Below are 72089 nucleotides of genomic sequence, written 5' to 3'. Positions count from 1 at the left end.
ACTAATTTGCATATAGCCAGGTTCTGAACTGGGATGGTGCAGTGAGCTAAAAAACGGTGATGGATCAAGCCCTGATCTGTTGACTGGGTAGGAGTGTTCTGATTAACTCAGATACTCTGTCCATCACCACCCCCTTTTTGTAATTATTTTGGCCACCATGAGTGTGGAAGGGTATGCTCAGACATGAGTCCCTTGCTCATTGCACCATCAGGATTCAAGCAAGCCGGGCCGAAAACGGCTGTAATGCCAGAAACCGGTCCCCGGAAGCTTGTTTCCTTTCCAGTGAAGAATTGGCTTGGTAGTTTGGTCTGCCCTGTTCCCATGATGCACTGGGCCAGGGACAGACTAATTTGCATATAGCCAGGGTCTGAACTGGGATGGTGCAGTGAGATAAAAAACGGTGATGGATCAAGCCCTGATCTGTTGACTGGGTAGGAGTGTTCTGATTAACTCAGATACTCTGTCCATCACCACCCCCTTTTTGTAATTATTTTGGCCACCATGAGTGCGGAAGGGTATGCTCAGACATGAGTCCCTTGCTCATTGCACCATCAGGATTCAAGCAAGCCGGGCCGAAGACGGCTGTAATGCCAGAAACCGGTTCCCAGAAGCTTGTTTCCTTTCCAGTGAAGAATTGGCTTGGTAGTTTGGTCTGCCCTGTTCCCATGATGCACTGGGCCAGGTACAGACTAATTTGCATATAGCCAGGTTCTGAACTGGGATGGTGCAGTGAGCTAAAAAACGGTGATGGATCAAGCCCTGATCTGTTGACTGGGTAGGAGTGTTCTGATTAACTCAGATACTCTGTCCATCACCACCCCCTTTTTGTAATTATTTTGGCCACCATGAGTGTGGAAGGGTATGCTCAGACATGAGTCCCTTGCTCATTGCACCATCAGGATTCAAGCAAGCCGGGCCGAAGACGGCTGTAATGCCAGAAACCGGTCCCCGGAAGCTTGTTTCCTTTCCAGTGAAGAATTGGCTCGGTAGTTTGGTCTGCCCTGTTCCCATGATGCACTGGGCCAGGGACAGACTAATTTGCATATAGCCAGGTTCTGAACTGGGATGGTGCAGTGAGCTAAAAAACGGTGATGGATCAAGCCCTGATCTGTTGACTGGGTAGGAGTGTTCTGATTAACTCAGATACTCTGTCCATCACCACCCCCTTTTTGTAATTATTTTGGCCACCATGAGTGTGGAAGTGTATGCTCAGACATGAGTCCCTTGCTCATTGCACCATCAGGATTCAAGCAAGCCGGGCCGAAGACGGCTGTAATGCCAGAAACCGGTCCCCGGAAGCTTGTTTCCTTTCCAGTGAAGAATTGGCTTGGTAGTTTGGTCTGCCCTGTTCCCATGATGCACTGTGCCAGGGACAGACTCATTTGCATATAGCCAGGTTCTGAACTGGGATGGTGCAGTGAGCTAAAAAACGGTGATGGATCAAGCCCTGATCTGTTGACTGGGTAGGAGTGTTCTGATTAACTCAGATACTCTGTCCATCACCACCCCCTTTTTGTAATTATTTTGGCCACCATGAGTGTGGATGGGTATGGTCAGACATGAGTCCCTTGCTCATTGCACCATCAGGATTCAAGCAAGCCGGGCCGAAGACGGCTGTAATGCCAGAAACCGGTCCCCGGAAGCTTGTTTCCTTTCCAGTGAAGAATTGGCTTGGTAGTTTGGTCTGCCCTGTTCCCATGATGCACTGGGCCAGGGACAGACTAATTTGCATATAGCCAGGTTCTGAACAGGGATGGTGCAGTGAGCTAAAAAACGGTGATGGATCAAGCCCTGATCTGTTGACTGGGTAGGAGTGTTCTGATTAACTCAGATACTCTGTCCATCACCACCCCCTTTTTGTAATTATTTTGGCCACCATGAATGTGGAAGGGTATGCTCAGACATGAGTCCCTTGCTCATTGCACCATCAGGATTCAAGCAAGCCGGGCCGAAGACGGCTGTAATGCCAGAAACCGGTCCCCGGAAGCTTGTTTCCTTTCCAGTGAAGAATTGGCTTGGTAGTTTGGTCTGCCCTGTTCCCATGATGCACTGGGCCAGGGACAGACTAATTTGCATATAGCCAGGTTCTGAACTGGGATGGTGCAGTGAGCTAAAAAACGGTGATGGATCAAGCCCTGATCTGTTGACTGGGTAGGAGTGTTCTGATTAACTCAGATACTCTGTCCATCACCACCCCCTTTTTGTAATTATTTTGGCCACCATGAGTGTGGAAGGGTATGCTCAGACATGAGTCCCTTGCTCATTGCACCATCAGGATTCAAGCAAGCCGGGCCGAAGACGGCTGTAATGCCAGAAACCGGTCCCCGGAAGCTTGTTTCCTTTCCAGTGAAGAATTGGCTTGGTAGTTTGGTCTGCCCTGTTCCCATGATGCACTGGGCCAGGGACAGACTAATTTGCATATTGCCAGGTTCTGAACTGGGATGGTGCAGTGAGCTAAAAAACGGTGATGGATCAAGCCCTGATCTGTTGACTGGGTAGGAGTGTTCTGATTAACTCAGATACTCTGTCCATCACCACCCCCTTTTTGTAATTATTTTGGCCACATGAGTGTGGAAGGGTATGCTCAGACATGAGTCCCTTGCTCATTGCACCATCAGGATTCAAGCAAGCCGGGCCGAAGACGGCTGTAATGCCAGAAACCGGTCCCCGGAAGCTTGTTTCCTTTCCAGTGAAGAATTGGCTTGGTAGTTTGGTCTGCCCTGTTCCCATGATGCACTGGGCCAGGGACAGACTAATTTGCATATAGCCAGGTTCTGAACTGGGATGGTGCAGTGAGCTAAAAAACGGTGATGGATCAAGCCCTGATCTGTTGACTGGGTAGGAGTGTTCTGATTAACTCAGATACTCTGTCCATCACCAACCCCTTTTTGTAATTATTTTGGCCACCATGAGTGTGGAAGGGTATGCTCAGACATGAGTCCCTTGCTCATTGCACCATCAGGATTCAAGCAAGCCGGGCCGAAGACGGCTGTAATGCCAGAAACCGGTCCCCGGAAGCTTGTTTCCTTTCCAGTGAAGAATTGGCTTGGTAGTTTGGTCTGCCCTGTTCCCATGATGCACTGGGCCAGGGACAGACTAATTTGCATATAGCCAGGTTCTGAACTGGGATGGTGCAGTGAGCTAAAAAACGGTGATGGATCAAGCCCTGATCTGTTGACTGGGTAGGAGTGTTCTGATTAACTCAGATACTCTGTCCATCACCACCCCCTTTTTGTAATTATTTTGGCCACCATGAGTGTGGAAGGGTATGCTCAGACATGAGTCCCTTGCTCATTGCACCATCAGGATTCAAGCAAGCCGGGCCGAAGACGGCTGTAATGCCAGAAACCGGTCCCCGGAAGCTTGTTTCCTTTCCAGTGAAGAATTGGCTTGGTAGTTTGGTCTGCCCTGTTCCCATGATGCACTGGGCCAGGGACAGACTAATTTGCATATAGCCAGGTTCAGAAACTGGGATGGTGCAGTGAGCTAAAAAACGGTGATGGATCAAGCCCTGATCTGTTGACTGGGTAGGAGTGTTCTGATTAACTCAGATACTCTGTCCATCACCACCCCCTTTTTGTAATTATTTTGGCCACCATGAGTGTGGAAGGGTATGCTCAGACATGAGTCCCTTGCTCATTGCACCATCAGGATTCAAGCAAGCCGGGCCGAAGACGCCTGTAATGCCAGAAACCGGTCCCCGGAAGCTTGTTTCCTTTCCAGTGAAGAATTGGCTCGGTAGTTTGGTCTGCCCTGTTCCCATGATGCACTTGGCCAGGGACAGACTAATTTGCATATAGCCAGGTTCTGAACTGGGATGGTGCAGTGAGCTAAAAAACGGTGATGGATCAAGCCCTGATCTGTTGACTGGGTAGGAGTGTTCTGATTAACTCAAATACTCTGTCCATCACCACCCCCTTTTTGTAATTATTTTGGCCACCATGAGTGTGGAAGGGTATGCTCAGACATGAGTCCCTTGCTCATTGCACCATCAGGATTCAAGCAAGCCGGGCCGAAGACGGCTGTAATGCCAGAAACCGGTCCCCGGAAGCTTGTTTCCTTTCCAGTGAAGAATTGGCTTGGTAGTTTGGTCTGCCCTGTTCCCATGATGCACTGGGCCAGGGACAGACTAATTTGCATATAGCCAGGTTCTGAACTGGGATGGTGCAGTGAGCTAAAAAACGGTGATGGATCAAGCCCTGATCTGTTGACTGGGTAGGAGTGTTCTGATTAACTCAGATACTCTGTCCATCACCACCCCCTTTTTGTAATTATTTTGGCCACCATGAGTGTGGAAGGGTATGCTCAGACATGAGTCCCTTGCTCATTGCACCATCAGGATTCAAGCAAGCCGGGCCGAAGACGGCTGTAATGCCAGAAACCGGTCCCCGGAAGCTTGTTTCCTTTCGAGTGAAGAATTGGCTTGGTAGTTTGGTCTGCCCTGTTCCCATGATGCACTGGGCCAGGGACAGACTAATTTGCATATAGCCAGGTTCTGAACTGGGATGGTGCAGTGAGCTAAAAAACGGTGATGGATCAAGCCCTGATCTGTTGACTGGGTAGGAGTGTTCTGATTAACTCAGATACTCTGTCCATCACCACCCCCTTTTTGTAATTATTTTGGCCACCATGAGTGTGGAAGGGTATGCTCAGACATGAGTCCCTTGCTCATTGCACCATCAGGATTCAAGCAAGCCGGGCCGAAGACGGCTGTAATGCCAGAAACCGGTCCCCGGAAGCTTGTTTCCTTTCCAGTGAAGAATTGGCTTGGTAGTTTGGTCTGCCCTGTTCCCATGATGCACTGGGCCAGGGGCAGACTAATTTACATATAGCCAGGTTCTGAACTGGGATGGTGCAGTGAGCTAAAAAACGTGATGGATCAAGCCCTGATCTGTTGACTGGGTAGGACTGTTCTGATTAACTCAGATACTCTGTCCATCACCACCCCCTTTTTGTAATTATTTTGGCCACCATGAGTGTGGAAGGGTATGCTCAGACATGAGTCCCTTGCTCATTGCACCATCAGGATTCAAGCAAGCCGGGCCGAAGACGGCTGTGATGCCAGAAACCGGTCCCCGGAAGCTTGTTTCCTTTCCAGTGAAGAATTGGCTTGGTAGTTTGGTCTGCCCTGTTCCAATGATGCACTGGGCCAGGGACAGACTAATTTGCATATAGCCAGGTTTTGAACTGGGATGGTGCAGTGAGCTAAAAAACGGTGATGGATCAAGCCCAGATCTGTTGACTGGGTAGGAGTGTTCTGATTAACTCAGATACTCTGTCCATCACCACCCCCTTTTTGTAATTATTTTGGCCACCATGAGTGTGGAAGGGTATGCTCAGACATGAGTCCCTTGCTCATTGCACCATCAGGATTCAAGCAAGCCGGGCCGAAGACGGCTGTAATGCCAGAAACCGGTCCCCAGAAGCTTGTTTCCTTTCCAGTGAAGAATTGGCTTGGTAGTTTGGTCTGCCCTGTTCCCATGATGCACTGGGCCAGGGACAGACTAATTTGCATATAGCCAGGTTCTGAACTGGGATGGTGCAGTTAGCTAAAAAACGGTGATGGATCAAGCCCTGATCTGTTGACTGGGTAGGAGTGTTCTGATTAACTCAGATACTCTGTCCATCACCACCCCCTTTTTGTAATTATTTTGGCCACCATGAGTGTGGAAGGGTATGCTCAGACATGAGTCCCTTGCTCATTGCACCATCAGGATTCAAGCAAGCCGGGCCGAAGACGGCTGTAATGCCAGAAACCGGTCCCCAGAAGCTTGTTTCCTTTCCAGTGAAGAATTGGCTTGGTAGTTTGGTCTGCCCTGTTCCCATGATGCACTGGGCCAGGGACAGACTAATTTGCATATAGCCAGGTTCTGAACTGGGATGGTGCAGTGAGCTAAAAAAACGGTGATGGATCAAGCCCTGATCTGTTGACTGGGTAGGAGTGTTCTGATTAACTCAGATACTCTGTCCATCACCACCCCCTTTTTGTAATTATTTTGGCCACCATGAGTGTGGAAGGGTATGCTCAGACATGAGTCCCTTGCTCATTGCACCATCAGGATTCAAGCAAGCTGGGCCGAAGACGGCTGTAATGCCAGAAACCGGTCCCCGGAAGCTTGTTTCCTTTCCAGTGAAGAATTGGCTTGGTAGTTTGGTCTGCCCTGTTCCCATGATGCACTGGGCCAGGGACAGACTAATTTGCATATAGCCAGGTTCTGAACTGGGATGGTGCAGTGAGCTAAAAAACGGTGATGGATCAAGCCCTGATCTGTTGACTGGGTAGGAGTGTTCTGATTAACTCAGATACTCTGTCCATCACCACCCCCTTTTTGTAATTATTTTGGCCACCATGAGTGTGGAAGGGTATGCTCAGACATGAGTCCCTTGCTCATTGCACCATCAGGATTCAAGCAAGCCGGGCCGAAGACGGCTGTAATGCCAGAAACCGGTCCCCAGAAGCTTGTTTCCTTTCCAGTGAAGAATTGGCTCGGTAGTTTGGTCTGCCCTGTTCCCATGATGCACTGGGCCAGGGACAGACTAATTTGCATATAGCCAGGTTCTGAACTGGGATGGTGCAGTGAGCTAAAAAACGGTGATGGATCAAGCCCTGATCTGTTGACTGGGTAGGAGTGTTCTGATTAACTCAGATACTCTGTCCATCACCACCCCCTTTTTGTAATTATTTTGGCCACCATGAGTGTGGAAGGGTATGCTCAGACATGAGTCCCTTGCTCATTGCACCATCAGGATTCAAGCAAGCCGGGCCGAAGACGGCTGTAATGCCAGAAACCGGTCCCCGGAAGCTTGTTTCCTTTCCAGTGAAGAATTGGCTCGGTAGTTTGGTCTGCCCTGTTCCCATGATGCACTGGGCCAGGGACAGACTAATTTGCACATAGCCAGGTTCCGAACTGGGATGGTGCAGTGAGCTAAAAAACGGTGATGGATCAAGCCCTGATCTGTTGACTGGGTAGGAGTGTTCTGATTAACTCAGATACTCTGTCCATCACCACCCCCTTTGTGTAATTATTTTGGCCACCATGAGTGTGGAAGGGTATGCTCAGACATGAGTCCCTTGCTCATTGCACCATCAGGATTCAAGCAAGCCGGGCCGAAGACGGCTGTAATGCCAGAAACCGGTCCCCGGAAGCTTGTTTCCTTTCCAGTGAAGAATTGGCTTGGTTGTTTGGTCTGCCCTGTTCCCATGATGCACTGGGCCAGGGACAGACTAATTTGCATATAGCCAGGTTCTGAACTGGGATGGTGCAGTGAGCTAAAAAACGGTGATGGATCAAGCCCTGATCTGTTGACTGGGTAGGAGTGTTCTGATTAACTCAGATGCTCTGTCCATCACCACCCCCTTTTTGTAATTATTTTGGCCACCATGAGTGTGGAAGGGTATGCTCAGACATGAGTCCCTTGCTCATTGCACCATCAGGATTCAAGCAAGGCGGTCCGAAGACGGCTGTGATGCCAGAAACCGGTCCCCGGAAGCTTGTTTCCTTTCCAGTGAAGAATTGGCTTGGTAGTTTGGTCTGCCCTGTTCCCATGATGCACTGGGCCAGGGACAGACTAATTTGCATATAGCCAGGTTCTGAACTGGGATGGTGCAGTGAGCTAAAAAATGGTGATGGATCAAGCCCTGATCTGTTGACTGGGTAGGAGTGTTCTGATTAACTCAGATACTCTGTCCATCACCACCCCCTTTTTGTAATTATTTTGGCCACCATGAGTGTGGAAGGGTATGCTCAGACATGAGTCCCTTGCTCATTGCACCATCAGGATTCAAGCAAGCCGGGCCGAAGACGGCTGTAATGCCAGAAACCGGTCCCCGGAAGCTTGTTTCCTTTCCAGTGAAGAATTGGCTTGGAAGTTTGGTCTGCCCTGTTCCCATGATGCACTGGGCCAGGGACAGACTAATTTGCATATAGCCAGGTTCTGAACTGGGATGGTGCAGTGAGCTAAAAAACGGTGATGGATCAAGCCCTGATCTGTTGACTGGGGAGGAGTGTTCTGATTAACTCAGATACTCTGTCCATCACCACCCCCTTTTTGTAATTATGTTGGCCACCATGAGTGTGGAAGGGTATGCTCAGACATGAGTCCCTTGCTCATTGCACCATCGGGATTCAAGCAAGCCGGGCCAAAGACGGCTGTAATGCCAGAAACCGGTCCCCGGAAGCTTGTTTCCTTTCCAGTGAAGAATTGGCTTGGTAGTTTGGTCTGCCCTGTTCCCATGATGCACTGGGCCAGGGACAGACTAATTTGCATATAGCCAGGTTCTGAACTGGGATGGTGCAGTGAGCTAAAAAATGGTGATGGATCAAGCCCTGATCTGTTGACTGGGTAGGAGTGTTCTGATTAACTCAGATACTCTGTCCATCACCACCCCCTTTGTGTAATTATTTTGGCCACCATGAGTGTGGAAGGGTATGCTCAGACATGAGTCCCTTGCTCATTGCACCATCAGGATTCAAGCAAGCCGGGCCGAAGACGGCTGTAATGCCAGAAACCGGTCCCCGGAAGCTTGTTTCCTTTCCAGTGAAGAATTGGCTTGGTTGTTTGGTCTGCCCTGTTCCCATGGTGCACTGGGCCAGGGACAGACTAATTTGCATATAGCCAGGTTCTGAACTGGGATGGTGCAGTGAGCTAAAAAACGGTGATGGATCAAGCCCTGATCTGTTGACTGGGTAGGAGTGTTCTGATTAACTCAGATGCTCTGTCCATCACCACCCCCTTTTTGTAATTATTTTGGCCACCATGAGTGTGGAAGGGTATGCTCAGACATGAGTCCCTTGCTCATTGCACCATCAGGATTCAAGCAAGACGGTCCGAAGACGGCTGTGATGCCAGAAACCGGTCCCCGGAAGCTTGTTTCCTTTCCAGTGAAGAATTGGCTTGGTAGTTTGGTCTGCCCTGTTCCCATGATGCACTGGGCCAGGGACAGACTAATTTGCATATAGCCAGGTTCTGAACTGGGATGGTGCAGTGAGCTAAAAAATGGTGATGGATCAAGCCCTGATCTGTTGACTGGGTAGGAGTGTTCTGATTAACTCAGATACTCTGTCCATCACCACCCCCTTTTTGTAATTATTTTGGCCACCATGAGTGTGGAAGGGTATGCTCAGACATGAGTCCCTTGCTCATTGCACCATCAGGATTCAAGCAAGCCGGGCCGAAGACGGCTGTAATGCCAGAAACCGGTCCCCGGAAGCTTGTTTCCTTTCCAGTGAAGAATTGGCTTGGAAGTTTGGTCTGCCCTGTTCCCATGATGCACTGGGCCAGGGACAGACTAATTTGCATATAGCCAGGTTCTGAACTGGGATGGTGCAGTGAGCTAAAAAACGGTGATGGATCAAGCCCTGATCTGTTGACTGGGGAGGAGTGTTCTGATTAACTCAGATACTCTGTCCATCACCACCCCCTTTTTGTAATTATGTTGGCCACCATGAGTGTGGAAGGGTATGCTCAGACATGAGTCCCTTGCTCATTGCACCATCGGGATTCAAGCAAGCCGGGCCAAAGACGGCTGTAATGCCAGAAACCGGTCCCCGGAAGCTTGTTTCCTTTCCAGTGAAGAATTGGCTTGGTAGTTTGGTCTGCCCTGTTCCCATGATGCACTGGGCCAGGGACAGACTAATTTGCATATAGCCAGGTTCTGAACTGGGATGGTGCAGTGAGCTAAAAAATGGTGATGGATCAAGCCCTGATCTGTTGACTGGGTAGGAGTGTTCTGATTAACTCAGATACTCTGTCCATCACCACCCCCTTTTTGTAATTATTTTGGCCACCATGAGTGTGGAAGGGTATGCTCAGACATGAGTCCCTTGCTCATTGCACCATCAGGATTCAAGCAAGCCGGGCCAAAGACGGCTGTAATGCCAGAAACCGGTCCCCGGAAGCTTGTTTCCTTTCCAGTGAAGAATTGGCTCGGTAGTTTGGTCTGCCCTGTTCCCATGATGCACTGGGCCAGGGACAGACTAATTTGCATATAGCCAGGTTCTGAACTGGGATGGTGCAGTGAGCTAAAAAACGGTGATGGATCAAGCCCTGATCTGTTGACTGGGTAGGAGTGTTCTGATTAACTCAGATACTCTGTCCATCACCACCCTCTTTTTGTAATTATTTTGGCCACCATGAGTGTGGAAGGGTATGCTCAGACATGAGTCCCTTGCTCATTGCACCATCAGGATTCAAGCAAGCCGGGCCGAAGACGGCTGTAATGCCAGAAACCGGTCCCCGGAAGCTTGTTTCCTTTCCAGTGAAGAATTGGCTTGGTAGTTTCGTCTGCCCTTTTCCCATGATGCACTGGGCCAGGGACAGACTAATTTGCATATAGCCAGGTTCTGAACTGGGATGGTGCAGTGAGCTAAAAAACGGTGATGGATCAAGCCCTGATCTGTTGACTGGGTAGGAGTGTTCTGATTAACTCAGATACTCTGTCCATCACCACCCCCTTTTTGTAATTATTTTGGCCACCATGAGTGTGGAAGGGTATGCTCAGACATGAGTCCCTTGCTCATTGCACCATCAGGATTCAAGCAAGCCTGGCCGAAGACGGCAGTAATGCCAGAAACCGGTCCCCGGAAGCTTGTTTCCTTTCCAGTGAAGAATTGGCTTGGTAGGTTGGTCTGCCCTGTTCCCATGATGCACTGGGCCAGGGACAGACTAATTTGCATATAGCCAGGTTCTGAACTGGGATGGTGCAGTGAGCTAAAAAACGGTGATGGATCAAGCCCTGATCTGTTGACTGGGTATGAGTGTTCTGATTAACTCAGATACTCTGTCCATCACCACCCCCTTTTTGTAATTATTTTGGCCACCATGAGTGTGGAAGGGTATGCTCAGACATGAGTCCCTTGCTCATTGCACCATCAGGATTCAAGCAAGCCGGGCCGAAGACGGCTGTAATGCCAGAAACCGGTCCCCGGAAGCTTGTTTCCTTTCCAGTGAATAATTGGCTTGGTAGTTTGGTCTGCCCTGTTCCCATGATGCACTGGGCCAGGGACAGACTAATTTGCATTAAGCCAGGTTCTGAACTGGGATGGTGCAGTGAGCTAAAAAACGGTGATGGATCAAGCCCTGATCTGTTGACTGGGTAGGAGTGTTCTGATTAACTCAGATACTCTGTCCATCACCACCCCCTTTTTGTAATTATTTTGGCCACCATGAGTGTGGAAGGGTATGCTCAGACATGAGTCCCTTGCTCATTGCACCATCAGGATTCAAGCAAGCCGGGCCGAAGACGGCTGTAATGCCAGAAACCGGTCCCCGGAAGCTTGTTTCCTTTCCAGTGAAGAATTGGCTTGGTAGTTTGGTCTGCCCTGTTCCCATGATGCACTGGGCCAGGGACAGACTAATTTGCATATAGCCAGGTTCTGAACTGGGATGGTGCAGTGAGCTAAAAAACGGTGATGGATCAAGCCCTGATCTGTTGACTGGGTAGGAGTGTTCTGATTAACTCAGATACTCTGTCCATCACCACCCCCTTTTTGTAATTATTTTGGCCACCATGAGTGTGGAAGGGTATGCTCAGACATGAGTCCCTTGCTCATTGCACCATCAGGATTCAAGCAAGCCGGGCCGAAGACGGCTGTAATGCCAGAAACCGGTCCCCGGAAGCTTGTTTCCTTTCCAGTGAAGAATTGGCTTGGTAGTTTGGTCTGCCCTGTTCCCATGATGCACTGGGCCAGGGACAGACTAATTTGCATATAGCCAGGTTCTGAACTGGGATGGTGCAGTGAGCTAAAAAACGGTGATGGATCAAGCCCTGATCTGTTGACTGGGTAGGAGTGTTCTGATTAACTCAGATACTCTGTCCATTACCACCCCCTTTTTGTAATTATTTTGGCCACCATGAGTGTGGAAGGGTATGCTCAGACATGAGTCCCTTGCTCATTGCACCATCAGGATTCAAGCAAGCCGGGCCGAAGACGGCTGTGATGCCAGAAACCGGTCCCCGGAAGCTTGTTTCCTTTCCAGTGAAGAATTGGCTTGGTAGTTTGGTCTGCCCTGTTCCCATGATGCACTGGGCCAGGGACAGACTAATTTGCATATAGCCAGGTTCTGAACTGGGATGGTGCAGTGAGCTAAAAAACGGTGATGGATCAAGCCCTGATCTGTTGACTGGGTAGGAGTGTTCTGATTAACTCAGATACTCTGTCCATCAACACCCCCTTTTTGTAATTATTTTGGCCACCATGAGTGTGGAAGGGTATGCTCAGACATGAGTCCCTTGCTCATTGCACCATCAGGATTCAAGCAAGACGGGCCGAAGACGGCTGTGATGCCAGAAACCGGTCCCCGGAAGCTTGTTTCCTTTCCAGTGAAGAATTGGCTTGGTAGTTTGGTCTGCCCTGTTCCCATGATGCACTGGGCCAGGGACAGACTAATTTGCATATAGCCAGGTTCTGAACTGGGATGTTGCAGTGAGCTAAAAAACGGTGATGGATCAAGCCCTGATCTGTTGACTGGGTAGGAGTGTTCTGATTAACTCAGATACTCTGTCCATCACCACCCCCTTTTTGTAATTATTTTGGCCACCATGAGTGTGGAAGGGTATGCTCAGACATGAGTCCCTTGCTCATTACACCATCAGGATTCAAGCAAGCCGGGCCGAAGACGGCTGTAATGCAAGAAACCGGTCCCCGGAAGCTTGTTTCCTTTCCAGTGAAGAATTGGCTTGGTAGTTTGGTCTGCCCTGTTCCCATGATGCATTGGGCCAGGGACAGACTAATTTGCATATAGCAGGTTCTGGACTGGGATGGTGCAGTGAGCTAAAATACGGTGATGGATCAAGCCCTGATCTGTTGACTGGGTAGGAGTGTTCTGATTAACTCAGATACTCTGTCCATCACCACCCCCTTTTTGTAATTATTTTGGCCACCATGAGTGTGGGAGGGTTTGCTCAGACATGAGTCCCTTGCTCATTGCACCATCAGGATTCAAGCAAGCCGGGCCGAAGACGGCTGTAATGCCAGAAACCGGTCCCCGGAAGCTTGTTTCCTTTCCAGTGAAGAATTGGCTTGGTAGTTTGGTCTGCCCTGTTCCCATGATGCACTGGGCCAGGGACAGACTATTTTGCATATAGCCAGGTTCTGAACTGGGATGGTGCAGTGAGCTAAAAAACGGTGATGGATCAAGCCATGATCTGTTGACTGGGTAGGAGTGTTCTGATTAACTCAGATACTCTGTCCATCACCACCCCCTTTTTGTAATTATTTTGGCCACCATGAGTGTGGAAGGGTATGCTCAGACATGAGTCCCTTGCTCATTGCACCATCAGGATTCAAGCAAGCCTGGCCGAAGACGGCTGTAATGCCAGAAACCGGTCCCCGGAAGCTTGTTTCCTTTCCAGTGAAGAATTGGCTTGGCAGTTTGCTCTGCCCTGTTCCCATGATGCACTGGGCCAGGGACAGACTAATTTGCATATAGCCAGGTTCTGAACTGGGATGGTGCAGTGAGCTAAAAAACGGTGATGGAGCAAGTCCTGATCTGTTGACTGGGTAGGAGTGTTCTGATTAACTCAGATACTCTGTCCATCACCACCCCCTTTTTGTAATTATTTTGGCCACCATGAGTGTGGAAGGGTATGCTCAGACATGAGTCCCTTGCTCATTGCACCATCAGGATTCAAGCAAGCCGGGCCGAAGACGGCTGTAATGCCAGAAACCGGTCCCCGGAAGCTTGTTTCCTTTCCAGTGAAGAATTGGCTTGGTAGTTTGGTCTGCCCTGTTCCCATGATGCACTGGGCCAGGGACAGACTAATTTGCATATAGCCAGGTTCTGAACTGGGATGGTGCAGTGAGCTAAAAAACGGTGATGGATCAATCCCTGATCTGTTGACTGGGTAGGAGTGTTCTGATTAACTCAGATACTCTGTCCATCACCACCCCCTTTTTGTAATTATTTTGGCCACCATGAGTGTGGAAGGGTATGCTCAGACATGAGTCCCTTGCTCATTGCACCATCAGGATTCAAGCAAGCCGGGCCGAAGACGGCTGTAATGCCAGAAACCGGTCCCCGGAAGCTTGTGTCCTTTCTAGTGAAGAATTGGCTTGGTAGTTTGGTCTGCTCTGTTCCCATGATGCACTGGGCCAGGGACAGACTAATTTGCATATAGCCAGGTTCTGAACTGGGATGGTGCAGTGAGCTAAAAAACGGTGATGGATCAAGCCCTGATCTGTTGACTGGGTAGGAGTGTTCTGATTAACTCAGATACTCTGTCCATCACCACCCCCTTTTTGTAATTATTTTGGCCCCCATGAGTGTGGAAGTGTATGCTCAGACATGAGTCCCTTGCTCATTGCACCATCAGGATTCAAGCAAGCCGGGCCGAAGACGGCTGTAATGCCAGAAACCGGTCCCCGGAAGCTTGTTTCCTTTCCAGTGAAGAATTGGCTTGGTAGTTTGGTCTGCCCTGTTCCCATGATGCACTGGGCCAGGGACAGACTAATTTGCATATAGCCAGGTTCTGAACTGGGATGGTGCAGTGAGCTAAAAAACGGTGATGGATCAAGCCCTGATCTGTTGACTGGGTAGGAGTGTTCTGATTAACTCAGATACTCTGTCCATCACCACCCCCTTTTTGTAATTATTTTGGCCACCATGAGTGTGGAAGGGTATGCTCAGACATGAGTCCCTTGCTCATTGCACCATCAGGATTCAAGCAAGCCGGGCCGAAGACGGCTGTAATGCCAGAAACCGGTCCCCGGAAGCTTGTTTCCTTTCCAGTGAAGAATTGGCTTGGTAGTTTGGTCTGCCCTGTTCCCATGATGCACTGGGCCAGGGACAGACTAATTTGCATATAGCCAGGTTCTGAACTGGGATGGTGCAGTGAGCTAAAAAATGGTGATGGATCAATCCCTGATCTGTTGACTGGGTAGGAGTGTTCTGATTAACTCAGATACTCTGTCCATCACCACCCCCTTTTTGTAATTATTTTGGCCACCATGAGTGTGGAAGGGTATGCTCAGACATGAGTCCCTTGCTCATTGCACCATCAGGATTCAAGCAAGCCGGGCCGAAGACGGCTGTAATGCCAGAAACCGGTCCCCGGAAGCTTGTTTCCTTTCCAGTGAAGAATTGGCTTGGTAGTTTGGTCTGCCCTGTTCCCATGATGCACTGGGCCAGGGACAGACTAATTTGCATATAGCCAGGTTCTGAACTGGGATGGTGCAGTGAGCTAAAAAACGGTGATGGATCAAGCCCTGATCTGTTGACTGGGTAGGAGTGTTCTGATTAACTCAGATACTCTGTCCATCACCCCCCCCTTTTTGTAATTATTTTGGCCACCATGAGTGTGGAAGTTTATGCTCAGACATGAGTCCCTTGCTCATTGCACCATCAGGATTCAAGCAAGCCGGGCCGAAGACGGCTGTAATGCCAGAAACCGGTCCACGGAAGCTTGTTTCCTTTCCAGTGAAGAATTGGCTTGGTAGTTTGGTCTGCCCTGTTCCCATGATGCACTGGGCCAGGGACAGACTAATTTGCATATAGCCAGGTTCTGAACTGGGATGGTGCAGTGAGCTAAAAAACGGTGATGGATCAAGCCCTGATCTGTTGACTGGGTAGGAGTGTTCTGATTAACTCAGATACTCTGTCCATCACCACCCCCTTTTTGTAATTACCCAGCAGCAGATCATTCTCCCACCTCGCTGCCAAGACTTGGAACACTCTCCCCACCCTCCTACGGCAGACCCAGAACCTTCTAACCTTCAGATGACTACTCAAGACCTGGCTTTTTGAGCAGTTACAGCACCCCCCTTGAGACCCTCACGGGTGAGTAGCGAGCTTTACAAATGTCTTGATTGATTGATTGTCTGTTGTGATTCAGTTGCTTGATTCCAGCAACTACTTGTTCATGAAATATATATTTTGCATCCCTTGGTGTTATTGGATTGAACATGGATTTGGGCCTGAAGTGTGTAATATTCTTGCCCTGCCCAGTTATGTGTGTGGTTGCTGTAGCATCAAGATTGTCTCGGTTGGAGCTGTGGGAATTGGATAATGCATTTTTTTCAGCCAGTTCCTCAAGATCCCTCAATATTGGTAGGTCAGAGAAAGTTACATTTAGAAGGGGTGATTGTGATGGTTCACTGCGCTGTGTACTATCCAGTGTGTTATTACGAAGTAGATGACATTTCTTCAGTTTTAATTTATGCACACTTTTTAATATATCGTTCTAGTTGTGGCGTAGTTAAAAGTGCTTTCTGGACAGTACAACTAACCTAAGGACAATAGTTGTTCTTCCACTTTGTTTAAATGTACGTTTGTTAAGTTTATGATGGTACAATTATTGGTTGAATTGTCTGTTATTCCCATTTCCATCTGCGCACTACTTGTTTTTTGGGATTGGATTCATTTTCGTTGTGCTTTTCTCCTCTCCCGGCACCTGCTGGATCTATTTTTGCTGCTCACTTTCCCTGAGTTCTTGGACGCAGCATCTTATACCCTAGCATGGGTGACTAGGGATGTGCCCTCATGCCCTAGCTGATGACAGTTTTCACCAGACCAACAACCTCAACAGAAGAAATTTAAATTGTTGCCTATTTAAGGACACAAGTCATCGAATAATGTTGGTTTAGTATACTGAAATCAAATATCCAGTGCCTGGGTCATCTGGTGGGTGTCTTTTGTACTAATCACTATTGGTATGCAGTATCAGTTTTGCAAGGTATACCTACATATTAGTGCTGTGATAAGGTCACTCCCTCTAGCGGAAGAACCTTGTGACAAGCCCTTATGGCTGACAAACTTAATGGTTCTGACCAAGTACAGACACATTAGTCAAATGACAACATTATTGTATTTTCTTGTGATGTACGTCAATAAATGTATATATAATTGAATAAAAGGAATACTTTCTATGTAAATACATTTGTATTTATCACTAAATATATATATATATATATATATATATATATATATATATTACCTACTGGCGGTCGCCAGTAGGTATATATAGTTAGGATTTTTTCTCTATGGGTTTTTTGAAAATTCTATGTCTAATAACTTTGGCGTTTGTGGACGGAATCGGCTGAAATTTTCAGGAAAATGGCACATTTTGTTTCTGAGCAGCCCTTGAAAATTTGGGGGGGGTTCGTCCAGTGGGGGCCGAGAAAAAAGGGGGGTCCCAAAACGTGTTTTTAACATTGAGTTTTCCATAGGGCGGTTGGCCTCACTTTTAGCCCGAACGGCTGAATGGATTTGCACGAAACTTGGCAAAATTGTAGGGACTGGTAGCCCGATGTGCCTTTTGTAGGTCTCAATATATGTGCTCCAGTGGATTTTGAGAAATTAACGTTTAAAAAAAGATATATATCTGTAACAGCGGACCGGTTAGCGCTCTGGTTCGCGGACTTTTCGCGCAACGGAGCTTTGTGAAGCGAAGCTGATTGGTTCTCCGGCGTCTGTCAACATTCCAAACAGTCCGTAGCGGCCGCCATCTTGTCTCTCGGTAGGATCGAGAGACAAGAGGAGGTCAAAACAAAGGGGGAAATAACTATAAGGGGGCATAGTAGATCCTCGCTGACCCCCTAGGTTTGATGTGGAGGTTTTAAAAGGGCCCCGCGGGGCAAAAAAAAATAATAAAAATAATAATTGAACGGCTGAATGGATTTGCACGAAACTTGGCAAAATATTAGGGACTGGTAGCCCGATGTGCCTTTGCTAGGTCTCAATATATGTGCTCCAGTGGATTTTGAGAAATTAACGTTCAAAAAAAGATATATATCTGTAACAGCGCTCCGCTTCGCGTAACGGAGGTTTGCGAAGCTGATTGGTCATTCTGTCACTGGGCTATAGTTGGGCTACATCTGGCTGATATTTGGGCTACATTTGTTTTTTTGTGTGTCTGGCGGCCATCTTTGGGCTACATTGGGCTACATTGGGCTTCATTGGGCTACATTCGGCTAATTAGCAAATAGCTCATCGCAAACTAGGAATGGTAAAGAATCGCTATTTATTCCTTAAAGTTCGCTATTTAGGAAATGCAAATAACTTTTATGATACATATGGCGGTTCATCTCTAACAAGATAAGAAGCATAGGGATAGATTTATGATGACTGGCGCATCACCAGGGATGTGTTAGTCATTCTGTGCCGCTGTTCCGTCACCTATGGTGTGCTGCATTTACAATGCGGCGCATCATGGGGCAAAAACAGCACAGATGCGTGATGTATCTGTGCCGTAAAGGTGGCGCATTGCTGGAGTTGTATCGCAAGTGTGATGAAGCTCCAGCAAGGGTCGGGGGTGCCCCTGTCGCAGGGTTTCTGTTCTCACACAGAACTGTGGACAGAGGATTGGAACCTCGGCGAATTAGGGTGTCCCAAAACTCACGTTAGTAATCAAAAACTATTTAGCAAGCTAGGTACAGTGTCACATTGGATATAACAAACTCTCAATGTTTAGACAATCCAGAATATGAACTTATAGTACCTCAGGATACGTGGAACTCATGAACAGTCGGTCGTTATATATTTCTTAGAAACCAGAACATGGAGTTAAGAAGAACACATGTGTATTTGAAATGTTTATTTACTAATGCCGTCTTCTCAGGCGTAGTACCTTAGATAATAAAAGTACACATATTATCAGTAGCAAAATTACCAGCATAGTTACTAGTACATAAAAAGTGAATGGTGATAGTATGTTAACATGCTGTAAATGAATAAGAGTTAGCAACACTTATAAGCAGCCGCGGGCCGTGGAGGGAGTTACGGTGAGGCAGGGAGGCGGGGAGGGGGAGAAGCAGGGTGGAGAATACAAGTACACATATTATCAGTAGCAAAATTACCAGCATAGTTACTAGTACATAAAAAGCGAATGGTGACAGTATGTTAACATGCTGTAAATGAATAAGAGTTAGCAACACTTATAAGCAGCCGCGGGCCGTGGAGGGAGTTACGGTGGGGCAGGGAGGCGGGGAGGGGGAGGGGCAAGGTAGAGAGGGCTCCACCCTGCTTCTCCCCCTCCCCGCCTCCCTGCCCCATCGTAACTCCCTCCACGGCCCGCGGCTGCTTATATCTCACCCTCCCTAATACACATATTATATTATTTGCTAAGAAGGTCTCTTTGTGTTGGTTTAGGGCGTGTCCATACTTTAGTGTCTTAGATTTGAAGGAATCACATCAGCATACACCAGCTCTCTCTTCATGTGAACCGCATCAACTGTTGTGTATGTGTGTTCGGCAAAGCAATATAAAACCCGCCTCATGCCCAGAATTGGCAGAAGTTGCACTTATGTTATGAGTATGAAGTCGTGGAGATCAGACCTCATAACAATTCTGTATCGTGTTGTTCTTGAAACTTTAGCACTCGCTGTACAGATATAGTTTAACAAGTAAAGCAGATAGTAGACCAATAACATATTATTCTCATGTAAACCACGATGAACTACTAGGTGGAAAGCTAAAGCAACAACTAAGTGTCGTGTGCAGAAGTTGCAAAAAAGGAAAAATGGCGTTTAAACCGGTAATGAGCCCATGCTAACTTAACACGGTGTAAAGATATCCAGGACCTAGATGACACCTCCTCATGATCCGGAAACGAACTGAATAAGATAATAGAAGTGCCATCTCATGAGAGCAGATTGCAAGTTTATATGTGGACGGTCCGCAAGGTAAAGCATTAAAAACTAGGAAAATTCAATGCTAAAGAAAAATAAAACAGCCAAGTACTTTATCGAGTCTTAAGCCAATAGGCAAGGTAAATAATAAAAACTTGACAAGTAAGTCAATGAATTGTCAATGAAATGCTAGTACTCAGCATATCAAACATGAAAAAGGTCTATGACATAACTGTGTATGCAAAATAAGCTGCAACAGCCTCCAATAGGAAGTCACCGTCTTCATCCGAAAACAGTTCAGCCATCCAATTTAAAAGCGGAAAAGAACATACGTGCTCTCCCAGCACCGGATCCTCTATCACCATCAGAGGACAGCTCGGTGGGTTTTCAAGAAAGCTGTGTTCCAAGAAAGACTGTGCTGCCGCCAGTAAATTCCAGGGACCAAGTAGTCCATGCATCAATGCCACAGCCATAATCCTTTCGCCAGGACAAATCAACTCGTGAGTAATGATAGGAGTCATCAGCTGATTAAAGTCGACGTCAGGAGAAACCGGTCCGCAGAGACACAAATCAATGGCCCAATCGAAATCACAGGTCAGGCAGTGAAATACAGGCTGGACACAGGTGAAGTAGGAGAACCGAAAAGATAATCCATATGCCGTGCTTAATATCGCCAACGGCATTGTGCCATAATATTCTAGCATGCGATTGCGGAACAGTGTCAGCAGCTGCAGGGTCGGAGGTTGCATAGGAGGGACATCCATATTTAAAAATGTAAAAAAGCACAAGAGCGTCCGCTGGTAATGCAAGTAAAAATGCAATCCACGAACCAGAGTGGAGAAAATGGAATGAAAGGGAGCAGGGATGACTCCAAAGATTTTCTCAAATGAAGTCACGAGACCACTGGTAACAACTTTAAAAAAGTGTGCCAGGGATTTTGTGGAGGATGCGTTAAAGATAGTCGGAAACATGTTGCTGAAATTGAAAGGCAAACCTGTGTACGGGTGTTCGCTATGTGAAGTACGAAAGTTTCACGGGCCGAACTCAAGGCCACCTCTCTCTGAGACAAAAGAGCTCTTATTCTTGTCATGCCGTTGAAACGTGTCCCAAGGTTGGTATTTGTGGCCAGATTGAAAACTCCCTATGTTCATGTGTGGGAGGAAATAGAACATTTCTGCAGCAAATAACCCGTTCACTTACTGTTACGATAAAAGGAATACTTTTTAATTAACTCAGAACAATCTTCATTATTGAGCATCAAATAACTACCATTTTCCAACAACTTGAACGTGGGGATGATAGCAGGAACTGGCGTGCCTTGCAACACGCAAGCCATATTTGGTCGGTGTTTGTTGCATGAATCGTGTAACTGTATGTGCCTACACATTAGTGAATGATCTGGCGTCTCAGTGCATTCCTCTCCATTCAGATAAACTTCTTGATCATCTTTGAAACATCTGTATGTGTATGGAAGCGACCAGACCTCATGAACAAAAGCACTACCTAAAGGTTCATAAAGACCTATTGGTATATATTTCATACAATTTGAAAACTTATATAAAGCAAAAGGCAGCGTTATTAAACCGTGGATAAGGCATGTTGCCAAAAAACCCGCAATCCTCTGCTGATGATGTCACTGAGCATGTCATGAATGATGTAATATGTGACATCATCAGTAGTGGATTATGGGTAATAGTATCTCTAGTTTACTCCCCTATAGCTGTCTTTCTTTTAACATAAGTGTGTGTTTCCTTCCCTTATACTTACTGTTTTTGGTTCGCTTCCAGTTCGCGTACCAGCGAGCGAACTAGGAAGCGAACTAAGAGAAATAGAGGTTGGCACAGTTCCAAATATTGTACCAATTTTTTATTAACGGGGAGGTAGTTCTGAAAAGAACTTTTTTTTTTATTTTTCTGAACATTTTTTTACTGTTTTTGAATTTTTCGGAACAGTTTTATATTTTTTTGGGTTTTTCTTGGAGGGGGCAATGAAAACGATTCATTGTAAAGGGCTCAACAGGAGCAACAAAACAAAAAAAAGAAGTATTTATTATTTTGGGCGTTTCGGACAAACTTGCATATGATAGTCAATAGCTCTGTTGATCAGAGTGATGCTTCTTTCTCCGTAGGAAATGAATCCATCGCAAAATACGCAGGTGTGTTTTACTTCACCAAATCTCATTTGTATATTTGGCACCATCTCCCTGCCCTCTGGTCCCGTTACTTCCGGTACAACAGATCTTCTGGCCATAATAGGGAGATTATCTAGGTCGTTCCGAAACTGTGCAGCACTGTAGTTGTTAGGATGCCACCTAGTCATATGGCGATGCATTGTGTAGTTTCCGAAACTGTATTTTTTGTCGGTCCCTCTGGACAGTCTATCTTGACATATAAGGCAAGTTACGTATCTTGCATTTACTTTTTTCTGACCTTTGGGAATTTTAAAAAATTGCCAAATGAAGTTTTCTTTCCGGTGAGACGTCTTGGGCTGCTCAGGCAAAAACTGCCTCTCTTCGTGCTCGTCCTCCTGTTCCTCTTCTTCTTCTTCTTGTTGAATTACAACTTGAGCAGGTGGTCCACTCTTCCTTGGATGTGGTGGAGGTGGTGGGGAAGCACCAGCTGAAGCTACTAAAGAAGCCATTGCTCAGTGATCACAAAGGGTCTTTCTCTCACAATGATGAAAGTCAGAGTGAGGAAAGAAGGAGGGATTTTCATCATTTGGGAAAAACAAGAGTTCTCAACCAATCAAAAGTGTTCATTTTAGATTATATGACCTAGTCTTACATCATTAGGAAACCAAAAGTGAAATGAACCAATGAAAAGTGTTATTACCAAGTCACATGACTTGCTGTGTTTACGTTAAGCGCTTTGCAGGGCCTCCCGGTTTGCTTCCAGAAACCTGCGCTTTGGCACTCGCTTCGCGTACCAGTTTGCTAACGTAGCACGTCATATGACGTATCAAGCGACAACGTGGAACGTCATGCGGACGGGAGGCGTCACGATGTTGTTTTCTAACGCGGCACTTGCGGTAAAGAAACGTTTACCGGCTCGCGGTCTATTTCGCGGCATCAAGGTCAGCTAACGGGAAGCTTCCCGATTCGCGAAGCGGGAACGAAGAAAAAAAAATATTTAAAAAAAAAATTATTCATAAACATATAAAATATATTTTTGGATTTAAAGAAGAATACATTTTACAGCTACAGATATTAGCTGTTAAAAAACCAATGAAATTCACAGAAAAAACCATAGGTTATAGACCATATATAGTTAGGAATTAGCATTTACAAAACCTTGAAAATTCACTGAAAAAACCATAGGTTATAGACCATATATAGTTAGGAAATAGCATTTAGAAAACCTTATTTTACTCACACAAAACCATTGAAATTCCATATATAGTTAGTTGCACTAACTATATATCGCGCACCTGCAATCCACTGCTGATGATGTCACATATTACATCATTCATGACATGGTCAGTGACATCACTGATGACATCACTGATGACATCTCAAATGACATCACTGATGACATCACTGATGACAACATCCAGTGACTGTATGCTTCTGTAAAGTTAAAATATGTCTTACATATTGAAGAATGAGTGGATGTATAAGTGTCTGGATGAAGGATTTAGTAGGTGCATGACTGACTGTATAAGTGAGTGATTAAATGTGTCTCACTGAGTGCATGGGTTAGTGACTAAACTGTTTTAAATTGTGCATCATTGTGTCTGTTGTTTTGTAATCTGATGCATGTGTTGATCATTAGCTATATGACTAACTATATGGGTTATTGATTAGTTGCCCAAGTATTTGTATGGGAGACTGAGTGTGTGTGTGGGTGTCTGGGAGGTGTATGACTCTGTGCATAGATGTGTGAGCAGTTGATTCACTAGATGTATGGGTTCAAAAGTGCATGTGGAAACATCTGTATGGGCGGTTGACTGTGTGCATGAGTGTATTGGTGAGTGAATGGATATCTCAGTGCTACATGTCAAAGTAAGTACATATGTAAAACACAGTACATGTGATAGTTGACATATATAAATAACTGTGCATAAGAGCCAGTGAATGTGTGAGTGGCTGTATGGATTATTGTGAACTTGTATCAGGGATTGTATAACAGAGTAAATATGTGTTATTATATGTTCCAATAAGTAAGGTGTGTATAACTATATAGTTGAGGAAATCGAGGTGTGATTGATTCTTTGCAAGACTGACTAGGTGTGTGAGTAACTCCATGGATGAGTGACAGTCTGTGAGTGTCTGTTTACACTGAGTGTATCTAAGGTTATATTAGAGTCTGAAGAGGTTCATTGTATCATCACATGAATGATGTCATCAGTGATGTGATCAGTAATGTCAAATGAGATGTCATCAGTGATGTCATCAGTGATGTCATTTGAGATGTCATCAGTGATGTCATCAGTGATGTCACTGACCATGTCATGAATGATGTAATATGTGACATCATCAGCAGTGGATTGCAGGTGCGCGATATATAGTTAGTGCAACTAACTATATATGGAATTTCAATGGTTTTGTGTGAGTAAAATAAGGTTTTCTAAATGCTATTTCCTAACTATATATGGTCTATAACCTATGGTTTTTTCAGTGAATATATATATATATATATATATATATATATATATATATATATATATATATATATATATATATATATATATATATATTACCTAGTAGCCGTCGCCAGTAGGTAGTTATAGTTAGGACCTAATTTACATAGGAAAAGGGTTTATTTTTATTTGCCAATATCTTTGGCGCTGTTTGACAAATTCAATGCATGTTAGCAGCTCCCTTTGTCCAAAAGCAATGACGGCTCCTGCAGGAGGTGGGGAGCCGGCAGGGACCATGGGGGCATTGGGACTTCCCCATGGTCCGCCAACATGTGGCAATGCCCCGGGGATGGGGTCCCCAGGGCCGATATCAGCTTGTGGAGGGGGGGCGTGCAGCACCCTCCATTATTAAATAAAAATAATATAAAAAATGGCCAAGCTCTGAGGGATGGGGTCCTAGGGGCCAAAATGTCTGGGGGAGGGAGGACGACTGGCCCCCGTCCCATAAAACATAAAATATTGCTAAAATTGGCTGAACCTTGGGTGATGGGGTTCCCGGGGCCGAAATAGGCCCATGGAACTGGGGAGCAATAGTTTTTTTTCTCTCTCGTGATAGGAGTTGCAAACCTATTGCGGATCTCAGCGCGGCCCCCCAGTGTATCGTTGCGGTGGATTCGTGGACCCTTCTTAAATAAATAATTAAATAGTATACAATTAATAAGGTAGTGCTGCAGTTGTGAAGCTTTTTGTAGAGCTAGTTAAATTGAAGTTCATAATAACATTAAAATTGAGAGAGTTAGAACAAATATTAAAGTGAAAAGAGAAATGTGTTGTGGTACATTGAATTTGTGCATTTGTTTTGCAAACGTGAGATGGGTTGGCGAATCTGGAGAATATATAGAAAGCATATATTTTTCAATGTTGGGTTATAGGTTGGCACTAAGTGTCATTATGTTTCTGTTCCATCTACATGTAAGTGCGGATGCACAGCTTACGATTGTTCAGAAATACTATGTTTCCATCATCTGTGAAGTGAACTCCCTCACTTCGGTAGATGTTATGTATGGGATAACGTAGGTTGTTGTTACAAATAAAGCTTATATTATGGTCTCTGAGGTAAGAGGACGCAGCTTTATTGACATTCTTCCTAGTCTTCTGAATATGTGGACAGAATTGAGTTGACCACTTCCATTTCTGTCTTCACATATATTACACTATACAAAGACAGTGTGAGGGAAAGTGACATCTGTTGTGAAAAGATATCCTTCTTTAGGATTTCCAATCCTACCCCAGTCAATGTGCTGAGGTCATTGCCACCACAGAGCACAATCATGAGGTCTGGGGGTTGGAGATGTAAAAATGTTTTAGCCAACGGCATCAATTGGTGCCACTTTAATTTTCTCTGTGCAAACTATTTGATATCCACATTTTCCAAACCTAGGTCTTTGTCAGTACCTCTGGGTTCAACATACCTTTTGCACCAGAACACATAGCTGTGCCCTACAATCCATACAGTAAGCATTTTGAAGGGTTGTCTGGAGGGAATCGAAAGATGTCTGTAGCTGAAGTAGTCAGTTGGTAGAATGAGAGGAATCTAAAATGGTAGAGAAGATGCTGTTTTTGAGAAAACCAATAACTAATTGGATGTTCATCTATATTTTGTCTCTCAAAAATAGGAAGCATGTTACTATGCTGAACAAGTTTGTTTCTCATTGGTTATGGAAAAATGTTTGAAGGGTAAAGCAGAGTGGATAAGCTAATATTTTGCAAACGTCAACCACACCTGCTGTTTGCATTTGTAAGCTAGTGTGCTGCATTTCAAAATATGCTGAACTTGTGACCTGCTGGTCCAGTTGAATGTTGCAGAAAGGGTTACTATGGAAACTAGTCTTAAACAGAATGTGGGAGGGTTGAAACTTGACTGTGGTTTTAAAATATGAACTTCTAAGTTATGTATGAGTGATATGCTACTGAAGTAAGATTTCCCAAATCAGTACTATGTTTAGAAGTGGTGTGTTCTTAAAAAATAAAAGTAGTATTATTGGAAATAGGTTTTTGAACTCCTGTAAGGGTTTGGGACTCCTTCGCGATGCTACACAGTGGCACCACGGTGGAGTTGTGACTCCCATAAATCACAGAAGCATATTGGGTAGTTTTAGAAGAGAGTAATAAAGGGTTAATATGTTTAACGAATAGAAATGGGTTTTAGAATTTGAAATACTGAAGAGAGCATTTTGATTTGTTACTTTTATTTATTTGTGTGCAAAATGAGAGGCGAAAGTTAGTAATTACCGGTTTTACCTTGTTGAGAGTGGTGCAGTGCATATATTCTTTTGGAAAGAAAATCTTTTAGGAGTTTCTGACATTTTCACAAACTGTATTAGTATTTCAAAAGTGAGTTACATATGTGTAAGGTGTGTTATGAATTGCGTAGGAGTGGTTCAGAGTTTGTTTCTGCACTTATCTTGCCTCTTTCTGTACCCCTCTTCCCTCTTCTTCTACCTCTCTTTCCCTTTTCTGCACATTTCTTGCCAATTTTTTCACTTGTCTTGCTTCTTTCTGCACCTCTGTTGCTTCCTTTGTGTACTTCTTTTGCTTCGTTGTGCACCTCTCTTGCAAATTACATTTTGAGCAGCTGGTAAATAGTGAAGCTGCAAGATAAAAGTGATGTTTAATACATGTTGGTAGAGGGATTACTGATTAGGCTACTTCTTAAATGTCTGAGGCAAGGTACATTTGAAGTAGGCTGTATACATTTAGATGTGTGCTTGAAATGGGAACTGAAGTCTGTGTAGTTTAAAGTTTTGCTTTCTATCATGACTGAGGTATGCGTCTACTTGTACATGTATTGTCACATGTGTTATGCATCTGATGATGCCAGCTTAAAAAGCTGATAGCTTCTCCTGCAGGTGGAGAAATCTTCTTAGTTCTGTTCTGTCATTTGGCCACACAGATAGACATTTCGTACCTATGTATGTGGTATAAAGCTCCTGAAATAAGCTATTAACTACTCACATTCACTGCTTTATGAGTAGACAGGAATACATACACTTTCTTGTACATACATTTAGAGAGCATGTGGTCTGAAACACAGATATTCAAGTATTTGCATGTTTATTTTTATGTATCATGGCACTAACAAAAGGTACTAACACACATGAATGCTTTCTGGAATAGGGTGAGACTTACAAGAGTGATACTGGAAGGATTGCTGTTTTAAATTTTGCTACACCATACATTCAGAGTTGTTGGTGAATAGTGAAGCTACACAACAAAAGTAAGGTTTAAAACATGTTGCGAGGGGAAGGGATCAGTGATTAGGCTACTTCATATGAGTGTGTGGAAATGTATAGTTAAAGTAGGCAATATAAATTTCCTGTTTGCTTGAAATGTGAAGAGCAGGTTGTTAAATTTAAAGGTCTGCATGCTCTCGTGACTGAGGTATGTGTCTACTTGTACATGTATTCATGTGCGTGTTATGCATCTGAAGATGGTAGCTTAATAAGCTAGTAGCTTGTTTTACAGGTGGTGAAATCTTCTCAGGTGCACCTTTCTTTGTCTTTCTTTTCTTCCTCTTTCTGGAGTTCTCTTGCTTCTTTCTGTTCTTTTCCTGCCTCTTTTTCCACTTGTCTTGCTTCTTTTTGCCGACCTCTTCCCTCTTTCTGTACCTTTATTGCCTCTTTCTGCTCTTCACTTGTCTCTTTTGTACACCACTTTTCTCTTTATGCACCCCTCTTTCTGAACTCCTCTTGCCTGATGTGAACCACTCTTCCTTCTATCTGCATCTTTCTTGCCTCTTTCTGTATCTCTTGTGCCTTTTTCTATATTTCTTTTGCCTCTTTCTGCATCTCTGTTCGTTCTTTCTGCACCTCTCTTGTTTCTTTTTGTATACCTCTTTCCTCTTTCTGTACCTTTATTGCCTCTTTCTGCTTTTCACTTGTCTCTTTTGCACCTCTCTTCCCCTTTCTACACGTCTCTTGCCTATTTTTACATTTCTGTTGCTTCTTTCAGCACTTGTCTTGGATGTTTCTGAACTCCTCTTGCTTGATGTAAACCACTCTTCCTTCTTTCTGCACCTTTCTTGCCTCTTTCTGCATCTCTCTTGCATTTTTCTAAATTTCCCTTGCCTCTTTCTACATCTCTGTTGGTTCTTTCTGAACTTCTCTTCCTTTTTTCTGCACTTATATTGCTTCGTTCTGCACTTCTCTTGCTTCATTCTGCATCCATTTTGTCACTTTCTCCACTCCTCTCTCGTCTTTCTGCACATCTCTTGTCTCTTTATTTACCTCTTTTGCCTCTTTCTGTATTTCTGTACTTCTCTTGATTCTTTCTGCACCTCTATAGCTTATTTCTGCACTTCCCTTCCCTCTTTATGCACCCCTCTTCCACCTTTTAGCAGCTCCTCTGCCTCTTTGTGCACCTCTGTTGCTTTTTTCTGCACTTCTCTTGCTTTGTACTCTACTTCTCTTGCTTCTTTATGCATGTGGCTTGCCTCTTTCTGCACCTAACTCTCTTCTTTCTGCACCTCTCTTTCCTCTTTCTGTATCTCACATGCCCCTTTCTGCACCTCATTCTCTTCTTTCTGCACCCCTCTAGCTTCTCTCTGTACTCCTTATCCCTCTTTTGGCACCTCTGTTGATGTTTTTTGTACTTCTCTTGCCTCTTTCTGTACCACACTTGTCTCTTTCTGCACTCATTTTCCCTCTCTCTGTACCCCTCTTGCCTCTTTCAGCACCTCTTATGCCTCTTTCTGCACTTCTCTTTTCTATGTCCGCACCTCTCTTGCCTCTTTCTGCACATCTCTCGCCTCTTTCAGTTCCTATGTTGCTTCTTTCTGCACTTCTCTTGCCCCTTTCTGTACTTCTCTTACTTTTTTCTGCACTTGTCTTGCCTCTTTTTCTGTACTTTCCATGCCTCTTTCTTCATCTCTCTTGACTTTTTGTGCACTTCTCTTGACTATTTCTGCACTTTTCTACCTTCTTTATGCACTTCTCTTGCTTCTTTCTGCATCCCTCTTGTGTCTTTCTGCACTCCTCTTTTCTCTATCTGTATCTCTCTTGCTTCTTTTTGCACCTCTCTTGCTTCTTTCTGTACTTCTCTTGCTTCTTTCTGTACCTCTCTTTGCTTTTTTTCTGAAGTTCTCTTGCCTTTTTCTACACCTCACTCTCTTCTTTCTATACCTCTCTTACCTATTTCTGCACACACTTCTCTTCCCTCTTTTTGTACTTATCTTGACTCTTTGGTACCTCTCTTGCCTATTTCTGCATCTCTCTTCTCTTTTTCTGCACTTCTCTTGTCTCTTTTGCACCTCGGTTAGTTCTTTCTGCACTTCTCTTCCTTCTTTCTGCTTTTGTCTTGCTTTTTTCTGCACTTCTCTTGCTTCTTTCTGCTCCCCTCTTCCCTGTTAGTGCACTCTTCTTCCCTTTTTCTGTACCTTTCATGCCTCTTTCTTCAGCTCTCTTGACTTTTTGTGCACTTCTCTTCGCTCTTTCTGCACTTCTGTTGGTTCCTTCTGCACTTTTCCACCTTCAATATGCATGTTTTGCTTCTTTCTGCACTTCTCTTGCTTCTTTCGGCACTTCTCTTGCTTCTTTCGGCACTTCTCTTGTCTTTTTCTGCACCTCTTTTGCTTTTTTCTAAAGGTTCTCTTAACTTTTTCTACACCTCACTCTCTTCTTTCTGTACCTCTCTAACCTATTTTTGAACGCACTTCTCTTCCCTCTTTTTGCACTACTTTTGACTCTTTATGTACCTCTCTTGCCTATTTCTGCATCTCTCTTCTCTATTTCTGCACTTCTCTTGACTCTTTCTGCACCTCTGTTGGTTCTTTCTGTACTTCTCTTCCTTCTTTCTGCTCATCTTGCTTCTTTCTGTACTTCTCTTGCTTCTTTCTATATCCCTCTTGCCTCTTTCTGTACTCCTTTCTTCTTTCTTTACCACACTTGCCTCTATCTACATCTACACCTCTCTTGTGACTTTCTGAAGTTCTCTTGTCTCTTCATGCATCCTTCTTCCCTCTTTTAGCAGCTCCTCTGCCACTTTGTACACTTCTGTTGCCTTTTTTTGCACTTCTCCTGCCTTTTTCGGCACTTGTCTTGCTTCTTTTTGCACGTGTCTTGCCTTTTTTCTGTAACCCACTCTCTTCTTTCTGCACCTCTCTTGCCTCTTTCTGTACCTCTCTTGTCTCTTTATGCACCTCATTCTCTTCTTTCTGTACCCATCTAGACTCTTTCTGCACTCTTTTTCCTTCTTTTTGCACCTCTCTTGACTATTTGTGCACCTCTCTTGCCTCCTTCTGCACTTCTCTTGCCTCTTGATGCACCTCTGTTGCTTCTTTCTGCACGTCTCTTGCTTCTTTCTGTACCCCTATTGCCTCTTTCTGTACCTGTTTGCTTCTTTCTGCATTTCACTTGCCTCTTTCTCTACCTCTCGTGCTTCTTTATGCACTTCGCTCACCACTTTCTTTACCTCTGTTGCTTCTTTCTGTACTTCTCTTACCTCTTTCTGTATTTGTCTTACCTGTTTTAGCACATGTCTTGCCTCTTTGTTCACCTCTGTTGCTTCTTTCTGTACCCCTGTTGCTTCTTTTTGCACCTCTCTTGCCTGTTTGTGTACTCTTCTTCCCTTTTTCTGTACCTTTCTTGTCTCTTTCTGCATCTCTCTTGACTTTTTCTGAACTTCTCTTGACTCTTTCTGTACTTAGGTTGGTTGTTTCTGCACTTCTCTACCTTCTTTCTACACTTGCCTTGCTTCTTTCTTTACTTCTCTTGCTTCTTTCTGTACTTCTCTTGCTTATTTCTGCATTCCTCTTGCTTCTTTCTGCTTTCCTCTTTCTGTATCTCTCTTGCTTCTTTCTGTACCTCTCTTGCTTCTTTCTGAAGTTCTCTTGTCTTTTGCTACACCTCCCTCTCTTCTTTCTGTACCTCACTTACCTCTTTCTGTACTTATCTTCCTTCTTTTTGCACTTTGCTTGCTCTCTTGTCTCTTTCTTCACCTCTCTTGCATCTTTCTGAAGTTCTCTTGTCTCTTTCTGCACCTCTATTGCTTCTTTTTGAACTTCGCTTGCCTCATTCTGTACCCCTCTAACGTCTTTTAGCATCTTCCTTTCCTCTTTCTGCACTGCTGCTGCTTCTTTTTGTACTTCTCTTGCTTCTTTCTCCACTTGTCTTCCTTTTCCTTCTTTCTGTACCTCTCTTGCCTCTTTTAGGACCTCTTTTGCCTCTTTCTACACTTATCTTGCCTCTTTCTGTACCTCTCTTGCCTCTTTATGCACTTATCTTGCCTCTTTCTGTACCTCTGTTGCTTCTTTCTGTGCTTCTCTTGCTTCTTTCTGCACTTCTATTGCCTTTTTATATACCTCACTCTTTTTTCTGCACTTTTCATTTCTTTCTGCATTTCTCATCCCTCTTTTTGTATTTCTCTTGCCTCTTTCTGTACCTCTCTTACCTCTCTCTGTACCTCAGTTGCCTCTTTCTATACCTCGCTTGTCTCTTTCTATACCTCACTTGCCTCTTTCTGAAGTTCTTTTGTCTCTTTCTGCACCTGTCTTGCTTCTTTCTGTAGCTCTTCTTGTTCCTGCACTTTTCTTGCCTCTTTCTCTACCCCTTTTTCTTCTTTCTCCACCTCTCTTGCCTTTTTCTGTACATCCCTTACCTCTTTCAGCACGTCCCTTACCTCTTTCAGCACTTGTCTTGATTCTTTCTGCATCTCTCTTTCCTCTTTTTGCACGTGTCTTGATTCTTTATGCATCTCTGTTGCTTCTTTGTACACTTCGCTTGCTTTTTTCTGCACCTCTCCTGCAAATTACATTCTGAGCAGTAGGTGAATTGAGAAGCTGCATGATAAAAGTGATGTTGAAGACATGTTGGTAGCGGGATTACTGATTAGGCTACTTCTTATAAGCAAGTAGAAAGGTACACTTGAAGTAGGTTGTATAAATTTAGATGTGGTTTGAAATGGGAAGTGTAGTCTGCACAGTTTAAAGTTCTGCTTGCTATTGCTACTGAGGTATGTGTCTACTTTTACATGTATTGTCATATGTGTTATGCAAATGTCAATGCTAGCTTAAAAAGCTGGTAGCTTCTCCTGTAGGTGAAGAAATCTTCTTAGTTCTGTTCTGTCATGTGGTCACACAGATAGCCATGTCTTACTTATGTAGGTGGTATAAAGCTCCTGAAATGGACTATTCACTACCTATGTGCACTGTTTTATCACTAGACAGGAATACATACACTTTCTTGTTCATACATTTAGAGAGCATATGGTCTGAAACACTGGTATTCACGTATGTGTATGTTTCTATGCATATATCATGGCACTAGCCAAAGGTACAGACATACACATTAATGTTTTCTGGAACAGGGTGAGACTTACAAGAGTGACATGGGAAGGATTGCTGTTTTAGATTTTGCTCACCCCAACATTCCGAGTTGTTGGTGAATACATGTTACGAGAGGGATTAGTGATTAGGTTACCTCGTATGACTGCGTGGAAATGTATAGTTAAAGTACGCCATAGAAATGTAGGTGTTTGCTTGAAATGGGAAGTGCAGTCTGTTAAATTTAAAGGTCTGAGCTATGTGTCTAATTAAACATGTATTCTCATACGTATTATGCGTCTGAAGATGGTAGCTTAAAAAGCGAATAGCTTGCTTTACAAGTGGAGAAATCTTCTCCGTGCACCTTTCTTTCTCTTTCTGCATGTCTCTTCTTCTTCCTGGCGTTTCTTGCTTCTTTGTGTTCTTTTTTCCACTTCCCTTGTGTCTTTCTGTACTTTTCTTGCTTCTATGTGTACTTCTCTTGCTTCTTTCTGCACCCCTCTTGTTTCTTTATGAATCCCTCTTCCAGCACCCTTTATTGCCTCTTTCTGCTCCCCTCTTGCCTCTTCCGCACTTCTCTTCCCTATTTCTGCTCTCTTCTTGCCTCTTTTAGCACTTCTCTTGCCTCTTTTTGCCTCTCTGTTTCTTTCTTTAGCACTTGCATTGCTTGTTCCTGAACTTCTCTTGCTTGTTTGTGCACACCTCTTCCTTCTTTCTGGACCTTTCTTGCCTCTTTCTGCATCTCTCTTGCCTATTTCTCCATTTCTCTTGCCTCTTTAAAACAGCAACCCTTCCTGTGTGAATGTTTAAAGGTCTGTGTGCTCTTCTGACAGGTTTACTAATGTGCAAAGTATGATATCCAACATATGTGGTTGTTCTTGAGAGATTGCTAATGTAATTGTAAGCAACTGGGTATTTATTAGTGTGAATATTAATATATATCTATTTGTAAAGTTTATAATTATGTAACAAAGTATTACAACTATTCTTTGTTTTCTAGATATTTAATTTTGGGGGATTAAAATAAAATTGAAGATGCAAGAAAAGATCTAAGAGAAGAGATGGAAAAAAGCAGTACTACTTAAAGAGAACTGAAAAGTGGAACTTAGATGAAGCGCAACATGCTAGATAGGAATAGAAGCCTTTTGGTAAGAGAACTAAACAGCTTGTTAAAACACTTTTACAGAGTTTAAAGAAATTTGAAAATGTTTAAAAGAAAAGTTCTACCACAAATCAGAAAGAAAGGAAAAAAGGACATGATAAAAGATAATCATTTGATGGGAAAACAATACATATGGAAAAAGGCTAAAAGGACATAAGGAGGAGAATGTTTAGAAGTAGACAACTACAAATTGTAATAAAAGATTGTAAATTATATTAAAAAAGAACACAGCTTATAAGAAAAAGCAATACATTGAAAGTTTAATAGAGAAAGCTTTTGAAATAAAACAAAAATTATTTATATTAATATTGAAGAGAATTACAACATTGGCTAAAAGAATGGTGTTTATGAAGGAGAAATGCAAAAAAAGAGACTTGTTAATAAAAGTAACTTTTGTAAAATGTTCACTGGTGAATGGAAGCACACTTCCAGTACTGAGCCTTTCTTTATTGAAGAAAGCTATTTCTAACAGAACACATTAGTTCATGCAGTTGATACTAGTGGTCCATGCTATTTATTTTTCATTTATTTTGAAAGTTTTATATAGCGCGAACAAGATCTTTGCAGATATCAGAGCGCTTTACAGAAGAAGGTTATAGCATGTGAGTACATATCAATTGGGGTGGGGAAGGTACAAGTGGGAGCATAGTTGGACTCAACAGCATATTCAGGTCAGACAGATGCGTTCAGATACAGATACATAATAATGATACAATTAGGAATATATACGTATAATAATACCACTGTAAGATGCAGACACCCTATCTTCGTCTGGCATGTAAATATATGTGGAAGCAATCAGTGCATCCAGGTGAGGAAAAAGTGGAATGTGTAGGATACAATTAGGAATATATACCTATAATAGTATCACTGTAGAATGCCGACACCCTATCTTCGTCTGGAGTGTGAATATATGATGTAAATATATGAGGTAACATCGGTGCATTAAAGGTAAGGAAGAGTGAAATGTGCAAGATCCAACTGGGAATATAATGCCCCTGTAAATAAAATACCCCTGTGAACATATAATATAATAGCATACGGTATAGCAACATATTATACCATTGTAGAACGGCAGACGCTCAGTCCTGAGGAGCGTTAAATTACTGAGAACAAGGTGTAAGTGTAGGTATAGTACTGATAGTGTATAAGGGCAGGATACCAGTGCAGACAACAATTACATGAATCAAAAATCACAGATCAAAGTGACATTAATTAGCAACCAAGAAATATGAGGTAGCAAACTGTGCATTACCAGTGTTCAAAATACAGGTAGTAGTGACACTAGAGAGCAATCAAAATATATGAGGTAGCAGTCTGTGAATTACAAATGTTCAAAATACAGGTAGAGATGACCCTAGAGAGCAGCCAGACATATACGAGGTAGCAATCGGTGCAATACAGGAGAGAAGAGTGAGAATGTGTGCAGGTTGCAGAACTGTGTAGAATAGTGCAGAATACAAAAGAAGAATGCGATATATGGGAGAGCAATCGGTGCATAACAGGAGAGGAAAGCGGGGATGGGTGCAGGTTGCGGAAATGTGCAGAATAGTGCAGAATACAGGTTCAAGTATACTGCTGATCGAATATAAGAGCAGAACACAGATGAAGCCAGTAGTGTACATGAATCAAAAATCAAGAATCGGACATGACATTAGTTAGCCACCAAGGTATCTGAGGTAGTAGTCTGTGCATTACAGGTGTTAAAAATACGGGTAGAAGTATAATACTGCATTGATAGGTATAAGAGGTGCTTTGAACATTACAAGTGTTCAAAATACAGGTAAAGTAAAGTCTGTGGTGGGTGGGATTGGTATAAAAAGGCCAGATCTTAGGTTATGATTAGATGGCCTCCCGAGTAACACATGCAGAAACCAGCGTCTTTTGTAGTAGTCCTTTGTCTGTTGTTGAAGTCCTTTAGAGAGTTGGGTTTCCCTTTCTACTCTAGGGCAGATCTGGTTAGTCCATCATCTGTGTTAGTTGGTGGGGAGGAGAAGGTACAGCTCCAGTGTTGCAAGGAGGAGAGGAGCGCGTCTTATCTCTATTTTGGTGATATTTTTATGTGATGAAAGATGGTTCTCCCATTCCAAAAGAAACAATAGTTGTTAATTATGTGGAAGAAGTAACAGCTGAGGATTGTAGCAATATTTGCAGTATTCAACAGGAATCTATTCACATATTACAAATTTGTTTGCGGCTATATGCCAACAAAGTGTTAAACAGAAGATTAAGCTGTTACAAGGACTAGATCCATGTATGATGAGAAAATATACTAAGTTGCAGGGTCGTTATCTAGCTTGTGTTTTCAAAAAAAGTGTGTCAAAGTACTTTTCATCCTTTAAGAATGTTAGCTGTACACCACTCTGAAATGCAGAAGTTAGTAAGGAAACTCTAGTATGTAAAAACTCCTGCATTATGTTTAAGTGAAATGAATACAGCTCCTCTGCATGGTTCTCTATCAGATATAAAGTGTGTGATGATATACAGTTTAGTTTTTTTGGTTCGGAAGACAAGTGTAGAGAAACTGAAAGTTTGATAAGTGTAGGTGATGAAGAACATGAGAAAGAGATGAGTACGGATGAGTTTGCAGAAGAAATTACAAAGTTTAACACAGTTTTGTCTGAAAACCCAAACTAAATTTGTATTTGTTGTCAATGTACTGACTATTTATTTTTATTTAATTTCTTTTATTTAGTGTTTTATAGAGCGCAAACATGACCCGTTAGGGTATCAGAGCAGTTTAGAGGGATAACACGTTGATACAAGTATGAAATAGTCAAAGAAAAAACCCCATTTCAAACCTAAAATTCAAACTAGAAATGTTGATTTATATTTAAAAAGGAAAAGGGATAACAATGATAAGTGGCAGCAATTTGGTGTTTATTTGTTGGTGGAGAGTCAGTTTGATTTGTCTAGTGATCAGGTTATTTTTCGATACTGTTAGAGCAAATTAGAAGAAAGCAAAATGCCAACTAGAGCAGTAAATAACAACTTAGAGGTGCGCCTATTCCTAAGGAACTAGCATTTACATTTTTTTAACGAATCCATAGCAACATGAATAAACAGATAAACATCTGGTGTCAGATCAGATCATGGAATATATGGAGGGGGAAAAAACTATTCATAATTCATTTAAACTGATTTCATTCTTTCATGTAGTCAATCATGGGCCCCCAAACATATTTACCAAGTTTGCGCCTTCTCACCCCTTTGACAGAGTAAAGGCTATACTCCAGATTGAACATACTATAAAACCTAGCCCGCCACATCTCAATGGATGGTGCTTCTTTCTGTAACCACATAGACAATATGCACTGCAGAGTCAAATCCATGGCTATACAAATTAAGTAACTAAATGTATACTCAGGTAGCCCTTGCCGCAAGTCTTCCCCAAATCCTAAAAGCATCATGGAGGTAGAAATCATTATCCCCGCCCCTGTTATTACAGACAGAAACCGTGCAATCTGTCTAACATTATGTATCAGTTTTTCACATGAATAAAAAATATGTACGATATCAACGGTATCTGCTCTACAGCGAGAGCGTTTCCCGTCATTGTCTCCACCTCACTTCAACATTTTTTCTGGGGTAGGGTACAGATTGAACATTGTCTTATAATGCTCTGCCTTTAAAGTGCTGGTATTTTTAAATGCATATGAGTCTATTCTTATTCAATCTGTACACCCATTTCAGGCCATAGTTTGTATGGAGCCTAAAACAGGTAAGCTGCCACCAACAGATTTCCAAAAATGTCTAAATGGAAGAGTTACGTACTTACCTTTAGATTTCAAGAAAAATCATTGAACCTATTGGTGGTGTTAGAGAGGAAAATGAGCCAGTATATATTCTAGTAAATGGTGTACTAACACAATGTCAAACGATCTGGCAAGAGTTTGTAGATGTGAATAAACTTCAAAAGGCTACACTATACCTATTACAGAATAATATTTATTATAAGAATGTAAATGTCGATGAAGAAATGATATGCTTAGAAGATGAAACAGAAATTCAAGTGGCTAAATTCAACAATTGCACACTTGCAGGATTAAAGAGATTTTTGAACATTATACAATACATCCTTTGCATTCAAAAGAAATAATAGGAAGCAATATTGAACTATTTCAAATGGGACAAGCAAAGGGAGCTCCCATGAGAATATGGAAAAAAACTTTAGAAGCCTATTTATTTCCATAACTATTCTCCACTGGAGAAGGTGGATGATTTGATGAGCAAGCTGTATGGACTCTAGCTTCAGAATATCGATCTACAAGAATGTACTCTGAAGATCCAAGATTTCGACAGTGTATTCCATCTATATTTCATCTTTTGATTGAAAGCGATTTGTCTGCACTTTCGTAGGCATGAACCACATAAAAAAAGGAGTTCATTTTCAACATGTTTCTACAAAAGAGTTCATGGACAAAGGTAATGAAAGAGATCAAAATTTAGAATGTCAGTTAATTCATTTGATGGCATGTCAACGTGGTACAAATGAATATTGGTATTGTTGTCATGGTGAACTTAAGTGTACGTTAAGAAACTTGGGTATACCTACATGGTTTGTAGCACTTATCTGTGCGGAATACGCATGGGATGTTTTACTTCAGTACCTTTGGGAAGCAAATTTAAATGTGAAAAATATTGAACTGAAAACAGCTGGAGAACTTTGCTGTTTGGATCTTGTAAATGTCTGCAGATATTTTAACCATAGGTTTCAAGCTATGATGTCATTGATCTGCAATAAAAGTGTTCCACCACTTGGAGAGGTAACTGATTTATTTTGGTGGAAAGAGTACCAAGCCAGAGGTACTCCTCATATACTCATAGAATTACCCAAAATTTGGGACACATAGTGATGAAAATGTTTTGGCATTCTTTGAACAATATGTTACATGTGCCAATCCAAAAGGAATAGGAGAAAAAGCTTGAGACAATAGCTTTTATGCTTTCAAAGTTATCGATGTGGAAATTACTGGGGTAATATTAATGTAAAGAATTTTTTTTATGCAAAATGTTGTTGTGGATTTCCACGTACGATAATTTCTAAAGGAAGAGTAAATCATATTTTGTAATCAGTGAGACAAACAATAACTCGGAGATCTCCCAAGAATACATACAATTTAAAAAGAACAGAAGGTTCAAAGTACATTAATGACTACAATCCATTTATTTTGAAATTGTGGAATGCAAACATGGATTTTCAGTATGTTGCAGATAATTGCTGTTGCTTGTTATGTTACATCATATATTAAAAAATCTGAAACGATAGAAATGAAAGAAATTTGGGAAGAAATTTCAGCAGAGAAGAGTCTTAGCAAGAAATTGTACAGTTACAGCTTGAAAATGCTTTCCCATAGAGAGAATCGAATGGTCAGATCGGTTGAGCTCAGCCAGTTTAAATTCAAAGTAAAAAGAAATCATTAGGATAAGTCTAGGTCTTGCCTCTACATGAAATACAGTATTGAAATCTTTACAAGAACTTGAATACTTAGCACAGTATTGGCCAGAAAGTACTGCTATTGTTAAAAGTAATATGTTGGATACATACTATACCAAAAGGAGAACACATCTTGAAAACAAATATCTGCATGTAATGCTTCAACATAACAGCTTAAAAAAGAAAGTTACTGAAAATATATAAGATAAAAACTATGCAGTAATTGAATGTGATGGATGTTTAGTGAAACATGCAAAAGGAAATCTTATTAACCGCAGAAAGCTCAGTCGCGAAACTCCAGGTAAATGAGAAATTTTCTATTTAGCACTTTTGCAACTTTTCAATCCTTAGCGTAGTGAAGCAGAATTACTTGGAGCGTTTGACTGCTATGAAGAGTCTCTTAATGCAACTAAAGACAATATTCAGCGCACAATTTTCCTAACTTATCTACATATGGTAAATGATGAGATTGAAAAAGAAAGTACTAGTGCAGCTGAAATAGTTAGAGAAAGTTCATAAAGCAGTCAAAGTTCTGGTCCTCTGAGTCAAGATCCAGTGGGACAACCAATTATTGAAAATGAAGCAGCAATAGCCCTGAATGAAGAAGAAACTGCAAAGCACAACAGGCTGTTACTCAGTTGGAAAAGTTAGAAGAACAAATACATTTTAAACAAAAAGAAACATACCTACAAGTCAAACAGCAGGTACAGCATGATTTGCTGCATGAAAAAATGAGAATTTCAATGTTCATCATTTAAACCTATTCTATTGTATATCAGTGGTCAAGCTAGAACAGGAAAACGTTTCTTAAAGAAGGTTTTGACCAGTTGTCTACACAAAACTGCAGGATCACATGTATCTTGTGTCGTAACAGCTCCAACTGGAATAGTAGCACACAACATTAAAGGTATTACTTCACATCAATTACTTATGCTACCTGTTGAACATGAATTGGAATATCAGAAGCTATCTGGAGAAGCTTGTTAAGAGTACTGAAGAAAATATCAAGAGTACTGAAGAAAATGCAACTTTTAATCATTGATGAGGTGGGCATGGTCTCAAACTTAATGCTTGACTTTGTACACTTGAGAATGCAGCAGGTTTTAAAAACAGATTATGATGTTCTGTTTGGAGAAAAGCATGCAATTGTATTTGGAGACTTAATGCAACTTTCTCGTGTAAAGGGACAACCTGTTTTTAATGTTCTTTTCCATGATGACACAAGAAAATCTTTGGGAAGTTTTGAGAATGTAAATATTTGTTTACACTTTGAATACCAAGAACTTGTTAAGAATATGTGACAAGCAAGTGATGAAGATTATGGAAAAGACATAAGAATTGGTGTCTTGAGATATCATGGAAAACAAGCTTTAGTAAGGCGACTACTAAGGAACTTGTTTATGACAGGAGAAACAGAAGCGGAAGTAATGTGCAATATGCTTGGAGAAAACAAGCCTATATAATTTGTCTAATGCCTACACTGCAAGAGTGTTCCTCATGTAATCAACAACTTTTGAAACTGGAAAAACAAGACATTGTGGAAATTAAAGCTAATGACAACATTTAACACCAGGGAGTAACAATTGTTCTTACCGAAAAACTACAGGCTAAATTGGATTCTTTGGGAAAGTCTGTATCAAAAACTGCAGGATTAGAACATACTTTACATGTATGTAAAAACTGTTGAGTAATTTGCATCATAATTTGAATGTTGAGGAAGGATTATTTAATGGAGCAATGGGAAAAGTGGTTGATTTCATACATTTTCAAAAAAGAAGTGGAATAGAATTTTTAATTATAAAACTTGACCAGATAAATGAGGTAAGACAGATTGGGTGTTGTGTTGTTCGTTTTTTGCTTGTAAAAGACTTGTATGTTTGTAGACAACGGTTTCTTCTGTCACCAGCATATGCAGTAACTATTCATAAATCTCAAGGTTTGAGTATAGACAGAGCTTTTATAAATATTGGAACTACGTGGAATGGCATACGTTGCATTGTCTCGAGTAAGAATATTGTCTGGTTTGTATTTGATAGATTTTGATGAGAAGAAGGTTAGTGGTTATGCAAATTGTGTAAGAGAGTACAATTGTTTAAGAAGACATTATGTTCCTGATTTAGGTGAATATCCCATGTATGAAAAACGTGTAGTGTGTCCAATGGAAATATGTCAAATATTCAACTGAATATTAAAAAAAACATTTAAAGAGAATCCTAAAGGCATAACAAAACAAAAAATGGAAAGTGTTGATGACATTGTAGAATCTCAGTTGGAAAATAGTTCAGGTATCAACTGTTATGCTAATGTGATTCTGAATGTTGTGTTTCATCTACAACATCTTCATAATGAAATCATGACAAATTGGGAAAAAAGATTCTGTTCTGCACTACATCATGTATTTCAACAGTTGGTTAGTGACAGAGGTCAAATGTGTACTACTTCTGGCATTCATCTTTTAGATATATGTACTGGTTCATTGACATTTACTCTCAACATACAAGATGCACACACATTTCTAATGGTTATGCTTAGAGCATTAGAACATGAAGGAATACACATTGAAAACCTATTTGGACTAAGTTACAGATGGGACCCTAAATGTGCAGAGTGTTCATTTACTCCTACCACCGAAATACAAACAGAACGATTCCTATACTTGACAATACTAGACTGGAAATCAGTTCATTTTAACATTGATAAAAACAGCCAATCAGGATATGAGATGTTCACATTGTAGATCGGAGATCTTGTCTACATTACATATAGAAATTTTTGGAAAATATCTAATTTTAATGCCACAAAGTGTTAGAGAAAATGGAAGAAAATTGGAAACAAAAATGAAGTTTTTAATGCAAGTCAAATTACATTTCTAATTCAGGAAGAACTTTTATAGCAGTGGCTATTATTTTCCATGATGGGCCTACTACAACATATGGACACTATATTGTGTATTTAAAGTGTAATAAAGGATGGACGCATTGCAATGATGCCCACTTGGAATCCAAAGCTAGATTGCCTTATGAATTACCAAATTCATATTTTTTATTTCTGCAGCCAAAGTTTTGAGCACATCATTCTGTCTATTGGGAAGATTTGAAAAGAAAATTCACTGCACTGAAAACTATTAGTGTTTTTCATTAGTGTTTAGATTAATATTTGCGCTAATTGATATTACATTTGGAAAATTGTGTTTAAAAGCAAGTAGCTTATATGTGTGTTGTCTATATTGTACCAGATGTAAATGAGAGTATGCATTTTGGCAAATGTGTCTGAGATAAATGATAGAGTTAATGTAGATGAAGGAAGTAATGAACAAAGTGTAGCTAGGAAAACGCATATCTACACATATTGATAATGATGTTCTATGCTGGTTCGTTTTTTACCTACAATCAAATTGATTGTTTTTTTTCCCCACTGTTCAATTATGATACTACACAAGACAGTGTGCCAAAATAAAATCTCGGTTCAGGCTCACAATCTTACTTTAACAACATTCTGTCTCCAGCCATATTTACGCCTCCCGCTGAAAGATTATGACTGAATCCTGTTAACGCGGTTTGGCCTGGGTTCCATTCATATATTATTAAGTTTCCCGGTAGTCAACGATTGGACAAAATTTCTATGTAAATGTCCTTGTGATGATACCTCGGAGCAATCCACTATACATGTTCTGTGTTTCTGTAAATTATTATATACCTCTGAGGAAAAATTGGAGACAATCTTTGTGGTATTCTCAATTATGGTCTTTTAAAAAAATGTTTTTAGAATAAGAAAATTAATTATAATGTAATTCTGGTGTATGATGTGCCCTTTTCTATTCTTGTATTTATGTGTTTTTAAATAGAGATATTTAATTTTTAATGTATGATTATTTTCATGTGCTTTTATGAAGTGAATTGAATTGATACTATATTATAATCACTGTGTATGATGAAGTTAAGTAGATTCTGAGACCAGCAAAAGGGAAACTGAAAACGTTATGTAATTCTAAAATGATGTTGTGTTCTCAAAAATATATTATGATAACTTCTGTAATATATTATCATTAAATAACAGTTTTTCTTTTTCTTCTTTATAGTAGCTACTGTTGAACTTTGAAAACAGTTTTAATGCTGTTTAGGATAATACTACTCTAAAATAGTTCTACTGAGTAATGTATCTAAATTACTTGAAAGGCTATAATACATAATATAATATGCATGCTAACCTGGAAAAATATTTATAATGTAGTTATGTGTTATTTGTCAAGTCAAGTCTAAACAGCTTTATTTGGTGCAAGATAGACAACAATAAAAGCATTCTAATGAATCAATAAAAACAATTGAAAAAACACATATCTTTTTCATCTTAAAATATTAAATATTTGCATTATTCGAATACATTTTTTAGAAAAGATAAGAACAAGAACAACTGTGTTTCAAAGTCAATCAATACGTCATGGTAATGTGCAAACTGTAGCATGATTTAAGACTAAATAATAAGCATATCTTACACTGCAAAGTGCAAAGCTGCTTTCATCATAAAGTGCAAACACAGCCTATATCATAAAAAGAATACGTAGTGTACAAAATCTAAATAGGGTATTCCGTGTTTCACTCAAGCAAGTTTTCATATGTTAGAGCATCCAGATGTGAGAGATCTATTCTTCGCCTAATAGCCCCTAGTATAAAAGAGGTTACTGAGTTTATAATTTTTTTGTTATCCAAACTACATCTAAAGTTAAAAGCATGTTTGAAATAAAAAAGCATGTTTGATATAAAAAGTAGTTTTAAAAACGATTTCTGGATATCACTATAAAAATTACCAAAGAATATAAAATGCATCGTAGATTGTAAGGATTTTCCATCACATGGGCAGAGTGGTAGTTTACAGGACCATTTTTCAGTTATAGGGAATGCTATTAGATACTGCGAAGTGCCAAGCCTTAATCTGGTTAGATAACATCTATGTTGTGTGTTTCTTACCAGAATTAAATATATTTGTATTCCCTTCATAATGGGGCGTTCACAGTAGGCGACGACGCTTTGCTTGCTATCAGCATCATACATTCTTACTAGGGGTGGGCGGAATTTGCATAATCGTGTTACGCAAATCTTCGCAAAACAGTAAAAAATCTCAGCGAACATGCAGAAATTCTGCGAACACGTGGAATTGCTTGTCCGCGATGCTTTTTTCATGTTCGCAATTGCTGTTTGCATGCTCGGGGGGAAATATCTCATGAACACGCATTTTGAGAACGCTAGCAAGCAAAAAATTTCACGAAGTCGCAGAACGCAGAATTTTGGGCAATTTTGCGCTCTCCGCGGAACCTGAAATTACCCAAATTCCGCAAATTCCGCAAGTGGACTGGAATTTACCGCCCAGGCCTAATTCTTACACACTCCGTGGCAGTGATATATTTCAGCTTCTAGTCGCTTTTACTATGCTCCAAAATAAAGCCAGGGTTCTTTTTCTCGAAATCTACCTTACAGCTTATTAACAAGTTGTGTATATGTTCTAGCCACAGTATCTTCCTACTGAGGTTGAGGGCCAAGCAATCCATAATTAGGTCTTAAGTAAATTTTGTTTCGTCTTTTGCCCATATCCCTCGCCAGAAAATAAGCCCCGCTATGTGAATAGTATCACTTAGGTTTGGTACTGACAATTCTTAAAGCACTATATAATTAGCTGTAGAGCTTGGGACTGCCAATATTCTTTTTTCTTGTGTTTGTAGTGAATCAGTATTAGCTCTCCCCCACATGGCGGCCCCGTAGCAAACCCCTGGCACACATTTACTTCTATAATGGGCAAGAATTTTGTGTATCGGTTTATTTCCTATTTTGGCTTAGAATCTATAAGTTATTCTTAGAAATTTCAGATTACATAGTTCTATGTGTGTGTTCCAGATACCATTTCTATTAAAAAGCAGTCCCAGGTATGAAAAGGATAAGACTCGATTTATAACTACTCCTCCCACATGATGTTGTGTAGATTTTTGCCTATTACTCCTGCATGTCATGCTAACTGTTTTACTAAGATTTAATTGAAGATCATTTTCTGACATGTATAGTGAAAATGCATTGAAGGCCATTCCCTGTCCTTGATAAAAGGACAGCGCCGTCCGCGTACAGGAGTACAGGAGTAGAACGCATTCCTATTTTTGGGACATCTACCATTTGCTTTTGTAAAAAGGAGTCTACATTATTAATATATAAAGAAAAACGGAGGGGTGTTAAAAAGCATTTTTGTTATTTGTTTCTAATATCAATACTGTTCATCCTTTAGACTATTTGAAAAGTATTATCATATTTCTGAGGACAGTATCACACTTACTTTTTACAAAAGTGCTTAGATCAATAAAAGTGCTTTAATCGCAAGTTATTTACTCCTCATTATACAGGACAGGTGTGTATTAAACTTCCCATCCAAGGACTTCTCAGATGCATCCATAGAAAATATATGCACTAATGGAATTAGCAAGGGACTACCCATGCACTCATTGAATGAAACAAACACTTTAAATGCACTCATGCAATCAAACAGGGACTACAAATACACTCATTCATTACTAGCTATGCACCCATAGATTCAGTCAGACAATGCTGTTGCATTCACCTATTCATCTAGCCACTAGTCATGCACTTATCCGTTTACTGTTGTACTGCCCATGCACTTATCCAATCACCCAGGTAGTAACCCGGCACTCATGCACTCACCCAGGCACTACCCATGCACTCATGCAATCACTCAGCCACTATTCTTGCACTCAACCATTCATACAGGCATTACCCATGACCTCATCCACTCTCTCAGGCACTACCCGTGCACTCATACAATGACCCAGGTACTACCCTTGTATTATTCTTTTACTCAGGCACTACTCATGCACTCATCCAATCATCCAGGAACTGTCCCTGCACTCATACAATTACCCAGGTACTACCCATGCACTCATGCAATCACTCAGGCACTTTTCTTGCACTCAACCATTCACTCGGGCATTGCCCAGGAATTCATCCAGTCTCTCAGACACTACCCATGCACTCATCCAGTGACCCAGGTATTACTCTTGCACTTATCCTATAATACAGACACAACCCATGCACTGATCTAAGCACCCAGGCATTACCCTTGCACTCATGAAGTCACTCAGGCACTACCCATCCCCACATCCAATCACCCAGGCACTAACCCTGCACTCATGCAATCACCCAGGCACTACCCATGCACTCAGGCACTACTCTTGTACTCAACCATTTACTCAGGCACTACCCATGCACTCATATATTCTCTCAGGCACTACCCATGCACTCATTCAATTAACCCAGGCAACACCCTTGCACTCATCCTTTCACTCAGGCACTACCCATGCACTCATCTGATCATCCAGGTACCACCCCTGCAGTAATACAATCAGCCAGGCACTACCCATGCACTCACGCAGTTACACAGGCACTACTCTTGCACTCATCTAAACATCCAGGCATTACCCTTGCATTCATCCTTTCACTCAGGCACTACCCATGCACTCATACATTGACTCAGGCATTACGCATGCACTCAGGCACTACTCATGCAGTCGTCCAATGACCCAGGCACTACCCTTGCACTCATCCATTGAGTCAGATACTACACATGCACTCATCCAATTACCCAGGCACTACCCATGTACTCATCCACCCAACCACTACCCATTCACTTATTCATTCACTGAGGCACTATGCATGCACTCATCCAATCACCCTGGCACTACCGATGCACTCATACATTGACACACACACTACCCTTGCACTCATGCAATCATTCACGTAGTACCCCTGCACTTAAATATTCACTTAGGCAGTATTCTTAAACTCATAGATTCACTGACGTACTAACTATGCACTCATCCAATCATCCAGGCACAATTCTTACATTCATCACACACACATTTATACAAGCAATCAATTTTACTACATACAATGTTTCTATTTTGAACCAGTGTAGATGGTTTTGTAAGACTTGTGAGTTTTGTTTGTATTTTTATTGTTTTAGTGATTTTTTTTAAACGAAGAAATCAAATTTAACAAGTTCAATTATAGTGTTTCAAAACAACAAGGAAATACAAGGTAGAAAAACCCCAAAGCAATTACACTTATGTGCTTTCAAAAGATTGATAATTGCATCAATAGAAAGTTCCCCAATGCAAAGAATTGTGAGGTATTTTCTGCAGTGAATTCCTGCATCTGCAAGTTCAGGGAAGATATGGGGCTGCGGAGTGGTGAGGACAACAACACCCGCAGATGTAGATGGTTGGTTAGTGTCATCAGCTGCAGGTTGCTCCCTCATCTCTTGTGCCATTATTTTTCACACAAGACGAGTTGGATGGATGGTTTCCAGATGTTTTCTCATAGAAGAAGTGCCACAGGAATATTTATTTTTCAAATCCTCTGGAGAGGACTTTGTGTCAGGCACTGCAGGTCACCTTCCTGGCAATAACTTTCTTCTCTCCTTCTGGCACTGAGAAAAATGCCCACACGATGCTCTCTGTGTGCTTTTTCACTGGCTCTTCCACCTCATCCATTTCCTCCTGCTGCTCCTCTTCTGGAAATTCTGATGGCATTTTACAATGAAAAATGCTTAGAACACCCAAAAAAATAAACAATTTTCTGAGCCTTCAAAAAAGTAGACTACAGATGCAGACACAACCAAAATAAGAGGAATACAACAGGTGTTGGATCCTCCCTCTATGAGAATGAAAAGCTTTTTAACCAATAAAAAGCTTTCTTTCCATGTGGCATGGAGTTGCATAGGGATCGCACACCCATCGCATATACATCGGCACCAGTAAAATGTACTAATTTTAATTTAAAAGTTTAAATTGCTATTAGCAAATTGTGTTTGAAACTATATTATTGGAAAATCTTTAAGCAAAACAGATATTTAAACTTGCAACAATGATATTTCATACTTTTTAAATTAGATTGTGTGCTTTATAAGTGGTTCCAGGACTAATGTTTATCAGGTGCGTTTTTTTCTACATGTGATGTATGTTCTCTATTCCCCTGCCTGTTTCCCTATTCTTTTCAGTCTGTAGTTCTGCATAGCTTCAACTTTGAGAGTAGTACTTAGAGTTAAGCAAAGAATACTCCTGAAATTCAGAAGTAAGCTAGTAGTACCACAAGTGTAAGCCATAGTACTTAAGGCCATCGGTGTTTTTTTCTTACTGACCACTGTCACTCACTGCAATTTGCACTACACCGGTAGTCGAGGTAACTTAAGTGAGGACCAAATCCTAGTTAAATGTAAAAGTGTCAAAGCCTCTATTTAGAAATTGTCACACTCACTCTGTTTCTCTGTGTGCATGCTGCTGACAGCTACGAGGGGTATCTGAGTTTGACTGGTGTAGACGACAACAAATTAGAACGAAGCATGCATTTTGTGATGTAGATATTTATAACATTTTTCAACAGACGTGGCAAGGAGAACATATTACCTTCCTGATAAGAGCTCTCGGTTATAATTAACAGCAAACAGTCATCCATTCGTATGACCATAATGATGAAAACATGTGCCTAAATGCGCTTGATTATGCAATCACACAGGTTCACAGACTGTTCAACTAACACAGGCAGTGATGGGCGGCTCTGGTGTACAATTGCCACATTAGAATAAAACATTTTCAAATGACTACATCCCTTTGTTTCAAGACCCTTAGGGTAGTAAAAAACAGATAAGAACTTACTTAAGAACGTGTTGTGATTTGCTTTTAATGAATACCATGGGTTGTTTTGACACTAGGGATGACCGCATCACCTTGAATCCATCAAGATATCTTAACCCCTTGTATGTTCATGACGAGCTGAGCTCGCCATGGCATACAGTGCTCGGGTGCTCATGACGAGCTCAGCTCGTCATGAGCCCCACCCGCGATTTTCTACGTTTCTGCGGGGAAGGCAGGGGAAGACCTTCCCCTGCCTCCCCCCGCGTCATCAATGACGTCAGCGCGCGAGGCGCGCTGACATCATTGGACATTGGAGGAAGCCATTTGCTTCCTGTGCGTTGGAGGAGAAAGAGGTAAGTTTGGACCTGGGGCGGTGGGATTTAAACTAAAGAGGCATCGGGGGAAAGGAAAGGGTTTTCCTTTCCCTCGATGCCTCTTTAGAGCATTCCTGCTGCACGATCGTGCGATCGTGCAGCAGGAATGCCCACTAGTTACCAGGGATTTTTTTTTTGGGTGGAGTTGGCTGTGTGTGCGTTCGGGGAGCGGCCCCTTGGGCAAGGGTCACTCCCACATTTGGGGGCAAATTGTTTTGCTTTGTCTGGCCCCTGGAGGGGGCCAGAATTTGCACAAATTAAAAAAAAATCGGCATTTTGGGGCAGTATTTGTGCGTTCGGGGAGTGGCCCCTTGGGCAAGGGTCACTCTCAAAATGGGGGCCATTTTGTGCAGCCCTTTTGTTTGTTTTCGTTTTGGACAAGGGACGCTCCTCTTTTTGGGGCATTACAAACTAAATATTTTTTTACTGGGGCAAAGAACAGTGGAGTGGCCCCTTGGGCAAGGGCCACTCTTTTTTGGGGGGCTATCTTGTGTGGCCCTATTGTTTTTTTTTGTTTTTGGGAGCGACCCCTTGGACAAGGGTCACTCCCCTTTCGGGGGCAGTAGTATATAAACGTTTTATTTTATTAACTATGCACTGGGGCAAAGAGCAGGGGAGTGGCCCCTTGGGCAAAGGTCACTCTCATTTTGGAGGCAATTTTGAGTAGCCCTAATGTTTTTTGTTTTGTTTTGTGGAGCAACCCCTTGGACAAGGGTTGCTCCCCTTTAGGGGGCAATTACTTTTGCTTTGTCTGCCCCCCGGGGGGCATTATTTAAATATTTTTTTTATAGAAACCATGCATTGGGGCAAAGAGCAGGGGAGTGGCCCCTTGGGCAAAGGTTACTTTCATTTTGGGGGCCATTTTTAGTAGCCTTAATGTTTTTTTTGTTTTGTGGAGTAACCCTTTGGACAAGGGTCGCTCCCCTTTAAGGGGCATGTTGTAAGCCTTTGGCTGACCCCCGGGGGGGGGGGTCACATTTTTAGAAAAATACCCATAATGGGACCGGTTACTGGCTAATCAGCCGTTATCAGCCAGGTTAGCTGGAGTGCAGTGCCAAAGTGAGCAGGGTACCCATGTCTGCCAACTAAGGGTAATCAAAGGGCAAAGGGCCAGTCTGATTTGCATATGGCCATGTCTGAACTGGGTTGGTGAAGTGAGCTAAACAATGATGATGGATTAATTCAAGATCAGTTGCCTGGGGATGAGTGTTAGATTTGCGCATGCGCTCCGTCCATCATCCCCTTTGGTATCACCTGTAGGGCCACTAGGGCACCAGGGTTTATTCTTATTTTGGTGATCCGCCCCATGGTCATGGGTCATTCCCCTTCCTTTATGGGAGGATGATTGTGGCCTTTTTTGCCCTCTTTGAGTGGCAGAGTAGCAGTCCCATCTGTTCCCAAGGGGGGCAGAAGCCAGTAGACACCAGAATTTTTTTAATTTTTGTCTTTTTAGGGGTGGCCTCAAGGGCAAGGGTTGCTCCTCTATTGATGTTATACTGTTAAGCCCACCTACCCCTTAACTTGGCATGTTGGACTAGTGTATTTTTTGTGTATGTGAATCGAATGTTTTTTTTTCTTCTTTTTCAATCTAGTCTAAAGCTTTTGATTCCTGTTTGCGGTTTCGACAGTGGTTGTTCTGCAGTTTTGTGTATTTGCATTTTTGTAGGTAAGAACATTATTTTTGTTGTATGTACTCCAAATGAGTAATATTGCAATGTTTGGATTTTTTTTGTAAGTGGTGTCTTAGTGGCATTTAGTTAGTGTTTTGAGCATGAACATTTTTGTGATGTGTTTTGCATTGTCTTATGTCTATTTTTTTCTCTTTCTTTTTTAGTGGGATATTGTTAATCCATACTGTGTCAATGCAGACTACGTGGTGGTGAGTTTAGTTGCTTCTGTCAAGTGAGTGGTATTGTTTTGCACTGTGTAGTTATTTTTGATAAAGGTGAATTTTATTCATTGCTTATTTCACATAGTGATTGTAGTTGTTGACTTGTGTGTCAAGTTACCTTTGTTAGTAATCATTATGGCTAGCTGGAGAATGACTGCTCAGCAGGTGGTAGGTATGCTTCTTGAATCTTCCTCTGAGCCAGATTATGACACTGACAGTGCGTCTGAGGGAGAGGAGGGAGGGGAAGATTCTGGCAGTGAGTTTTCTCTCCACATGGAATCATCGGATGATGAAGGTACTCTCAGTGCAGATGAAGGGCCTCTGTTAGAGGAGGACACTGCTGTGCCAATGGTGCAAGAGGCAGCTGGTTTGCAGCCTGAGGCTGCTAGTCTTCCTACTGGAAGTGTTGGACTCTGGGTTGATCCTAACATGGTGCAGCCGGTGTTGCCTGCCTTTAGCGGTGATGCAGGGTGTAGAATGGATTGTGAAAACTTTTTGCCTATACAGTATTTTCAGTTATTTATGGTTGATGTGTTTTTGGGTGAGATTGTTGAGCAGACTAATTTGTATGCTGAACAGTTTTTGAGGGTCAACAGTGACAAACTTAGGCCCCACTCTAGAGCTACCCGGTGGACTCCCACAAATCTGGAAGAGCTGAAGAAGTTTTTGGGATTGACTTTATTGATGGGTTTGTTAAAGAAGCCGAACCTGGCTTCATATTGGTCTACCAGTCCTTTGATGGCCACAGCCATATTTCCAGCTGTTATGACTCGTGATCGGTATTTACTTTTGCTATGCATGTTGCATTTTGTGGATAATTCTGAGGCGTTGCCACGTAGTCACCCTGACTGTGATCCTCTTTTTAAGATTCGGCCTGTTCTTGATCACTTTGTTGATCGATTTTCAGAGATTTACATTCCTGGGAAAGAAATTTCTATTGATGAGTCTTTGGTTTTGTTCAAGGGTCGTTTGGTTTTTAAGCAGTGCATCCCTAGCAAGAGGGCACGCTATGGAATTAAACTGTATATGTTGTCTGAGAGTTAGACAGGGTATGTTTTTAATTTTCGTGTGTACACTGGTAGAGATTCCACTATTGACCCCCCTGGTTGTCCGTCCACTTTTGGAGTGTCAGAGAAAATTGTGTGGGATTTTGCTAGAAGACTGTTCAACAGAGGCCACCATTTGTACCTTGATAACTTCTACACTGCTGTGCAATTGTTTAAGGAATTGTTTAAAGTGGACACTTTTGCATGTGGCACAATCCACTCTAACCGCAAAGGTTTTCCAAAGGAGCTTGTTTGCAAGAAACTTCAGAGGGGTCAGTGCAGTTCCTTACGTTGTGGCTAACTACTAGCTGTGAAATTTGTGGACAGGAGGGATGTGTACATGCTGAGTACCATCCATGATGAGAGTACTTCATCTCTGCCAGTTTGGGGTCAGGTTGCTGAAGTGCACAAACCTGTGTGCATTCTGGACTACAATAAGCACATGGGTGGTGTAGACAGGGTAGATCAGAGGTTGGAACCTTACACTGCTATTCAGAAGGCTTATGTTTGGTATAAGAAGTTGGCCATCCATTTTTTCAACTTAGCAACTTTCAATGCTTTTATTGTGTTCAAGGAGTGTTCTCCTGGGTCAAAGTTGACCTTTCCTCAGTTTCAGCACTCTGTGATATTTAGCCTTGTTGTTGTGGAGCAAGTAAGTGTTCCTAGATTTGGAGTGGTGGAGGATGTGGCTCGATTGAAAGATCGCCACTCTCCTGATTACATTCCTCCCACATCTACAAAAGACTTTCCCACTAGGAGATGTAGAGTCTGTTGGCGAAGAGGTTTGCGGAAGGAGACTCGTCTTTACTGCCCTGTGTGTTCTTCTAACCCTGGGCTGTGTGTGCCTGCTTGTTATAGAGCTTACCACACACAAAAGAATTTTTGGGAGTATCCATGAGTGGTAAAATGTACTGTCTGGTCTGTGTTTTTGTAAATAATTTGTATTCTCTTTTAAGGTTGGCATTTGTGCAATGTATTTGTTACAGATTTTGTGTTACTAGATTTTTATCTATTTGCAATTATTTTGTTTGTTTTGTTAAAAAAAATTCAAAATGTGATGGCCGTGTGCGTAGGATGGCACTTGGCTGGCGGTGTGGGCGGAGTGGCGCTTGACTGTCGGTGTGTGTGGAGAGGCTTTTGGCTGGAGGTGTGCGTGGAGTGGCGCTTGGCTGCCGGTGTGCGTGGAGTGGTGCTTGGCTGGAGGTGTGCGTGGAGTGGTGCTTGGCTGGCGGTGTGCGTGGAGTGGTGCTTGGCTGGTGGTGTGCGTGGAGTGGCGCTTGGCTGGTGGTGTGCGTGGAGTGGTACTTGGCTGTCGGTGTGCGCGGAGTGGTGCTTGGCTGGCGGTGTGTGTGGAGTGGCGCTTGGCTGGCGGTGTGCATGGAGTGGTGCTTGGCTGGTGGTGTGCGTGGAGTGGCACTTGGCTGGTGGTATGTGTGGAGTGGTACTTGGCTGTCGGTGTGCGCGGAGTGGTGCTTGCCTGGCGGTGTGCATGGCCTGGTGCTTGGATGGTGGTGTGGGTGGACTGGCGCTCGGCTGGCGGTGTGTGAGTAGTTACTTTCTGTTGGTCACTACACACACTGCTAGTTCAGTGACACTCCATGAAGTCCATCATTTTGTGTAGTTCCAGTGTCAGGAATGTGGGCGTGTGAAAGTGATGGGCCCTGGAAAGGCGCTGTCTGCTGGTGTGAGTGTTGTAATGTGATGGGTCCGCGGCTGGCGGTGTGAATGTTTTGTATGTGTCACACGTATGAAAGGTGTATGAATGGCCTGTAAAGAGGTTGGTGCCTTGACGTGGCTTTACAGCTCACGAGCTGTGAGTCAGTGGTTCAGTTTCTCATACTTTCAATTATTCGCAGTGCATTTCATTTTTGTGAAATAACTTGCGAATACAATTGTATGTACTGAATCATCACTCACCCTTGTGCCAAATCCAACCAGTATGTGTGTGTGCTTGCGGATTAGATGGCTGTGCAGTAATATTTGTCTTTTTTCTCTTTCTGAAGTAGGGTGTATCTTGTCCCTTTTTGTGAAGGTTGTAATGTGTTGCTTTTTCTTCCGGATGGTGTCAATGGTCTGTCGTGTATCAGGTATGAAAGGTGCGTGAATGGCATGTAAAACGGTTGGTGCCTTGTCGTGGCTTTACAGCTCACGAGTTGCGAGTCACTGTTTCGGTTTTTATGCATTTATTTATTGGCAGAGCATTTCATTTCGTTGAAATATCTTGTTAATAAAATTGTATGTACTGAACCATCACTCGCCCTCGTGCCAAATCCAACCTGGATGTGTGTGTCTTTGAGGAATAGATAGCCATTTTGGAATGTTGGACTTTTGAGTAACTCTGTTAAGGTGTACATTACAGCTATAAATAACTTACTAAATCTAGATATTATTGTTAAACCATGGGAGTATATGGTCATGTCTTTCTTGTGAATTCTATTGTTTTTTGTATCCACAATGTCCTGCAAACTTGAAAATGTCTGTCACAATTTCCATGCAATATTGTCCCAAGAATCGGACGCTCTCGAATTGAAAACTTAATTCAGTCAAAACAATTTGGTTTTGCAAGGGGGTTCCCATGAGTTTTTGGCCCGGGGCTCGGCGGCCATCTAGGGAAACCTATCTAACCCACACATTTCTGGAAACTAGACACCCCGGGACTCCAGTGAGGTATGGCTTGCGTGGGTCCCTCATCATTCTCCTACCCCAAATCCACTGCAAAGCTCAATTTTTGTAAAAACAAATTGCTTTGTTCTCACATTTCTATGTGGTGAAGTTGTGGAATCTGCCTGGATCCTCAAATATCCTCCCACCCAGCGTTCCCCCAGTTGTCCCGCTGAAAATGGTACCAAACCCACACATTTCTGAAAAGTAGACACCTGGGGGCTTCCAAGGAGGTATGGCTTGCGTGGATCCTCCAACATTCCTTTACCCAGAATTCCTTGCAAACCTCTATTTTAGCCGAAAAAATCAGATTTTTCACACATTTTTGTGTGGGAAAGCGTGGCATCACTGGGCTAACACAAATTTCCTCCCACCCAGCGTACCCCCAGGTCTCCCGATAAAAATGGTAACTCACTTGCGTGGGTAAGCATAGTGGCTGCAACAGGAAAAGGCCCAAATCGTGCGGTGGAGACTTAAAAATGACCTTTAGCAAAATACCTTATTGTTTGGTGGGGGGCACCTGAGTTTTTGGCCCTGGGCTCGGCGGCCAACTTTGGAAACTACCAAACCCAAACAGTTCTGAAAACTAGACACCCGGGGGAGTCCAGAGATGTATGGCATGCGTGGGTCCTGCAAACCTTAAAATTAGTTTAAAAAACAGTTTTCCATTCATTTTTACGTGGGATCTCCGTGCCGGCACAAATGTCCTACCACCCAGCGTTCCCCTCGTTCTCCCGAGTAAAATGATACCTCACTTGTGTGGGTGGGCCAAAGGCCTGTGACTAGGATGACCCCAAAACTGTAGAATTCTCTGTGCTTTATTTGTCAATCCCGAACGCTCCAATTTCTTAAAAATAAATTTTTTGCCTGTTCTGCTTTGGCCCACCCACACAAGTGAGGTATCATTTTACTCGGGAGAACAAGGAGAACGCTGGGAGGTAGGACATTTTTGCCGGCACGGAGATCCCACGCAAAAATGTCTGGAAAAGTGTTTTTTTACCTAATTTTAAGGTTTGCAGGGAATTCTGGGTAGGAATACGATGGGGGACCCACGCATGCCATACCTCCCTGGACTCCCCCGGGTGTCTAGTTTTAGAACTGTTTGGGTTTGGTAGTTTCCCAAATTTGCCGCCGAGCCCCGGGCCAAAAACTCAGGTGCCCCCCACCAAAAAATAAGGTAGTTTTGCTATAGGTTATTTTTAAGTCTCTACCGTACAATTTGGGCCTTTTCCTGTTGCAGCCACTATGCCTACCCACGCAAGTGAGGTACCATTTTTATCGGGAGATCTGGGGGAACGCTGGGTGGGTGGAAATTTGTTGGTTCCAGAATTTTCCACCACAGAAATGTGAGGAAAATGTGTTTTTTGTGTTCATTTTTTAGCTTTGCAAGGTATTCTGGGTAACAGAACCTGGTGGGAGGCAGTTGAGTCACCCATCCTGAGTTCCCCTGGGTGTCTAGTTTTAAAAAATGTATAGGTTTGCTAGGTTTCCCTAGGTGCCGGCAGAGCTAGGGTTCAAAAACAAAAGGTAGGCACTTTGCCAAAAAAGGGCCAGTTTTCACTGCGAAATTGAGGTGCGACCACGTTGCGTTTTGTGCTGTTTCCTGTTGCAGACACTAGGCAGACCCAGGCAAGTGAGGTAACATTTTTTTGGGAGACCTGGGGGAACGAGGGGTGGGTGGAAATTTGTTGATCCACGCAGATTCCAGAACTTTCCACCACAGAAATGTGAGGAAAAAGAGTTTTTTTGTCACTGTCTTAGCTTTGCCAGGGATTCTGGGTAACAGAACCTGGTGGGGGCATATGAGTCAACCTATCCTGAATTCCCCTGGGTGTCTACTTTTCAAAAATGTATAGGTTTGCTAGGTTTCCCTAGGTGCCGGCAGAGCTAGGGTTCAAAAACAAAATGTAGGCACTTTGCCAAAAAAGGGCCCATTTTCACTGCAAAATTGAGGTGCGATGACGTTATGTTTTGCGCTGTGTCCTGACGCAGACACTAGGCAGACCCAGGCAAGTGAGGTACCATTTTTTTGGGAGACCTGGGGGAACGCGGGGTTGGTGGAAATTTGTTGATCCACGCAGATTCCAGAACTTTCCACCACAGAAATGTGAGGAAAATGCGTTATTTTGTTAATTTTTTAGCTTTGCAAGGGATTTTGGGTAACAGAACCTGGTGGGAGGCAGTTGAGTCAACCCATCATGAATTCCCCTGGGTGTCTACTTTTCAAAAATGTATAGGTTTGCGAGGTTTCCCTAGGTGCCGGCAGAGCTAGGGTTCAAAAACGAATGGAGGCACTTTGCCAAAAAAGGGCCAGTTTTCACTGCAAAATTGAGGTGCGACCACATTGTGTTTTGCGCTGTTTCCTGTCGCACGCACTAGGCAGACCCAGGCAAATCAGGTACCATTTTTTTGGGGAGACCTGGGGGACCGCGGGGTGGGTGGAAATTTGTTGATAATTTGTTGATCCACGCAGATTCCAGAACTTTCCACCACAGATATGTGAGGAAAATGCGTTGTTTTGTCAATTGTTTTGTTTTGCAAGGGATTCTGGGTAACAGAACCTGGTGGGAGGCAGTTGAGTCACCCCATCCTGAATTCCCCTAGGTGTCTAGTTTTCAAAAATGTATAGGTTTACTAGGTTTCCTTAGGTGCCGGCAGAGCTAGGGTTAAAAAACGAAAGGTAGGCACTTTGCCAAAAAAGGGCCAGTTTTCACTGCGAAATTGAGGTGCAACCATGTTGCGTTTTGAGCTGTTTCCTGTCGCAGGCACTAGGCAGGCCCAGGCAAGTGAGGTAACATTTTTTTTGGGAGACCTGGAGGAATGCGGAGTGTGTGGAAATTTGTTGATCCACGCAGATTCCAGAACTTTCCACCACAGAAATGTGAGGAAAATGCATTTTGTTGTCACTTTTTTAGCTTTGCAAGGGATTCTGCATAACAGAACCTGGTGGGAGGCAGTTGAATCACCCCATCCTGAATTCCCCTGGGTGTCTAGTTTTTAAAAATGTATAGGTTTGCTAGGTTTCCCTAGGTGCCGGCAGAGCTAGGGTTCAAAAACTACAGGTAGGCACTTTGCCAAAAAAGGGCCAGTTTTGACTGCGAAATTGAGGTGCGGCTACGTTGCGTTTTCAGCCGATTCCTGTTGCAGGCACTAGGCAGACCCAGGCAAGTGAGGTACCATTTTTCTCGGGAGACCTGGGGGAACGCGGGGTGCGTAGAAATTTGTTGATCGATGCAGATTCCAGAACTTTCCACCAGAGAAATATGAGGAAAATGCATTTTTTTCAAATTTTTTAGGTTTGCAAGGGATTCTGGGTAACAGAACCTGGTGGGAGGCAGTCAAGTCAGCCCATCCTGATTTCCCCTGGGTGTCTACTTTTAAAAAATGTATAGGATTGCCACGTTTCCCTAGGTGCCGGCAGAGCTAGGGTGCAAAAACTACAGCTAGGCACTTTGCCATAAAAGGGTAAATTTTTTATTGCAAAATTGAGGTGTGACCACGTTGCATTTTGCGCCGTTTTCTGTCGCAGGCACAAGGCCGACCCACACAAGTGAGGTACCGTTTTTATCGGGAGACTTAGGGTAATTCAGATTTGTAAATCAACTGTTATTACCTATTGAGTTTTCATGCATTTCTTCCTTCCCAATGAAAGACATTCTGTAAAAAAAATATCATTTTGAAAAATGACCAATAATTCTCATGCTAGTATGAGTATTCCCAATTTTGAAAATGTGCAAATATATACTGTTTCTAAACTCTTTAATTTGTACCCAATTCAGAAATACATAGGTGTCTTTCCTACCGATTTTTCCATGTATACATTTTCCAAGAATAAGTGCTCTATACTCGGTAAATAATAAAATACCATTGCAAGTTGCTGCTCAGTTTTTGGCTCTGGGTTCGTCGGGTTCTTGATGAAACTACAAGTCTTATATATCCCCACAACCAGGAAGGTAAAACAGATGTAACGGTATATTGCTTTCAAAGAGCTGTTAAAATTACAAGAAGTTACAGGTGAAAACGTTGAGACAAAAGGCTGTTTTTTCAACTAATTTTCAATTATTCCAATATTTAACTGTTACTTTCTATAAATAAACCTTCATGGATTTAGACAAATGACCCCTTTCTGAATTCAGAATTTTGTCTACTTTTCTAAAATGTATAGCCTTCCAGGATCCAATATTGCTTTCAAACTCATTTCTACCATTAATTGGAAGAAGGTTGAAAGCTCTAAAAATAGCAAAAATAGGCTATGTCCCAGAAAAATGCAAAAACTGTGTGAAAAATGTTGGTTCTCTGACAAAAGACTGTCATTCCATAAAAGCTGAGACAATGGAGATTTCAGCCCCACAAACCATTTTTTGATAACATTTGCAGGGAAAACCCCAGAGGCTTTCATTTGCAGCCCGCTTTTCCCATTTTTCTGAAAAAAAAAACATTTTACTGTATTTTGCTTAATTTCTGGGACCCCTCCAAGGGAATCCACAAACCCTGGGGACCTTTAGAATCCACATCATGTTGAAAGAAAAGGACGCAAAATTGGCGTGGATACCTTATGTGGTGAAAAAGTTACAGGGGCCTAAGCACACACTACCCCAAATCGCCAACAAAAGGCTTAGCACAGGAGGGGAAAAGGTCTAGCAGCGAAGGGGTTAATGCATAAATGAGAGTTGATAAGTATTTACTTGCTTGTGTAAGTGCAAACATTTTTTTTGATCCTCACATATATTCTTCAACTAAGTAGGAGTGATGAATGTGTTTTACAATGCCACATTCATACGTAACAGCACAGCAGAAAACGATGAAAGAGTGCAAGATGACATAGAGTGCTCACAGTTGAGATAATTACAAGAGTGCCAGTACTGGAGTTGGGCATAAATACTGCAATCAATTAAGACAAATTGGGATTTTACTGATGCGCGCTGTTGTGTTGGTCTGAGTGGCACTGACCTATGGTTCCACTCTGGTTGGTCCAATTTTGATCTGTTGAGCACATCTTAAAGATAAAAAATAGTCATGCCTGCGTGCAGGCAGTGTGTATGCTGATACAAATCTGTGTCTATGTCTGCTGCTCTTATTGTGAGTCCATGCAGGCCTACTTAATGCACATCATAACATGAACTGAGGTAAATAAAAATGTTTGACATGGAGCTGGTTTCTGTTCTACGTCAAGGCAACAGGACATTTCTGTATTTCAAGCAATCATTTATGTTTTTTTTTTAAAAACATGGTGAATGACATAGCTTTCGAGCTCTTAGTAGTTGTTTGGTCAACTCTGAAAAAAATACCTAGGTACCTCCTGCATAAAGCAAAAGGACACCATTAGTCAGTCCATGGGCAGCAGCTAAGGAGGGTAGTCTATTGTTTGTTTCGCTATGAAGGATGATCGTGACGTCACCTGGAGGCACCCGGGATGGGAACATTTAAGGCATTGAGAGGCGTGGGATCAGCCTCTTTTCCTCTCCAGATAACAAGTCCCGGAGCTGTGGTCTATTGGCTGAAACAGCAGAGCATGTATTAATGCTCTGCGGCGCATTTTGAAGGTGAGCATTGTTGATGTTGGGGCAAGGTGGAAGGGGACTGCCATTAGCATAGCTGCGGTGTATGGCCAAGTAATACCTACTTTGCCCAAGCTCTAGAGACACTTCAGTGTTGTTTGTCACGCGCACTAAACTCTGTCTGTTGTGATAACAGTGTGATATAAATATGAATGGTGGACAAGAGAAGTATGCAGTCTGTGTTGAGAACATCAGGAACCAGTTAGTTGTTCTGAACTAACACATTCTCTCCTTGCAGTTGAATGTCAAATAGTGAGTGTACATCAATTTCCCCATAGGGTTTTTAACTTATCTGTGTTCTTTAGTGGTGTGTGTGTCTTCCATCCAATGAATGTACTTGGTATTTTTAAAGACAAATATAACAAGTTGACCTTTCAGAAACACAACATAGGCCTAAACAAATGTTTTTGACTCTATGCTGAAGCCTTTTATTTTCTGAAGCCTGGGTGTTGGCAGTCACCAGAGTCAGCACAGTACACGCATTCTCTACTGCTGATGTTCGTGTACAGGTTTGGCACACCATCTTCTCTGCTTATGGCCGTGGATAACCCCTATGCAGGCAGCTATTAATTTGGCTTGATACAGTGTGTGCACTGCCTACAAAGGGAGAGCTTATCCACTCCAAGTTTTGCTATGGGACCTTCTTTAAATGCAGGAGTTGCCGGTATAAGTAAGAGCGGTGGTGCCGGATGGGGAGGATTCGACGGACGGCGACGAGGGAAAGGGAACTATTTATTTAATTTTCATTTTGTGTGGGTAAGGCAATCAGCTATAACTTTTTATCAGGATATGTATTTCTCATGCCCTTTTGCACACAGGGTTACATTTCTTGCCAACATGGTTCAATCAACAGAGAGGCCGCTCACAGTAACATCTCCTGATGCAGTCTTTCAATCTGTTGCTCGCAGGCAGGTCACTCCCCGCGCTGCTGCACGGCTTTGCCTGCATTGTTTTTGCCTAATCTAGTATTTTTCCCTTGTGCCTAACTTGCTTGCCGGCCCAGACTTGTTTTTTTCCCCTGTGCCTGTACATGCTTTCTTGCCCAGACTTGCTTTTTCCCCCTGTGCCTAACTTGCTTTCTTGCCCAGACATGTTTTTATTCCCCTGTGCCTGTACTTGCTTTCTTTTCCAGACTTGTTTTTATTCCCCTGTGTCTGTACTTGCTTTCTTGCCCTGCCTTGTTTTTATTCCCCTGTGCTTGTACTTGCTTTCTTGCCCAGACTTGTTTTTATTCTCCTGTGCCTGTACTTGCTTTCTTGCCCAGACTTCTTTTTATCCCCAGTGCCTGTACTTACTTTCTTGCCCAGACTTTTTTTTATTTCCCTGTACCTGGACTTGCTTTCTTGCCCAGACTTGTTTTTATTCCTCTGTGCCTGTACTTGTTTTCTTGCCTAACTTGTTTTTCCTTCCTGGACCCAGTTCTCCCGTGGCCCCCGCCCGTTTTTCCCGCCGCAGCGACCCTGCGGCCCCGCCCCCTGCAATCCCATTCGCCGCCCCGCCTCCCAGCAGCTCCTCCCTCCCACGTCCCCTCATATGGAGGCCGCGCAGCAACCGCGCGCAGCAGTCGCGCCCCTGGCGCGCCGATGGCACACCTAAGTCAAGCCTGTCTGTGCCTGGACCGCGCCCAGCACCAGGACCCCTGGACCCCACAAACTCTAGGATGCCCGACAACGCTACGATGCCAAAACCCTCCACACACTCAACACCGGATGATCACATACCTGTTTCCTGGCTGCCCCGAAGCGCACCCACAGAGCTTTCACCTGCCGAAACTGCAGCTTCACAAGCATCCGCCCCACCATGCTGCCGACCAGGAAAGAACCCAACCACCTCAGATGCATCCTTCTCAACACCTGCTCTGCCCGCAAACACGCCGTTGAACTCTGGGACCTACTCTACTCAACCTCCCCAGACGTCGTCTTCCTGATGGAGACCTGGCTGAACCCCACCTGGGCCCCCGACACAGCGATACCCATCCCAGAAGGCTACAAGATCACCCGCGGGGACCGCACCAACGGAGCAGGAGGAGGAATCACCATTGTCCACAGCAATACTCTCAGAGTCTCGACCAACACCAACGACACCCTCAGCACCGCCGAACACCTGCACTTCCAGATCCGCATCGACCCCATCACAACCCTCAGAGGAACCCTGATCTACAGATCCCCCGGATCCTGACCACAGTTCAGCGACTCCATTGCCGGCTTCATCAGCACACACGCCCTCACCTCCATGGACTACATCCTCCTCGGGGACCTGAACTTCCACCTCGATAACAACAACGACACCAACTCCACCACCCTGATCGACAACCTACCCAACCTCGGACTCAGACAACCCGTCACAACACCCACCCACTCTGTCAATCATACGCTTGACCTCATCTTCTCTGCAAGCCCCCACATCTCCTTCAACCACACCACCGAACTCCACTGGACTGACCATCGCTGCATCCACTTCACCTTTAAGAAACCCACCACGCACCACCACACCCAACAGATGCCTCCCCACTGCTGGAGCAAAGTCTCCGAAGACCAGCTAACCAACACCCTCACCCAGAGCCCACCCGCCGACCCCACTGACCCTGACACCGTCGCCTGCAACTTCAGACAGTGGATCAACAACTGCGCCAACACCCTCGCCCGATCAAGAAACCTGCCAACAATCACACCAACAAGAAAGCTAGGTGGTTCACTGAAGACCTCCGGGCCTCCAAGCAAACCTGCCGAAAGCTGGAAAAGATCTGGTTCTGTGAACGAACAGCGGACAGCCACGCAGCCCACAAAAATGCCACCCACATACACCATCACCTCATCAGATCCGCCAAAAGGGCCTCCTTCAAAAAGCGCCTAGACAACAATGCGCACAACAGCAAAGAGCTCTTCAACATAGTGAAGGAATTCTCCAACCCCAGCTCCAACACCAACGATGTCCAACCCTTGCAAGATCTGTGCGACTCGCTGGCTACCTTCTTCCACCGCAAGACAGCAGACATCCAGGACAGCTTTAATGCCACAACCACCCCGACAAACACTGAGACCTCTGCCCACACGACCACCATCCGCACCAACCGCCTGCTCTCCTGGACCAACAACAATGGTAACGACACCATCAAGATCATGAACACCATCCAATCCGGATCTCCGTCAGACCCATGCCCACACCACTTCTTAAACAAAGCCAGCACATCCATCGCACTCCATCTCCGGAAAGTCAACAACACCTCCTTCGAGACAGCAACCTTCCCGCAGAGCTGGACGCATGCCGAGATCAACGCCTCACTCAAGAAACCCAAGGCAAGCTGAACTCGGACAAGACGGAGGTCCTCATCCTCGGATCCACCCCTTTGGCCTGGGACGACGCCTGGTGGGCGACCACACTAGGAACCGCTCCAACATCCACCGACCATGCATGCAACCTAGGGGTCATCCTCGACTCCACCCTCTCCATGACTAAACAGGTCAACACCGTCTCCTCCTCCTGCTTCAACACCCTCCACATGCTCCGCAGGATCTACAAGTGGATCCCCACTGAAACGAGAAGAACAGTCACCCAGGCTCTCGTCAGCAGCAGGTTGGACTACGGAAACACCCTCTATGCAGGAGCCTCGGTCAAACTCCTGAGACGGCTCCAAAGCATCCAGAATGCCTCTGCATGCCTGATCCTCGACATCCCTCACTGCAGTCATATCACACCCCACCTGAGAGACCTGCACTGGCTCCCGGTCAACAAGAGGATAACCTTCAAGCTTCTCACCCACGCACACAAGGCACTCCACAACACCGGACCAACGTACCTCAACAGATGACTCAACTTCTAAACTCCCACCCGCCAGCTCCGCTCTGCTGACCTTGCCCTCGCCACAGTCCCCCTCTTCCGAAGACCGACCTCCGGGGGCAGATCATTCTCCCACCTCACCGCCAAGACCTGGAACACCCTTCCCATCCACCTACGGGACACCCAAAACCTGCTGACCGTCAGAAAACTCCTCAAGACCTGGCTTTTTGAGCAGTACCAGCATTCCCTAGCCCAGCGCCTTGAGACCCTCACGGGTGAGTAGTGCGCTTTACAAATGATATGATTGATTGATTGATTGTTGATCGATATAGAACTGTATGTTGTTGCATTCCGACTGCTTGCTCTGGGGGAATATTTATTTAACATTTATCTATCGGAGCAATGCACATGTGCAGCAACTTGGTGACGAAGTACTGCCATGATTGTTCAGAAGGGGGAGGGTAAGAAGAGTGATCCTAGTCAGTGCAAGGCACAGAAGAGCGCTCTGTGGCAAGTGGTGGCACTAGGGAATCCAAGACCAACAACGTGGGAGGACTTTCGTAGAGAGCCAATGAGGTACATATGCAGGAGGAGGATACCAGGTATTACTGGTCACTTCACTGCTTCATATCGTAGAGCTATTGGATATCTCCCTTTCAATAGAGGAGAGGTTGTTATTAGTAGAAACCATTCAACCAGATCAAGCCCAGGAGCCTCACAATCGACAATAGAAAATAAGCCACCAGTAGGCGGTATGGGCTCAACATTATGGGCAACTCAGTTAAACCTCCTGTGCACTAATATAAATATTGTATTCATTTATACTAATGATTTTTTGCAAAAACGAAGGAGAAGAGTTTGTATTAGGATAAAAATCCCAGAAATGCATGTGCAGTGTGATGAAGACATAACATGCAACTACGTCAAAGTGTACAACCAAAGATAAGAATCACCAGTGTAAAATATATATTATAAGATTGAGAAAGGGAAAATAATCATCCAGATGCAATAATTGTAAAGCATGTAAAAGCAAATGAACAGTATAAACCATGATCATAGCATCTGAAAATGTAATGTTGACAAAAAACAGTACATAAATAAAAGTTATCAGTAATATGACAGGAGTCAAAGGCTCTGCAACCAAACTTCACATGGTAAACGCTCACAATACTTATATACTAATCAAATTATTAGCATATTATGGGGTCCAAACCTTAGGATAGTGTCTTGGTATGATTTAGGTTAGAGAAGGTGTCCAGCCTCTTAAGAGTGGTTCTGGTGGAGGCAGTACTGAGGTACAATTTATAGAAGCCATCTCAAGTGCTGGATATTTAGGCAACATTCATCTCATTATCATAGTGTGGTCACCCATATAACCCAGAGGGACCTCTAGCCACGAGTTTTAACTGTGAAAGGATAAGGCACCATCTCTTACATAAGGAGTAGCAGCTGTTAAGTTTATGTGAATTTGCGAGGTTTTCTATTTTTGCTAGCGAGTATGTGACTCTCCATAGCTGAAGGATATGTTTCATCGGTTCCAGGTGCAATTAATATTCCTATTCAGCCGCTTCACAAAGAGTAGCCTGCAACACAGGCAGGTCACCCAGTTCAGAAAATGGATCTAGTTAGGCGATACAAGAAGAGGTACATATCACCCCAGCTCAGGTAGGTGCTTGCTGAACAGAGAAGCAGGAGCAGTGCGCAGCAGCGGCTATCTGGGCTCTGGATTGCTCACCCTGTAGAGTTGGGTATTTACTCCTACTGAGCACTTTTACAAGCTCTGTTGTAGAAAAGTATTTTTTGTGAGTTTTAATGAGGCCACCATGCTCTTGTGCATAAACCCCACATTATGACACTCCAGTAACATCAATTCAGAGCTGGGTTGGCCTTGGCATGCAGAGGTGGGGGTTTCTTCATCCTTTAACCATATTAGCCCACAATTGTTGGCTAGAAAAAAGTTGACCTTGCTATAGAGAAGGGAGCGAGTACGCAGCAGCAACTTGAAGGTAGGCTATGCCTAACAGAGTGTCTCTGGGCTATGGGGTGAAATACATTACCCCTGAATTGCTTGTACAATCTTTGAGTTGTTCTTTGCTGATCTTATGTACTGTTTTCTCTATAAGATCTGCTTAACGATGGTTCTCTTTTCTCTCTGAAGCTGTGTGAATATAGATAAAGGTCTACACCTTGGCTAAACCATAACCATAATCAAATTTGTCTCTCTATTGATGAGTCTTTTTTCAGCGCGGGTCAGCGACTTGCATATTGTGAGAGCACTGTGTAAAAGTACACTCTTCAATGTATTAAACATATAAATAAAAAGTAGGATCAATGTTGTTGACATGCAGGCTCAAGATAATACAATCTAAGCGCAACAGTGCGACATCTGAACCTAATAGAAGTGTCAGAGAGGATCACTGGCACAATATTTTGGTAAAAAATATAGTTGAGAAAAATAGTGTGTTAACAATATAGTTTACCACAAGATCGTGCTCCTATTCTTATAATTGTAAGTACCAAAATATCGAAAAAATATATTGTTGGCACTAATATCACCCGTAAATATTCAAAAACATAAATTATTTGAGTATAAATAGTATTATAACATGAATAAAATTAATGCCACTAATATGTAATATGGTATATTACCATATTATAATGCTGAGACGCTCAATCTAGCATGAACCTATCTGAAGGCAGTGGATTAATTTAAATAAAGGGTGGGACAATAAATAAAGATCCCGTTGCTAACAGTCACGGCCTCTGAAGAAGAGTTATTGAAACGGGTCAAGCCGCTTTCATGCACAGACTAGCCTTCAAAGCATTTGTTGGTCACAGAGTGCACCCTGCCAGCTGGGCAACTTGGGAGCTTTTTGATATATATATATAACTTGGGCAACTTGGGAGCTTTTTGATATATATATATATATATATAAATTCACTGAAAAAACCATAGGTTATAGACCATATATAGTTAGGAATTAGCATTTAAAAAACCTTATTTTACTCACACAAAACCATTGAAATTCCATATATAGTTAGTTGCACTAACTATATATCGCGCACCCGCAATCCACTGCTGATGATGTCACATATTACATCATTCATGACATGGTCAGTGACATCACTGATGACATCACTGATGACATCTCAAATGACATCACTGATGACATCACTGATGACATCTCAAATGACATCACTGATGACATCACTGATGACATCTCAAATGACATCACTGATGACATCACTGATGACATCTCATTTGACATTTGATACCGCACTTTTCCACAAGGCCAAATCGTGTAAGAGCCATTTATAACTCTTGTAATTCTTCTTAGCAATTCCCGTCATTTTGTATTTCCGCAACTTTCAGAAAGAAAACGTTCAAGATCACTTTCACAATCCTGTACTAGTAATATCTCACCCTTCTTGCTCACTCATGTTCCACATTTCCTATGACACTGATACTGCTTACTATGAAGCAGACTTACACTACCTCTATGACTACTACATTTATTTAATTCTCTACATCACTTTTAATCACAAAGCAATTTAAAACAGTAGATACAATTATATCAACCCCTAGAATCATTATAGGCCAGTTACCTACCCTAAATTCTCTTTTCTGAAAACAGAAAGTAAGAATATTTTTAAGTAAAAAGGCAACATTGTATCGTAGTCAAATAGGAATCATTTACGAAACAGCAGCTTTTTTTACATTTTCAATAAGCTGTGTAATAAGCGGATCTTGTCAAAGGACCATCATGTCATATAATAGCTGCAGTTAAAAATGTTCTTCCTAAAATAAACGACTGTGTAGCCACAACATTTGTAATTAAAGTTGAAGACTTACTTTCATCAGGTTTATATAGTTGGAATTTTAAAATGACATTATAACCAAAAGTTTGGTCAAATAATCTAGACAGCATTGCAGACTTACATTACCTCTACTCCATGTTTTGATTGGCTGCTTGAATTAGCTTATAAAAAGAAACAGTTTTTCTGAACTCATTCAAAGTGCAGTTATTTTTCCATGACGTTAAGTGTTATGGTAAGAACACCGTTTGCTTTGGGAAATACTCTGTTGTCCTTTAACTAATCCGTGCCCACCACTTTCTGTAAGAAAACCTTCTTTTTTTCCAGGAACTATTTAAAACTTAAAAATTAACTTTTGACTCTGTACTACACTTATCCTCAAGGCCAAATAGTGTAGGAGCCATTAGAACCTCTTGAAATTCCTCAGAGCAAATCCCGAGATTCCTTCCCTAAAATTTTGGTTTTAAAAACACCAGGTAAAAATTTTTAAGGTCAAAAGGCAATTTTTTTTTTTAAGTTAAAACAGAATCATTGCAGAATGACCAGCCGTTTCTAGACTTTAAATAAGCTGTGTAATGTCCTGATGTTGATGAAGGACCGTCATGATATATAATTGCTGTAGTTACAAAAGTCCTTCCTGATATTGACAACTGCGAAGCCACAAAATTTGTCAATTTTGTTCCATCAGGCCTACATCGTTGGAACATTAAAATGACATACTGGCCATATGTGCGTATAAATAATGTTGACAACATTTCAGACTTACATTGGCTACACTCCATGTTGTGATCAGCTGCTTTTACTAGCTTATTAAAGGACACTGATTTACTGTCTGGCAAAGTTAAATATATAAATTTTTCTGAGTCTACACTAGTAGTACTTGATACCCTACAGTTCTCGCAGTCATGCTGCCATTGATAGGAAAGCCCAAACAGGTGATCTACATCTACACCTTCATCATGCAATACATCAAGCATATACATTAAAAACTCCTGACAATCTTGCTGAATATTTTGAGAGAATTGTGTTTGACCTGAACATCTGTCTAACAGATTTCGAATTTCAGACACACTTTCTATTTTTGTTCTATCTGTGCTACATTTCTCTAACACAGAATTCAACAAACTGCAAAATCTTTGATCCGAATTGACCACAATCTCTTCTTTTACATTTTCTAGAGAAAACAAAACATTAACCACTACATTAGCATAGCAGTTGACACCAGAACTGTTTTCAAATTGAAAACCAACAACATCTTCAACAAAATCCTTTTTCTTTCTGCTTATAATTTCTGGTTCATCGACTTTTCGTCTTTTTGCTACAACCTCCCTACTATTGGTCACATTTCTTCGTTTCCGACCTACCAAACAAAGGATATTGAGGCAAATGTGGCGCATACTCTCTTCTTAACCTATTGTATTCCTTAACACAATCTAGATCCGCACAAATGTTTGTGACATCACACTCAATCAAGTACAATCCCGATAAAGTTCTAACTCGTGACAATGCCACATATGCCATACCCTCCTTGAACACAGAACTGCCAATATTCACCAATGCACTGTCTACACTTAAACCTTGCGATTTATGGATTGTCACCGCATATGCCAAGCAAACAGGAAACTGCTTACGGCGAACATATAAGTCTTTTACAAGCAAAAACCTAGCAGAGCAACGACCAATTAGCTGTACTTCCTCAATGCCATCAAATTTAATTTTTAAAAATTCAATTCCATCTCTATTTCTGTATTTCACAAAATCAACAACATTACCCATTGATCCATTTACCAGACCTCTTTCAACATGTAAATTCCTTCTTAAAATGATACGGCAATTTAAGCACACATTCAGAGTCTTTTCAAAACCTGCAGTTTTAGATATAGTCTTCTCTAATGAATCCAATTTTGATTTCAAATTCTCAGACAAAATAATTGTTGATCCCATATGCTCTACTCTGTCAATAGCTTCCAGTTTCACAATCTCTTGGTTTTCTAAATACAACATTTTGTTGTTGAAGATGGCACATTCTGCAAGAGTTGGCATCAAACATATTCCAGATTTCTTCTTAGTAATTTTCTGAAAAATATTCTCAGGCACAACGTCTTGTTCTGGATACAAATTTGAAAGTAATCGTGCATGTAAAGCTTCTTTCCCATGCTCGGTCACTTTTCCGATTCTAACATCTTGTAGAATATTCTTGTAATCTTCATCCTTCGCCTGACGCATATTTTCACGCAGTTCAGCATAATTGAAGTTTAACCACATATTAACATTGCCAATGGTCCCTAGGCACTTCCTGGTATCTTCATGCGTGAGTATTTTGAACACAGGTTGTCCTTTCACTGGTGTCAGCTGCAGAAGATCACCGAAAACAATGATGTGTTTGCCACCAAATAACACATCATACTCTGTTTTGAGAACTTCTTGCATTCTCAAATGCACAAAGGCAAGCATGACATTGGAAACCATGCTTACTTCGTCAATGATAAGAAGTTTCATTTTCTTCAAGACTCTTGAAACTTCACAACAAGCATCTCCAGATAACTTGTGGTATTGTAATTTGTTATCATGCTCCACTGGCAGAATCAGTAGACGATGCAAAGTAATACCTTTAATGTTATGTGCTGCCAGTCCAGTTGGAGCGGTGACAACACAAGACAGCGATGACTCAGTCCTTTTCTGCAAATAACATGAAATTGCTTTAATGAGGAAACTTTTTCCAGTTCCCGCTTCTCCACTCACGTACAGTCGGACAGGCTTCAACGACGTACATGAGCATTCTTTCTTCTCATGACTTAATCCATGATCAATTTGGTTGGTAACTTCGTCATATATTTTCCTCTGCCCAACGTTGAGTTGTCTTTCCAAGTCTTCTAAGTTAACCACATCCTCCTGAGCATGTGCCATGGCTCTTTCCACTTCAATCATGGCAGTGGCAGCTTCATTTTCGATAACTGGTCCTCCTAGTGGATCCTGACTCAATGAAACAGAACTCTGACTGTCCTGAGAACTGTCTCTAGCAATCTCGGCTGCAATCGTTGCTTCCTGCTCGATTTCCGCATTCAACATTTCTAGATATTTGGGAAAAACAGGACATTCTATGGTCTCCTTGGCGGCATTGAAAGAGTCTTCGTAACTCCAAGCAGTTCCTCTTCTGCACGCCAAGGCTTGAAAAGTTGCAAAAGTGCTAAATAGAAAAACTCTTTTTTTACAGGAGATTCGCCACTCAATTTTCGATGGTTTACCAAGTGGCATTTTCTTTGCTTGACCAGACATCCCTCACTTCCAATTACAGCATACACTCCTTTATCAATATCTTCTTCGATGTTCCTCTTGAATATGTAATTTTGTAGAACCTCATACAGACAAACATTCTCGAGGTGACTGCTTCTATTTGGATAATATGTATCAAACATGTTGGTCTTCAAAATATCGGTACTGTTTGGCTCCTTTTCCGCCAAATACTCAATTTCCCGCACAGGTTTCAGAACTCGATTACGCGTTGCAGCAAGACCAAGACTCGCCCAAACGATACTCCTGGATTTGGCATAGAGACTTGCTGAAGACAACCGGTCAGAACATTCGTAAGCTCCGATTTCTCGATGTGACAACATCTTCAGACTGAAACTGTACAACTTCTTACTGAGGCTCTTTTCATGAGAAATGTCCTCCCACATATCCTTCAATTCTGTCTTTTCTTTTTTGGTGATGTAAGATGTCACATACCGAGCCACAGCCATACAGTTATCAGCCACAAACTGTATATCCATGTTAGCATTCCACATGGACAAAATCACTGGGTTGTAGTCATTGATGTACTTGGACTCTTCGTTCCTTTTCAAATTGTATGTGTTTTTAGGTGATTTCTTCATCACATTATGTCGCAGCGAAGACATCAAACTGTTCACTCTTCCTTTAGAAATCACCGGTCGTGGAAAGGCGTTTGGTGTAGAACTTGTCCTTGTTTCTGAATTTACGACGACAGTACTTTCCACAACGATGGCTTTGGAAGCGTAAAACTTGTTCTCTTAGGCTTTTCTCTTCCTTTGCGTTTGGAACAGCACATGTAGAATACTGTTCTATGAAACTCATCACTAAGTCTTCTGGATCTGTTCCAAATTTAGGTGCATCCTTGATCCACAGCAGCATATGTATATGAGGAGCACCTCTTGCTTGGTACTCCTTTCTCCAGAAGAAATCCAACACCTCTCCAAGAGGTGGATTT

Source organism: Lissotriton helveticus, chromosome 8, assembly GCF_964261635.1.
Source record: "Lissotriton helveticus chromosome 8, aLisHel1.1, whole genome shotgun sequence".
In the NCBI taxonomy this organism is placed as follows: domain Eukaryota; kingdom Metazoa; phylum Chordata; class Amphibia; order Caudata; family Salamandridae; genus Lissotriton; species Lissotriton helveticus.
This window is presented reverse-complemented; position numbering follows the sequence as displayed.